At 35.9% G+C, this 72089-nt stretch overlaps 1 long non-coding RNA gene across 1 annotated transcript; it reads left to right on the top strand.

Annotated features, from left to right (window-relative positions):
- Nucleotides 1-40849: 40849 nt before the first annotated feature.
- Nucleotides 40850-46467, top strand: LOC110352892 (uncharacterized). The gene is made up of 2 exons (XR_002402634.4): nt 40850-42815; nt 45545-46467. It is a non-coding gene; the product is annotated as an uncharacterized lncRNA (long non-coding RNA).
- The last annotated feature ends 25622 nt before the right edge of the window (nt 46468-72089 follow it).

The raw sequence follows: 72089 nt of genomic DNA, 5'->3' as shown, positions 1-72089 counted from the left end.
TAAACACCAATCTTCATTCCAAAGGATACTCCAGCCCTTTTCTTTATTGGTGAGATGAACAGGGCAAATGAGGGAAGACATGAAAGAGTCACCTCTGAAACTGCCACTTCATTCTGCAAGGAATCCCTCCAAAAAGAGGAGAAAAACAGAGGCAGTATCAGGGGAATCTTCCATTGCATGGATTGGTCTGTCCCCATCTCTCGCTAGAAAGATGGCACTACAGCCAGTATGACTTATGATTTTATGAGACTGACAGCAAGACAAAGATCTCTCTCTCTTCCCTTCACTTAAGACTCTGACTGTAATCTCCACAAATTCATATCAATGCCAAGCAGTTGCACCTTCAATATTAAATAGAGAATATCCAGATTAAAGGTTCTATTTTCTAATTTACTAAAAACAGGGCATGAAATTAGAATATTTTATAGGTGGTGCTTTTGGTAGAGTTCAACACAAGGAAACAAGCAAAAACATAATCCTGATTTATGTGCACTGGCAAGTTTCCTAGCACAGTAGCAGAAACAGCAGAAGGTGAAACTTAAGACATGCAGCTACTCAAGGAGTGTCATCTGGGAAAAGGGGAATGACAACAACAATAAAAGGCAAAAAATAAGGGAAAGCAAGAAAACTTACCCCAGCAACATTAGGAAAAAGATGGCTAATTTGCTGTCAGTAAGTAAGCTATAAGGAAGTCACATTCAGCAAAAGACCTAGTTTTTAGGATAGTAAATGACTTTAATAATAGGAGACATCTAGTTTGTCTTAAATCCTTCTGTTAAATTCCTACAGAAAAATTCAATAAGAGAAAATAATTTTATATATATATATATATATTTCATATTTACAGCTAATGACTCTAAATATAGCGCTTAAATATTATTTGTTTTGTTAATGGTATGTCCTTACTTTTACATCAGTATATACACGTTTGAAGCATCTACATAACGTGGTATAAATGAAAGTTATTTTCCAGGTTTGTGTCCTGCAGATTCATACTTCATACATTCACCGGAAAATTTCATTATAGAGACATTGCCAGATAATACAGCAACCTGTCTAGCACACTGGCTTTTGGTACTAGAGCACAGTAAAAATAATAAAAAAAATAATAAAGCTTTGTTTTAAAATGGGATTCAGATTTCTGGAATATGATTTCCTTCCACACTGGAAAGAGACAAGACTTTGAATATCTATCCCTCTGCAAAAGCATGAAAGTCTGTCCGTCGGTAAAGAGAGGACTCTTTTACAATATAGAAGACTAAGCTATACATGTATGTCCCTTTTCTACCTGACTGAGGAATCAAAAACTTGTGCCTTCTAAATCCAAGGAAAGTAAACAAATTATCAGCACTAGGCTGATCTAAATCAGTAATATTTTTTGCCATTATAAAAACAATTAAACAATTATTTAGTTATAATTGTAAACCCTCCCATTTTCTGTCTGCCTGTTTGCCACCCTCAAAAGAAAAGGTAGAACATTAACTTCAAATTTATAAATTAATAGCCAGTTTGCAGATCAGACATTTATAAAAATTTTTCTCCCTCAGCTTTAAACAGTTCGTTCTTCAAGGCTTGCTAAACAGGCTCTTCAAGAAAAATGCAGCTCTTTTTTTTGTTGAAGAAAACATTTCCTTCCTACAGTATAGAGGATGATGCAAAACTAACAAAATATAGTCTGCAAGGACTATAAAAATGATAACATTTACTGCATGGAACAACGTATGGCTATACACTTCTAAATAATACTTATATTTGTGTCCAGCAGACAGGAGATGCTACTGTACTTGTCCTGAACTCCACTTGGATTTACTGTGGGGCGCAGCAAGGGAGCACTGTACCAGCAGCAGTTGTTCCCAGCAGCACAGACGTAATGCCACTTGTTACATTATGATCCATCATAGATTCTTCTGTTTTACTTTAATACTTTTCTTCAACAAGTTGTGAAATACATAGATGTGTGTATATGCATCTCCCCACCACCCATTTAGTTTTTCTCAAGTTTATTTTTGAAATAAGTTGTATTCTAGTTTTTGTAGCACCGCTGTTTTTGAAACAACATCCAATTAGCAGCAAATCTGCAGAAGTAAAATACATTAACGTTCACAGGAGACTCATGGGATACTACCATTAGTTACAGTAGTTCTGAAAAGCAGTTATGCCATTCCCATAAGGAGTGAAAAAAAACTAATTCTTTATTTACTAATAATACCAGTTAGGTTTCAAAAATATAACATTTAAATTATCTAACACTTTTTGGCTATTACAAGAGTCCAGAATGTGTTAAGGACTTCACTTGCTACCTCTTCAGAGAGTTGAGCAGATCTGTTTATTCCTCTTTAATTATCTTGTTTCAGCCTTTACAGCCTACTTCTCTTTTCCATTTTTCTTAATCATAGAATCACAGATTGGGTTAGGTTGGAAGGGACTGTGACTTGTTCCAACCCCCATGTCAGCGGCAGGGATACCTTACACTAGATCAGGTTGTCCAAAGCTCTATCCATGACTTTACTGTCCTTAAGAAAAAAAGTATGGTCTGTCCTGCTTCATAAGGATACTCCCAAGAATACAGAATATCACTTCCCAAAGGACAAGCCCAATCCTTTTGTTTGTGTCTCCTTTCCAGTAACTGTTGCCCATCCCAGAGGTAAGCTATTCATGGAATGCACTCATGAATTCGCAATGGCTGCTCCTTGTCTCCTATCTTTGGAAAACTCAACTGCAAGCCCTTTAGTTCTTATGTCATGACACAGTTCTGATCTTACCTCCAGAAGACAGAGATCTCCCTCTTATTTCAGCTTCTCCAGGTCTTCCACTGAGCATTTAGCATCTTGGTACTAGACATTACTATAACTCACACACCAATACACAAGTTTTTGAATCTATTTAAACTGTCATTTGCAAGCTTTCATGACTTTAGTACGCATTTTGTATAGGTCCGGAACCAATCAACTCTGGTACTTTGTTCCTATACACAGGTTTTAGCATTTTTTCTATAATATACTGAATTTAAGCCCAATTAGAAATCCTAGCACAGCATCTTCCAGCACAGTATGTCTGCATAGACAGTTACTTCTGACAATGATCAATATTTACTTTTCAGAACTGCTGCCTTTTGAGCCACCTATAATTTTTAGCAGGAGCCAATTTTGCTGTCTGTTTCACACTCCTTTCCCCAGAGGACTGTTGTTGCAAAGTCTTCTGCATGTAGCAGCCCTTTCCTCCATTCCTAACTAGATATATTTTTAAGCATTTTTGTGCACTGTTTGGAACAGTCTTTTTAGTAGTTTTAAAATATCCAAACTCAGGAAATTGTCTCCCTCCAAAAGACTCCAAGTGTCTTTCAAAAACCTGTCCTGCAGTACAATACATTCTCTTACAGATGCTATGTCAAGACAACAGTTATCTAGCATTAAATAAATTTACTTCATTTATTTCATTAAATCTGAAAAGGAATTGTGCTACTGAATTAGACATTAAGAAAAAATATCTGGTAATACAAATTTTCACTGCCTATTGAAGCCATTTATATAATAGGAAAAAATAGCAGAAATAGCAACAAGGCTTTTGTGTCTCTGGCAGTGGTTAGACCACATAGTGCTTTGAGTAAGTACTAGGAGATAAGCTTATGAGCCTCTTACCTCAGATACATCTGAACAACCCTGTCCACAGGTGTTTTAATGGTAGTGGACTCTGGATTTTATTCACTATGGAAAAGACAAATCTTTCCAGTTCAAGCTTTTACTACAGGCATTACTATTAAAAAAAAAAAAAAAAAAAAAAAAAAAAAAAAAACACCTTTGATGGAAGACAGGACTCACTTCCCTTTGGGAAGTGACACAGCAATTCTCAGGTCTTAAAAGTAATGCAGGTTAACTCAGGTGCAATCAGAAACAGAATATGGGATATTGCAAAAGGAGCTCCACATCAGTAGTGCAATCTTAAATTCAAAATGTTAGACAAGTATTACTAAGCATCTTAATTAAGTACACCAAGTTAAAAAGCTACTGTAAATTATTCTTGTGCACATAACGCATCATTACTGTTTCTGTATCAGCCTTTAACACTGGCACTTCAAAATCACTAATAATAATGTAATATATGCGTAATAATCTTCATATACAGAAATTGTTGCTTACCTTAGCAATGCACAAACATCCCACTATCCCTGTTTTAAAACAGTTCGTGGTTTTATGTAATTAGCCTTTCAAGCACATACTGCAAAGTTGCTAAGGATGAGGAATCAGTTTCTAAGCAAGCCCCAGCAGTTACATCGGTTATACAACTCTTATACAGTCAGGCTGATCTAAAGAACTACAAAGAATAGTTTGAAGACATACCATGAACTTCTTCACTCTTCATATAGGTTCGACATTACAAGAGAATAAATGTCAATATGCCCCTACAAATGGAAGATTGTAAAATAGGAACTTTCATGGTCTGACAGAGCAGAGCACCCAAACAAAGTAAGCTAAGTCGCCAGAGCGAGGAAAAGAAGAGGCAAGAATAGTCCATTCCCTGCAATGCCTCTAGCTTCTCTGCATTCAGACTAAATTTCAATTATGAAACGCTGGACCTCCACCCTACCACCACCACACAGGCTGCGTTTTGAGTAAAATAAAAAAACTCCATGGCTGCTCACAGGATACCACATTGGGCCTTCAGTAAGGAAAAGTGGTACAAGGACTATCAAACATTGTCAATGGTCACTCTCAAACCAGATGCAGAGGCAAAGAAGAAAAATAATAATAAAAAAATAATCACAGACCTTTCATGATTCCAGGCAGCACTTTGATTACAAGGCTATCTTTTCCTGTGATTGCAACAACCTTCTTTTGAAGGATTATACTTTTTGACATATCTGCGCACTTTATGCAGTGAAATCAAATGGCAATAGTCAGACATTTATACCTAATTACTCAACCATTTTATCCACCTGTCACAATTTTGCTGCAAGTGTCAAAGGTGCATTTTAGCATAAAACCTGTAATAAACATTAAATTGGTTTTCATTACTTTGACTTAGAATGTCTATCAAAATGAAGCTTTTACATTTACAGAAAGCATTTATAGAATTAGCTGTGACATAGTGGCTTTTTGACCTTTCCATACATGTAAGCCTCTAGGAGCAAGTGCACTACTTAGCTACCTGACCCTTGCTCATTCCAGCTACAAAAGACATTGCAAGCATACAAAGGAAAAAAATACATTTTTTTTCTTCCTGCAGTGCTTCACAAAATTTACGTAACACTGATACAGATAACTAAGGCAGGAGTTGATGTATCTGGTGAGTTAGCCCTATGACTTGGCAGCACATAGCTAAAAACAACATTCAGGACTTCAGAGTAAGGTTGAGACTCAAAAGTTTGCCTGTAGTTTTGGATTTAATCTGTGAGAAAACATAATGCAAAACTGTTCACCAAGCAATAATTCCCTTGGAAGGCTCAAGCCATCAGCTGAACATGAAACAAAGTTCAAGTCTACAGTGAAACACAAAACCCAGGAGGTGTCTGTGGGTTGTTCTCCCTCAATCTGTGACAAACTATTCTATGTCAGTAGTCTAAATAGTTTCTTCATACTCTGAACTTGTAGTGTTTTATCCAAATTGGAGAGTGGCGATTCTTCTGTTTCTGTAGGTACCCGCAATTAAAATAATCCAAATGTAAATGGAATAGGTTAACCATGAGGGCATACAATTCAACACTTCATCTTTATTAACAATTACCATGCACTCAGTACAGCTATAAGGTTTTTAACCCTAGGTTTATAACAGCTGGCTAGAAGAAAATTGTCATGTAATATGATCTTCTCATGCCTTCATAAGTCTCCTCTCTCTCCCTTCACCGTCATTTTCTCACCTTACTACAACTTGTCATATCCTTATGAATAAGCATCTATGGCTTTCCTACTACTCTTGTCCATTCTAAGTGCCTTATATGCATTTCTGGAAAGCTTACACTTATTAATGTTAAAGAACATGTGAGCAATGAGAGACACATTAGGATAAAGGTTTTTTTTTGGTTTTTGTTTTTTGTTTTTTTACTAATTTAGGACTCAGCAGAAGATGGGAAAGTGCAATGACATGCATTGATAGGGAGTGCAATGAAAGTGCAAAGATGGCAAAGTGCAAAGACAAAGAGTTCCTCATTCAGAAGCAAGTTGCGTACATAACTGACATAGTTACAATATTCAGAAAGACTATAAGGATTATTCATATGTACTGCACTTCTGTTCTTGTCAAATGGGACAGAGAAATTCCAGTGAGTTTTTCTAAAGCTTTCATAGTGCTTTCACCTACTCCTTTTAGTGCTGTTTATTTTGTTTGCTTTTGTGCCAATATGAGTAAACAGCAAAAGTGAAGACAGGGAAGTTCTAAAATAAAATTTTGAAGGAAATAGTGGGAGCCAGTTTCCAACCAAAAAAAAAAAAAAAAAAGACCTTATCTGGAAAAGTTGCAAGCATTTTTCTAAAACTACTGCTGCTCAGAACAGTTCTCCCCAGAACCAAGACTACTGTGTTAAGCTATGCCTATTCTTACACATACCTGAGGCCAACTTAGGGGTAGGAGACAAACTAATTAAGATCTAGGTGTTTAAGATCACTAACGAATAATCTTAGATTAGGGCCTCTCAAATCTGAAATGCAATGATAAATTAACAATAAAGGCAAATCTTTTCAATAGAAAAGGGACAGATTTCTGTTGAAAGCGCTTTTCACTCTCTTGTCTGCCTTCCAAGAAAGGGACAGCCAACTGGAGATACTACAAGCTGCAAACCTTAGCGTATATTAGACAGCACTGCAGGCCCAAATTTCTAAGACAATGGTGAAAGTTAAATAGCATTTCAATTACCAGTTACCAATTTTCAATGACCAATAAACGACTATTGGTTATTTTAAAATTTTTATAAAAGTTAAGATGTGAAACCACTTATATCAATTCATCATGCAGTGAAAGCATGTCACACCTGAGCTGTACAAATCTGACTACCCAAAACACTGAAAAAACTATGCAAGGCTCCCAAATTGTTCCATTATTCTGCTCTCACTAATGTCCCTGTTTAGCAAAACTAAGTGCTTGGAGAGTCAAATTTAATGTATTCTAATTATATGATGTTCTGCTCTGATGAGCTATTACATCAGGAACTGAAAAAAACTGAGGAATCTTCCTCTAAGAAGAATATCCCCAGACTAGGCTAGGCATGCTTCTGTGCTTCCTCACTCATTTAAAATACAGTTAAAATTCTGTATAGGAGCCTTTCTGCACAACACGATTCACAAACATAAAAAATGTTCAGCAATAATCCTGACGTTATTTTTGCTGCCCTGCATGCACTAAGTAGCTTATTATTTATATTACTTTGCCACTGGAAAAAATATATATATAAATATATAAGTAGTTCTGTAATTTTATTCCTACAGTTTTGTGTATGTAAAATAAGATTCTTCATATTATGTCATAACATTGAGAGAACCTACTTAAGGTATAGCCACATACAAATTTGTTATTTTATATATATTCTTATAATATTTTCAATAAAAGACCATAACATTCTGAAAAGCTGTCTCCCACAGATATTGCCAGTTGCAGTTATGTAAACAAGGGTATTTTTATTTACATTCGAGAACAATCATATAGATAAATTAACCGCACTCATGTAGATTGATGTTCCCTGTTGCATACCCAGAAAAAAAGAAGAAAAATGTAAAAATTAACCACCTCTGATGTTGGCTTTGTCAAAAGTTATATGGTGGTACATTCTGAAAGAGATTAGAGAAGCATATAGAGATTTCAGAGCTGTCACCACCATACCCTAAAATACAGAATAATACCAAGAATATTATAAAATTTGTTCTATTATATTATTCAATTTCCTTCACTCCTGAAAATATCAGCTTGGACAAGCAGAGAGCATAGCAATCATGGCAAATATTTAAGATGTAGATGTTCTTTGAGGTCAAACAGTAAGTTCTCAAAACTTACAGAATTGTATTATTTTTCAAAATAGTTAAGCAAACAGACCCTCAATTTGATAAATACAAGTATTTGATATAATGTCATGAAATTCATTAAGTTTTCTGCAATACATAAAGTAGCAGAATGATAAAGAATTCTTTTTATGATTCATAATCACTTCCATTCACAAACACGGTTCATGAGTGCTGTTATCATAACCTTCCAGTAACATTTACTTGTCTTTTTTAAGACTTGTCTCAAATTTCTTTCTCCATGTCTAGGTCTAGCAATTTCAGCCCCTACCTTCCACTTCCCATTATATGACTTTAGCAATAAGATACATTTTTCCAATGGAAAGATATGCTGCCCCTTTTCTGATGCTAATAAGTCAGAAGTCCTAACAGAAGACAAAAGGAACACAACTGCCAAGTGCAGGATGGGGACACTCGGTGTGTAAGGAGGTTCTCAGCAAACAGAAAACAAGTCTGTACCACAGAAGCAGAGTGCCCGAAGATCTTCAGCCCTAGGATCACGCTTCCTCAGCTCAAGCTGCCCTTCATTCTAAGTTGTGTGTTTAAGTTTTATTACTGTCCCAAAGATTTGTTTTGGGACAGAGATGGTTTCCAGCACATTTGAGGTAGTATAGGATGACTGCATCATTTCTACTTATTATTTCATCTTATTCAAGACAAAACAAACTGAAGATAGAAAGCAGAGAACACTCTTTAAAACATACTAAAGAAAGCTAAATAATGAAGCCAAACTGACATCTACTTTAAGGAGTTTATTACTGAGATGCATGATCAGGTCACATCCTTGGAAATGGTATTTGCATACCCGGATCAGCTCAGGATGAAGTAATTCAAATGTGCCAGCAAGAAAACTACAGATTTTCCTTAGTTCTGTTATCGCCCTAACCTTGTACTATCCTGTGGCTCTTGCTATATATTTCACTGCTGTGAACAGACTGCCATTTCCCTGATTTTTTTTAATCTTCTGAACTTATAATTTCAAATACATATGATAGCAAAAATAAGCAAAAAGGCATAAGCACACTAATTTTGTTCAGATAAATATTAAGTCTTTTAGTCTTAATAACTGACAAAGGCTGCATGAGACTGCTGCTGGCCTTGGTGCTGCTTGCTCTAACTCTCTCAGGCTTTTGCACCCTAAATGGTGCTTTCTCAATGATACCAAAACCACACAACCTGCTGATGACAGCAACAGAATCAAAGATCAAAATCTTCATTCCTTGGGGATCGAGAGGAAAAGCAGCACTGAACTTTGAAAGGTGCATTTTTCAGCACTGTTAAATACCAGAAAGTGTAAGAAGATGTCCTCTCCTTTTCTATTCACCTTCATTCTTTGTTTGAAAATGAATACTGAACACCTTTTTATCCAAGACACTTACACAGAGAGAGCACCACTGCTCTTATTGCTCACAGTGTAACTTACTCTTACTCTAACCCTTCCAACCAAAAAAAAAAAAAAAGACACTGAATCAGTCACTCAGTCACTTTTTTCTTTGTTTCTGATCAAGTTCATACTGTCTTTTGATTGCTGCCTCCTATGGACTCCTACCTGTATAGAGGAAAGCTTTTTTTTTCTTCTACCCCAAAATGTATTGCGTTTGGAGAAAGTCTTTGTCGTCAATATCAGGAGAATAAAAAGAGGGAATTTCACTTGGTTTTATTTCATTCTTGTAGAATTGCTACTGGGGGAGGGCGCCAAAAGGGGAGAAAATCATGAATGTAGAAAACCTCAAAAAGATAAAATAAATTAGACCAATTTTTGCTATTCTTACTGTACATTTTATATTGATCTTAGTGTACATTTTACTATTGTTTTACTGGATGCTGCAATTTCATCCAATTTGCCATGTTTTCCTTGGCATTTTTTATACCCTCATTGAGTGTAGCTAACAAACTGACTCATAAATAAATAACTGCTATAAGGAATGCATTATCTCTTTCCCATAACGTTTTACTATGTATAGAGCTATTTCTTAATGTACTTTCAAAAATACACAACTACTACCCTAACTGGTTATAGGGTCTGATGTCTTTGGATCTGCAGCTTAAATGGTCTGCTGTATGTAAGCCTGTTAAACATGACTGCTTTGATTGGAAAGTGATATATTACTGAAAAATATTGTTAAAGTAGATTTAAAATTTAATAGAAACACGTATAGAGGTAATTACAGGCTTAAAAATCCTGTATTGTTGTTTCTTTTAAATGTAGGTAAAAATGAAATTTCAAAGCAACAATGCTGTGTTTTCCTTTTTCTTTCTTTTTTTTCTTTTTTTTTTTTTTTACTTGTAATTTGTATTAGGTTTTTATTTACTAAAGCAGAGGATTGGAATATATTTAAATCAACTGTATAGATGTGTTTTGGCACCTCTTCAAATCACACATTTTAAATGGTAAATAGCATTATGGTACTATTCATAAGATAAGTTTTTTTCAAAAATAATGCTTCTGAAAGATAAGTCTTAAGAATCAACATGCTGGGCTAACACAGAATTCAGAGGGGTTTTCACCCTTCTGATATAGTAATAATAGATACTCTATAAAATTCTATGATTCTATAGTAATTATAGATCTCCAAGGTCTCAACAAAGAATTCTTACTGTGGTAGCATGGGAATAGAGCTATGCAAGTAGACCTGATTTATTCTGCACTAATTGGGAAACCTGGACAGGCAGATCATTCCAGGTCTTCCAGGTCCTTTCCAGAAATTCATGCATCTTCTGGAAAAACCTGTCTCCTCTTCAAACAGACAGAAAAATCATCATCCATTCAGGTTATTTTTCAGCTTGCCCCATACAGCTCTCCTCTCCTTTGCTGTCATCTTAGATTAATGACATTCTTCTACTGCCATCTCCCTTCAAATCTCTTCTGTATTTACCCCCCATCTGCTACATCAAAGGCTTTGGTAAGACTCTGAAAAGTTTATCCTTCTCTGCCAGCTCCTTCCCCATGGCCTTTTGGATGAGTGCACAGCAGAGCTCTTCAGCTGCAACACTAATTCTGGATCAGTAGGCACCTGCTCAGCCACCTCTATCACTGCCTAGTATCCTGCTCTTTCCAAACAGTAAAGCAGTAAGAAAATCCAAAACTTCAGCGTGCCAATATAAGAAAACACTTCATCCTTTAATTTTTTCCTTGCTAAAATTTAGGTATTATGGACTAGGTTTGCATTTGCAATTATTTAAAACAATTCCTTTCAAATCAGGTCTTACCATTTTATTAGATAAACAGTTGTAATAATAATCTCCCTAATAAACTGAAATAACAAGAACACAGGGATTTCTTTTCTCATCTGTCTCTATTCTACACCAAAGGAAATGACTTTCAGTGTTCTGAGTTTGATATTAAAACTTGATGAAACAGTAGTACCAACACACAGGATACAATTATAAATACTGGATGTTGGACTTGGTTATAAGGCTGTGTGTTTTGCATACAAGTGTAAAATGAAAATATTTTATTGAATGAGACATTGGGGGGGGGGGGGAAGGCAAATTTAGCTTATCATACATCCTGTGTCTCTAGTTTCTGAGTTTCTACAAAAGGGAAAAGTATTGGCCAAGATCAAGTATGACATTTCCCCCCTCCTTTTCTCAAACACAGCACACTGTTTTTATCAGCCATTCAATAAACTAAAGAATGTAGGAAAATGGTTCACTGTTGAGTGCAGTAATAGTACAGAAAAGACCATCTGCACTATAGTAATTCTTCACCTATTGTATTATAACTGTGTGAGGCTTTGAACACATTGTGAGTTAGGCAGAGAAAATGGAAAAAAGTAATAATTGCTTTCATGATGGATGTTATGGCATTTGCAGTAGTACACTGTCAGACAAAAACATTTTAAAACAATTTCAATGCCATAGCACCACAGAAAAAACACTTCTCATAAGCAAAATGTTTCTTTGACAGGGAAATCTATTACAGATAATCCAGTTCAGTGTAGTTGTTGAATCATCCTGCTGAAATACTTACCAAGACAGTACTCAAAAGAAGCTTGCATTTCTTCCATTTTTTAGAAATAAGATTACAAACATCCCGATAGTTAGAAAGCATTTCCAAGTTCCACTTATGAAGCTAAAAATCAGATAAGAAATTCAGAAAGTTATAGATTCTTAAATCCTCAAAACTCTGCTGTTGCATACATAGATAGTTCGCATTCAGGCTCATTCAAACCATATGCTTTACAATATGCTTCAGTTTGCCGGCACTTTAAGATACTGATAAGAACTGCAATATTAGTAGAGAATTTGAGCATATCACGAAGCAGTTTCTCATCTAGTGAAAGACTTATGTTCACTTATTTTAGTTCACAGACTGATATGCTTTGCTGAGTCTGCATTTAACAGTGGTCTGTTTTTGAAATAGACACTACAGTGTCTTAGCCAACAGATTTTATTTAAGGAACCTAAGGTGGACTAAACTGTTTTAAAAAATAATTTTTGAAACTTGATCTCCATAATAAAATAGTTTTCTGATTATTCATTACAATTCTTCAGAAACCTAGAAGGTGGGTGTCTAGCGAAAAAAAAAAAAAAAATCATCTATCATTTTAATGTAGCCATTGGAATCCATACCGTTTGTATTTTTAAATAGATCATACTCTTTTTGTTTACCATCAGGGTAACTTCACAGCTTGGTGTCAGAAAGGACTACAGATGTTGTATTTAACATTCTGGAAAACTGGGGAGTTAGTTTTACAAACTAAAATTTTAATTAGTTCTGTTGAATTTCACCTGCAGTAAATCCCATACAAAATGTAAATTGCCATCAAACAGCTGAAAAAGATTTTCATACAAATAGTCTATCAACCCTAACCATTAATAAATGCATTACAATAAGTGACAAAAAATACCCCTAACTGCAAGTCTTAGACTTTTTTTTTTTTTTTTTTTTTTTTTTTATACTCGTTTGCCAAAGTCAGGTTAATTAGTGGTTTATCTCTAGCAGATTCAGTGAACGTTAAGGCAAAATGATTTCTCTGAAACAGGCCAACACTGCAAAAGACTGAAGCCTGTCCCTCTCTGGGAACCACTCTAAGGTTTGGTTTGAACCAGTAATCTGAACCAATATTCCCAGCCTTTTTTTCACTGGAGGGATGGAAAAGGAGGCCTAATCAGTCAGTTAATCTGGGAAGAGAAAGCTGGTTCTAAGCAGAATGTTTTTTTTGAAGTGGTGCATCAGCTATAATGTCTTTCTTGTTCCTGACTTCCCTGGTGGTAAATCAGCTCACAGATTTCATAACTGTGAGTGGCCAGGCACTTTATATACTTGAATTCTACTGGCAAATTCCCAAATCCTAAACACTGCTATTCATGAAGGTGATCAACAAAAGGCAGGAAATTAAGTCTGACTCCTTTCAAATGAGATTGTGTCTTTTGAGCCTCAGTCCCAACCCTACATTTACTCTTTTGTCCTTTGATGGTGTATGTCAAAAGATTTTAATTTAAGGAAGGTGCATTTGTAATTAAGTTGTAAATTGTTTTGCCAGTGGCCACACAAACACATTCAGATCAAAACAAGTTACATTTGAAATGCTGTTATCTGGGGGAAAAATACTTAGGGTGGAATATCTCCCTCCAAGCTGAGCTGTTTGTCAAATTATTTTCCCATGCACTCTGCTCCCTTCCTATACTTGGTCTCAGATTTTCAATTCAATCTTAACATGACAGAGGTAGCAGGACAGACACTAAGATGCTGTATTCGTATTTTGGTCTTGCCTTTTCCTCACTACAAATTGCATGACATAAGGAAGTGCATTTTATTTCTAACTCAGTCTATGATGCTGTATTTTGCTGTGCAGATATTGTCAGTTGGCATAATCAAGTATTTTTTGGCAATAAACATTATCAGGATGTAGATTTTAGAGTGGTTTCATTTGTTTACAGGCTTACATTTGATCTCAATTCCTGAAAATTGCAACACTTCGCTTAAACAGTTAGCCATTACTAGCTTTGTATATCTGGTATGCTTGGAATGGACTGTTCTTCCTTCTGCGTAGCTCTTCCTTAACAAATCAGTCTGTTTCTCACAAAGGTGCAGGTATGTATACACAGATATGCACACAGACACAGCTGAATTTAGAAAGGTAGTAATGGCAACCTGGCTAGAAATACAGTAGGATGCATAAACCTCTAAGATATTTTAAACAACTGCTGGTGGTATTCTGTAGGGAGAGCATGGCTATGCTAATAACCCTGCTAATGGCCAGCACTTACATGTGCATCCACCAACATCAAAAGCACTGGCAGCAAACGAAGTATGACACCCACTGGGACTCTACAGGCTGAGCTGATAGCTGGGCTAATGTCCAGCAATTACAAGTGTATTCAGGCCCGTCACCACATTCACAACCATGATTTCTAAGCAACTTTTTAAAGTAATCTTTTAAAACTAAAAAAATCAAAACAGCAAAGATTTTTTATTTAATTTTATATATATATATATATATATATATATATATATATATAAAGTATTTTTAATTGCTATCTATGGAGCAATTACTTCCTAAATATATTTTTTGATATTTTAGTAAATTTCACATGCTTCTGACTTAAGTCTGCCAGCAATGAAATTGTATAACAAACAAGTAAGCTTTACATTCATTTAAAAACATTACATTGTTAATAATCCTACTATTAAAGATTTCAGGGGTTGACCTTGTAGCACTGAACTGTAGGGTCACAGTTCTCTATACAGTTGCTTTGACAACAAGACCTACTCAACACCCAATCCTTAGTCACCATTTCCCACCACCAAACTACAGTACATCAACTCTCCATTTCTGAGGATACAACTATTTCTGAATTAATGCTGTAAACCAGTCACCAAAAAAAAAATTAAAAATAATACTGCAATCACATTTTGGGGGGAGGTCATTATACTGCATGAAACAAAAGGCTTTTAGAAAACGAGAAGGAAAAATAGTGTTCACAAAACACAAGAAGGCGTGTCATTTTCTATGCCACTTACAAAAGCACAAGCAGCAGCTCCAGCAGGCTGAATGTCCCATGAAGTTGCTCTAAGCAAGCATGCTTTTCTCTATTCTAATACAGAGGAGGAGCACTGACTTGGTCAACTGCAGTGTCTCACACTCTGGAAAATATCAGAGGGAAAACAGTTTGGAAAACAAAAAAAAAAACACACAACAAAAACAAAAAACAATGACAACAACAAAAACGAACAAACAAACAAAAAACCACCAACATTAAGGATAATGAAGTGTAATGGTTTGAAACCCATTCTGAGAAATCATGAAATAGCTATGCAAGAAAGCAGGATGAATTGTCCTAGAACACTTTAGTTCCAAGACCTCATTCAGTGCTAGAATAATGGCAGAGCTCAGTGGGGCTGAACAGCAAATGTTCAATACAAAAATCTAGTAATTCTCTTAAACAGAAAAAGGACAAAAAAAAAGTATAATTTCTAGTTGTAAGAGCTGAAGTTACAATTTAACAGAATAGCACAAAGAAATGTAAGGATCTCCTATGAAAATTTAAATGCCTCAAATGAACAGGCCTGCTTTTATACCTAATGCATTTTGAACTCTCTTCTGTACACTGAACATCTCAAAAGGAATGGGGAGGAAATAACTGAAATGTACAGGTCAGGGTGTTTGCCTAAGAGATGAAGGTCTGAGTCACCTTGACTGAGGAAGGAATTAACCAGGACAGTCGTGAAGACAAATAGAACTTGGTTTTCCATTGGCTTCCATGTCTTGGCATCATAAAAACCCACTCCACCACAGTGACAGAATTTTCTACCCTCCTTGCACAAACATAAATGAACAAACAAGTAAGGGAGAATTTCTCCTTAAGCACATAGTTATCCCAGTTTCACAAAAGCTTTCAAAGGTCAATTTCCAACCTACTTACTACCACATTTTACTGAAGCTTCTAATAACAAGAGAAAAGAAGGTTCAATATTTTTTTTCTGGTTTATTTTTAGGCAGGATGGTTGTTTATTTTTATTAAGTAAGATTTTCTAAGTATTGTCAATATTATTTTTATTACTCTATCAATCGATATGTATTCCAGTGAATATTCAATGGTGGCTGAAATAAATGCTGCATGTGCTTTTATAGCCAACAATATTCAGCTTCCCATTTCCCAGTAAATTGTTTTTTATTGCAGCTATTATTGGATTATGAAAATCTTACTACTAATTGATTATTAACACAGAATAATGCAATATGTTTTCTGAGAACACCAAACAGGCAGCAAACTCAATGTTAAATCAATACTCATTTCTTACCTGCTTCATTCATCATCCTCAAGTCCTGCTACACCAAGTACAAAAGAGGTTAAAAAACCTTTCTAGCAGTAGAGAGAGATGGAAAACTAAATAAATCAATATTCAAGTAAATAATAATAATAATAAAGAACTGGAGGATAGGAACTTAGTCATAATTTTAAAGAAGAGGTGACAGAATCCCACCATTTACAAACATGTTTTCAGCTGGCCTCCATGCCTTTCCAATAGCAGTCTTTGTTAATTTAAGTCTGATTTTATTTCTGTAATTAGAGTTGTTAAGATGTGTCACAATATGTAGAACATCATCCTGGAGTTTTCTTGATCAATCCCTACACATTAAGGGATTTTTTTCTGGCAAAAATTATTTCTCTAAACTGAGTTTTAACATCCTCTAAACTTCAATGTAAAACTAAACAGCCCCAGGGATAAAGATAAGAAAAGACAGTCTACATGGCCTCGAGTGCAGATACAGACATTATTTTAGCAGAGTTCTGCAAAGCTTATTTCTGTAATATTCAGGAAGTCCTCTGAATTTATTAGCTGTTATATACTATAAGAGCCTTGTCAATTATCCATAATAGCAAGCTTTCATTTAAACAACTACTTGGATCTTCCTGTAGAAACAAAGGACTGTTTTGAGGAGAACATACATGAAAGCAGGACAAGTATACCTGTCCATGTAATCCAACTAAAGATTTGAATTTACAATCAGACTATACTGATGGCTGAATAAATTGTGTACTTTTTTCACAGTTTATGTTCCACAAACAGCCATTGCCCGTTATGATTTTGAACCAACTAACAAGATTGGTCCCCGAAAATCTTCTAAATAAGAAAATTTAAATGAATTTGGGAAAAGTCTACAATTCTCTCCAAATTTTCCAGAATTCAGAGATTTCTACTGGATCCACAGACCAGTTTTTGTAAAGTTTCAGGTTATTAAACACTGCTTCTATATTTCCACTTCCCTAACTAAAAGTTAATCAAGAACTAGTTTCTTGAAATTAGAAAGTCCTATCTTAAATTAATAATTGATTTATTATTATTATTATTTGTTCGTGTGAGAAACACTCTGTAGCCAATAACTTAGGCTCAGGCGAGGATCTCAGTGAAGTAGTAATTTATTCGCGATTGCAATGGCGGGCGCCCCACAAGCTGGAGAGAGCGCATCTACTAGTTCCAAAACACAGTTTATATACCTTTTGATGGCAGGACCCTCCCTTGTTTCCCCACTGAGTGGGTAATCCAGGTTCACAATCTATCTGATGCTTCACAAACAATGCATGGCCTTCAGTTGCCGGCCTGTTAAATTTCAAATTTCTTTGGACATTTTTACTGCTTGAAGTGGTAATGTTTCTTCACTTATCTGACTTGACTTGACACCGTGATTTTCACCTAATTGTCCTAAGGAGTCTGGTTGTCTGCATTTCACTAGGTCGCCTGCTAAACTTTCTTATCACTGTAAGCATATCTCAGTACCACATTCCCTCCTTCTAAACAATGTAACTCTGCAAAAACAACATTTCTATTCCCACATTCGTACGTTATGCAAAAAAAAAAAAAAATAATAGTTTATAGCAGTCAACCAAGCAGTCAACATACATATTGATCACCTGATGTTTGTCCTAGGTACTTGTTCTTTTGCCAGGCACGCAAACAGCTTCTCAGTTAAGGAATAACCATCGCTGTTTTTTTTAACTATAGAATGATTTCCAGTACCTTCAACACTTTCCTTCCTCAGAAATTGCCAAAGCAATCCTTTACACCATCTCTTTGCTTCAAAAAATTACTTAGAAAATTAAGGTAAAGGGAGAGTAACTTAGCATTTTCTAGCTTTCTTTAAACATATTAACATGAATAAAACAGGATGTTATGATGACATAATTAATACTGCTACCAAATATATAAGCACAGTAAATACTTTCATAAATATTATACCATCATTTAAGCTTAAGTACTAATAAGCAAAAGTTGATGGGCTATCCGACCTTCAACACAGCAAAGTCAGGGAGGTTTCTACACCCCAAATGTACAAGAAAAGTATGGGCTGATTCTAGTTTAGGGTGATTCGATTGTTAAAATGGACTAAAAGAGAATAAAGTTAGATGCTTGAAATGAATGACATCTGAATTCTGTGAGTGACTCTCTTGACCTGAAATAAACTTGCAAGTGCAGACTCAGAGCTGAATATTAAATAAATCAGCCACTTCTGTGGAACTACATACAGTTTAAATTGATATTAAATTAATTTTGCAAAATTTTACGCAAAGAATGTAAGGTTCACAAAGGCCAACTTTAGCCATGGGAAATCTAACTCTCTAGGTTCCCCAAGGATAATTTAGAGCATCTAAAGTTGTCACATGAAAGAATTGGAGAGACAGAAACAGAGTGAGTGAAAGCCTTAAAAGATTCACATTGTTTGCAGTATCAGAATAGCCCACAAAGAGCTCTAAAAGACTTCCATAATTAGGCAGTCACTTTGTAAATGGATATATTTGCAATGTGTGTAGACTGGATTTAATCTGGCTAGTTTAGATGTCATTAACAAAGTCACAACAACACAGGCTTTAGAAAGTAGAGCCAGGTACTGCTGCAAAGCTTAATTAAAAAAAACTAACCAAGTGGTCCAATCAGATTAGGTGGTTAACCCATCTACCAAGATGGATGGGCTTAGCTAGGTGAGAACTCAGAACAGAATCCTAAATTAGGGTCTTTGCATTCAAAATAAATCTGTAACACTAGTCCTGAAAAAACTTACACATTTAAAAGGAAAAAAAATAATAATCAGAAATTCAGAAACATGTGCTTTACATAGAAAAATGAAGTTGCCACAGAGGTTGAATGTAAATTGTGTGTGATACAGCTACACTAAAATGATGTCAGGAATGTCTTTACTCTTTGCCTGGGCCACCTGGGATCACTTTTAATCTATACAACAAAAACTGGTATTGAAACACTATTTTCTGCAAATGAGTGCATTTTCTGCAAAGGAGAGAAGAGTATGTAGTTGAAGCTGAGAGAAAGACACTGTTTTCCTGCTTGTGTTTTTTGTTGTTGTTGTTTGTTTTCCTCTTTCTTTATTTATTTTTGTCATTGTTTGATTGTTTGTTTCCCCTGCTGTTTCTTATGATGCCACAATAAGATAAAGAGGTACTCATTCAGGTATCTTTTGAGTCAATGTACTCCCTGCACTGAATACAGGAGTAGAGTTGGGAGGATCTACTATTTCTGAAAGCTACAGAAGGCATGAGAGTTTGACATGCTATATATTTTTAACTCCATATTTCATCTTCGTGTTCTTCTAAACTACAGTTATGGGATACTGCTAAGATCTAAACTTAAAGTTTAGATAAAGTTTATAAACTTAAGTTTGTAATTTATCTGGGTAAGTAGCTCGTGTTTGTGGTTATATAAAATAATAAATAATGATAAGTGGAAGTTATTAAATAAAATAATGTGGTTTACACAACAGATTCTGAATGTTTTATTCTAAGTTCATGCCTATTTGGAAGACTAAAAGTAACAATTTAGCAATCTTTCAACAGACATGACACTTTTATTGTATTTTAGAAACACTCACCTAGAAAAAAAATCCATATTTTTATCACTATTCAAAGACAGAATTCTTTCATTCTGTCTTTATGAAAAAAATCAATAAAACAGTAATTCCAAAACCTAGGACTTCAATAGAAAGATATTTTTAACTCTCAAATAATAAACTTTTACTTAATATGCAAAGGTCCTTTTTTAAACTTTAAAGATCACCCAAATACATGGAAAGACTACTTATTAGTCTTTAGTGGGTTAGCCCTGAATTGAAAATTGAGTTGAAAGAGCACACAAAACATAATGAAACAAACATTCTGAATTTATTCTAATGTACTTCTAAAAATCTACAGTGATGCAGGGTTTTACTATTATGAAACTTAACAAAGCACTGTAGTCATACTAACAATGACACAAAAGAAACGTTTAAAACAATGTCCTATATCTCAAAGCAATTTATGCTAGATCTCCACATCACGTAGGAATTCATCCACTCTACCTGCCTTAAAATCTAGACAAACATTGTCACCCAGATTCTGTTCTGTAGTCCATATGGACGGATAGTCATTTCTAAAAGTAATGTGCTGCTCATATCTTAGAGGGACTGATCACTCAGTTTATATCCGACTAAAAGGAAACCTAAGCTACTTAGGTTAGACATTTTTATTGCTACAGTAAAATAACTCTCATCCCCAGCATTTACAGTGGAACAAGGAAAATCTATCTTAGGTTGTTTAAAAACTGTTCTCAAAAACACTTTCACAGGGACTTTACTACTTCACAAAGAAGCTCTATCAATTGGCCAGTTCAAATCAAACTCAACTCTTGGGTAGACATTCAAAACTACTGTTCATTTAAATATTAGTTTGCTCTGATTTGTTCTTTGGCCTTAGGAATTGACTGGCTATGCTAATGGTTTCCATGTGCGAAGTTGCCTTCATTTCAATTTCCATTCTTACACTGTCAAGAATGGACAACAGCACAAGCCCTTCCCTGTTGTCAGTTGTTCTGATCAGGCAACTTCCCTTTCTCCCCCAAAAGACAAAAAGAGGTAACAGAGGAATCTCAGTCTAGAACCTCATTTACTCTGTTCAAAGTTAAGGTTATATGAAGAGCTACAGTTATGAAATTGCTGTTACTATCTAAATAAATAGACAGAGCCACTGTAATTCTGTGTGGATCCAAAAGGCAAGTGTCCCAGATCTAGTTGGCATTTCCCATATTTTATTGCCAAGGACACCATCCAGTACAAGGATAATGAAGATTTCTTGCCTCACAAAAAATGTCAAGAACCAAATGGGATCAAATTCCCAGGACTGTGGAATGGTGTTAATGGACTTAAAAACAAGAAGGTTGCCCAACAAATCCAAAAAAATAAAATAAAATAAAAATGACAAGCACAGAGAGAATGAAATACTAAAAGTTAAATGAAGGTTAATGTAGCCAAAATATTCCACTAAAGATTTCAGAAATTTATACATGGAGTTTATCATTAACAGTAACTGAAGCTGAAGCAATCACCGAAGTTCTGTTCAGATAACACAAAGCACTTAAATTGGGCAAGTTCTGATTTTCTTCCTGGTAACATTTGTTCATCCTTAACTGAACCATTAATTCTTTTATTCCCATCGTATCAGCAAAGAGCCATTTGTCATTCAAATGAAATTCCTGTCATCCCCCCCCCCATCCCCTGCAAAAAACAAAACAAAAAAAAAAAAAAAAAACACTCGAAAGACAACCTCTCTCCCCCCACAAGCCAATTTTTTTTTCCTGACCTTTACAGAGGTACCTTGAATGAAGGAGATGAAGTAATTACAAACCTTTCAGAAAGTAAGAATAGAAATGTTAACAGCAATCTAGTTTATTCATACAAGTCCTTTCTATAATTGTTCTCCAAAATGGCCTTGGATTATATCCAACTGAAAGCTGAATTAAATACATACATTATTGGCATGACTCCATTCCAAATAGTGTGGAAAAGATGTGCAGTGTCTGCCTTACATCCAAAACTAATGCAAACCAATTAGCATCTTTTAATTATGGTTGAGCAAACCTGAACACAAATGAGTAAGTGTCATGATTCAATTTCATCCCCTTCTCACCCCACTGAAGTTCATTTAAATCTCAAAACAATCTGTTCTTCTCTATAGTCTATTTTTTAATGCCCAAGTAAGTTTAAAAGAAAAAAAAAAACAAAAAACCGGAAACTCCTAAAAGACACAGAAGCCCCTGACTATTTACAAGATAAAGTAATCATTAACACACTGAGTGGTCTTTCTAGATACCTTTTGTTGAGCTTTGGGGGCAGAGTAAGATTCAATGAGGTAACTATACAAGCCCAAGGGCTGTGCCAGAACAACATTATGGTTTGATGCTAATTACTACTTGGTGTGAAAATTAGATCTTTAGTTCATCACAAGTCACGACATTAAATTGTGGTCCTTTCACATGTACACACTGTTCAGAAGGAAATTTTATTTATAGTGGCACATGTCTCTGCAGAAGTGTATAGGATCCAGATCAGAGTTGGATCTTGAAGCTGTGGAAATGGAACATTTTGGGACAGATTCTAAAAAGTGCAACTTTCCAACCAAGGGAAAATAAAAAGGAACACCATCTTCAAACAAAATTATGTGGACACATTCAACTATGCACACCACAGATCCCTTCAGATAGCTACAGATATAAGAGATTAGGAATGCCTAACTGAAAGAAAAAAAAAAAATCTAACTTTTCAAAATAAAAATGTCATGGGGACATCTTTAACTACTGAATACAACAGGACAGTATGCACTGATGTTTGAGAATAATCGCAGTAAAACAAGTGTTAAGAAAAGTATTCATCTCTCTCTCTAGAATAAGAGATCAGAAGTCTTTTTAGAAGATAGGGAATTCTAAAAGGTAAATTAACATATGTATGTGGTGACTACACACCAAGCAAACCAAGAACCAGATTCAATTCTCAGTCATTAAAGACAAGATCAGTAACTTCCCCTAACTTCTGTGCTGAATAAAAGTAACTAAGATCCGTAATTTATCCCTTGGCTAAACTACTGTATAATCTTTTAAGTTTCAGTTCAGAAATTAACTTAGCCTATCATTTAGTCTAGCTCTCAGGCATGAGAGTGTCACTTTTAATTTATAGTCCAATGACTATTTATATGGATCCAGTGAAATTCATGTTAACAATCAGATCTGCTGAAAAGTTATCAAAATTACCTCAGCTCTAACATTTAGTGATGAAACCAACATATCATGTACCCACAGGTAATAAAATGTCCCTGTAAACCCTAGGGAACAGTGACAAGAACAGCATGGTAAGGCACCCGAATATTTGCGTCTGTCATGACTGTCTATATTACAGAAAAAGCTCTTACACTTTCCTATCATTGCTAAATTGACAAAGGTTGTCCTGCAAATATATTATTTAAAACATTTGACAGGAAATGTGTCACTTAACGAAGTTAAACTTCATGCTCAGGAACAGGAAGAAAGGATCGTTCTACACCGTGACTGTAGTGACTAGCAGACATAAATGTTAGATATAAAGATTATAAAGATATAATTCAAATACACATTTGCATGCTTTCTTCCTGTTGGAAGGAATTAAGAACAGCTGAAAGAACAACTGACAGATCAGCCCACGTTCTCCTGATATGCTGCCTGCATTGTGCCAAGTCCAGCTACTAATCTGATGCACTCATACACACTGCCCGACAGAAACCAAATGCCACACAGCCGTCATCAGAAATGGAGGTTGGATTTTACAAAAAAACTTGCAGCTCTGCTGTTGATAGAGTCTGGAAAGCACTTCTTACTGGTGGCTGCCTGTACAGAAGAGTTGTAGAACACAGATTTTATCAGAAAGCTACATATTAAAAATTATGGATGGTATGACAAGTTTTAGAGTCTACGATCAACGTATCACACGATTTCAAAATAAACATTAGTAGAATGCAAGTTAGAGCTCAGCAACTGAAAAGAAATGACAAAGACTTGCAGTGTTCCAGCATGTGACCAGCTCACAAAACATGGTAAAACACAACGCAAAAGGTAAACTCACGTTACCACTACTGATTAAGTGCTAATTGCAGTTCAGATTACTATTGAGTTGTTCAAATGCTTCAGCAATTTAAAGCTAAACAGTTGCAGTAGCCAAGGTAGACTGCTCAAACTCAGCAGAAAAAGGAAAGGATTATTCTGACTGTTCTTCATCTGTAAGAATTAACATTACTTATTTTCTAACATCTCTTCTTCCTTTCTTGTATTGTCCTACCATTACACTTGACAAGGCTTGACAAGGCTTCTTTTTGGAATTGTTCTGCTTCTCAGAGCTTTGTGCTGAGAAGAGCTTTTCTTTTTTGCTTGGCACAGTCAAGCATAAATAGAACTCAAATGGGTTACAGAGCTATGTATTCTCACAGAGAATTAAGTTTCTGTAGTGTTCTGTAGTGACTGGGAATCCATTGGACAGAGAGACCCTTTAAGTGTGAACTTACTCCTTTATTAGACTACAAGGATGCATGTGGGAAGTACAGCTTAAATTCAGGACAGACTTCAGTTGAGGTTCACGAACCTGGACATCCTGAAGAGTATACCATACAATACAAAGAGACAGGAAACCAAGCTTCCTCAATTCTGCTGCTGCTCATTCAAGTTCTTGGCCTTTCTGGTTTTGCACTTTAATCACTAAACCAAATCACTAAAGATTTCCCTACCTCTAACACTTAAGCGCACAATTAGTCTTTGCTCACTTGAATGTTTAGTCAAAAGCAAATTACCTTTTCCATAAGATGTGCTGCAATTGTTTTGCCTGTTACAAAGATGTATGGCTGAAGTAAAAGCACATCTTCTTCTCAACATTTGCAAAAGCTGCAAACAATCTGCTTAGGATATATCACTGCAAGGTAGTCTCTAAAAAAATACATTGAACAGCTGAACATTGTTTCAAAAAACAAAATTAAAAAAAAAATATGAACCAACAAGATAAGAGCATATCTTTTCCCTTTCAGGAAATCACCTTTATTCATGAATACATACAAAAATCAGCACCTATGCCTGCTGTATGTCATGCCCTTAGATAATATGGGGCAATGCTAGCACTGACAGCTCACCAGCAGAAGCCCTGCCCTGGTCTAACTGGAGGGTGTCAATGAGGGTGTAACACATTGTATATGCTTTTCCATTTCTGTTAACCCAAACAGGCTATAGACACAAGTTCAGCCTGTCAAGCATCTCTAATATTCATAACTTTCTGTTGGAAGACAAACAAATATCCTCGGTGTTTACTAGCAAGCGCACTCCTCAAAGGCATTGGAAAGTACTTCAAAAAAAGGCTACTGAAAAAAAAATAGATAAATATATAAAAAATAAAGGGAGAGGAGTGGTCAAAAGCTCCAGGAATGTTCTCTTGCAGAATTTTCCTGAAATATTACCAAAACAGTAAGATATTTGTAAGAACATAAGGCCTTTCACACTCTGTTCAGATACAATCTGTCAAGAGCATTTTCACTTCTGATGTGTCTCATGGAAACAGCATCAGCAGATAATTAGCTGTAAGTTTAAGTACCTCAAATGTCCAGTGTAGAACAAACAAATTTAGAAAATGAAAAAAAAAAAAAAAAGGAAAAGGAAAAAGGAAAGAAATAAATCTAGATAGTTAATATTCTTTACTCAGCAAATAATTTTAGGCACCTATCCATTCTAGCACAAACTCTGAATGCAAATTCTTCAATTCATATAACCATTATGAGATTCACATAGGTCAATTTACTGTTCAAACAGTCATCTGTATCAGCCAGCTAGGAATAGTCAGGAATCTGTCAATTCTGCTTTTTGTAACTGATCCTCTGTGGGATACGTACTCGTTATACCAGTGAGAACTACTGAATACCCTAGTGGGTAGAGTCCTTACGGGAGACATGCCAGTTCCAGCCTCTAGTCACATATTTGTAGAAATGCTTAAATATTTTTAAAGGTGTTCCCTCTCTGAGGAAAAGCTTCTAATCAACAGACTAAAGGAATGCTCCCTCACTCAATAAAAGCAATGACTTCATTGTTGTAAGAAAGGAAAATTCTTGAAAAGAAGACTTAAGGACTCCCACTGCAGAACCATTCCAGCTTAATGGTGAGGGCATCTTCCTCTACACCTTACACTGCTCTACCCCCCAGTTAAACCCTGAGCCAGAAGGGTACCAAAAGACATATGGGAACATGCAACAAGATAGAGACCACAGAATCAGGCAGATGAGGAAGATCTTATCTGGTTTTACAGGGGAGGCAGTTCTCCCAACTCACCACCTGTTTAATCATCATACCCTGGCCTCACAACTAAAACCTAAAGCAGATTAAAGTTTGTCTTTGACCACCGTTACCTCTGCTGTGCTGAAGATAGGGTGCATCTGATGGCCAGGCTCACCCACTGGACCCACACTCTCCTGACACACACCCTGCATCTACCCTTTAAAATAGAGATGAAATTTCTTCTTTAGTAAGGATGAAGAAAACCTGTGAATCTCACATGTAGAAACTTCATGGTCACAGACTCACCTCACTAGGGACTCTTGATATCCTATTACTGTGGTTTTTTGAATGGAGAAAAAGATAATTTCAGGAAACCATCTGTTCTCCTATGATAAACCTGTTTTTCTCCATGGAGTTGGAATTAGAAACTTAACTCTCATAAATTAGTTTATAAATACTGCAATAGTAAATGATGCAAGGGTTGCAATTCCTTTAGGTTTCAGTATATTGTTCCTCATTAAAATTTAAGTTGTTTTACTGTTAAGCAAAAGGAAGTAGGATATCAAGTATATTTCCAAGTGTGAATATCTCCCAGGACTTCTGGAAGTAGAATTGTTAATATATATGCATAGCATTTAGAGTACCATACACAAAATACAAAACAGTCACTTCTCTATAGTCCTGGGAACAGTTTTTGCCACACTTAAAAGAAGCGTATTTACAGAAAAATATTTACTCAAAAAAAAAAAAAAATCAAAATATCAAGAAAAAAAAAAAGCATTTGTGCCATTCTCCTAAGCCCAGTAACACAAACTGTTGGCTAGCTGTGGAAATACTGCTTTCAAATTGAACCTATGTATTTATTACATTTTTGGCATCTATTGCATTTTCTGCAGATAAACCTGAATCATTTCACTCACTAGGCAAATAATGCTTCTTGAGAAGAAAAAAAGGTATTCACAATGTTCTTTTTTTTGAAAAAAAAAAAAAAAAAAAAAAGGAAAGATGGAGGACATCTTAGTAGGGAAGGTAGAATAGAATTACCTAAATTAAAAATTAGTCTGGAACTGAAATTTTTTCTACAGCTAAAAATATTCATTTTTTTTCAGTGTCCAAGTTATTTCTTTTTTACTATTCAATCTGAATAAAAGTGTTTGTTTTTTAATTTAGTGTCCCAAGACAGAAAATGGGAGAATAATTTTTTAGCTTCATTTACTTATTTTACAGCTTTTTATCAATGCCACAGTTTTTCTTCTATTTCATTACTATTGTCAAGAATCATTAAATCTCCCATTACAAAATTTACTACTTTGACAGAGGCAGAATCAGTGTTAATAAAACTGTTAATATGCAGTTTCATGACTAGAAAAAAATGCAAACACTGTAAGTGAAAGGTATAAAGAAGTCAAATGTTAGGAAGCTGATGATTAAACATACAGAAAGAAAGCCTCAATTTACTCTGGAAATGCAACTTACGGACAACTGAATGACAATAGCTGAACTCATTACACTTGCTTTTCACAAGTCTACATGCTACAGCTTCATGGATACTTTTAAAAGGTGGTCAACAAAATAATCATATATCAAGCATATTTTTTTTTTTATCAGGGTGTTCCATGCAATTTATATAGAATGATTTCAATGCTGAAGGTTTAATAATTTAGTGATACAGAAACTGTGTGCATTTGCCTTCTTTAAAAAGAGAGACAAACAAAGCATAACATTTCTGCTACAATATATAGTAATTTAGTAATTCCTCCAAAATTTGTAAAGCATTTCATTCTTGTTAAAAAAAAAAAAGTCCATGGATATGCACAAAAACACAGCAAAAACTAACAAATGACTTGGCAGAAGGCTTTGAATAGTGGGAAACACCCCCAGCAATATAAGAAGTTTCTCTGGCTTTCTTTAATCCAAACAGCTATATTAAATCCTACTGAATCTGTCTCTAGAGCTGCTGATAAATTATTTGCACAGTTCATGGGTGGTTCAATACCTATTGTGTCAGTGAAACAGGTACACTGCATTTTTCTTTGACAGTACTGTGGTAAGAGTTAGACACCTCAAATATCTGAGGGCATTAATTGAACAGACTCTGTCCTCGAAATGGCTCGGAGCTCTCCTATTTGGTACATTTCTGAACTCAGAAAATAACTTATACTTAGTAAAATTGAAGTCAGCAATGACATATAGTTCCCCCCTACACACACTTTTTTTTTTTTTTTTTTTTTTTTTTGATAGCTCTGCAAAGATATCCCCTCTGTAGCAGTAAGAAGCACAGAGCAGGGCTTTTGTAAATTTGTAATTACCTAAATATCTTCTATGTTCCTTCTGCTCCTTCTACCAGCTCTATGATACAACAAGAACCATTTGATTATGAGTGTGGTTCAGAAGTTGTTTTAAGTCTTTGATGTTAAAGTTTGGAGGGATTAGAGTCTTTGGAAAAGCAAACAGCCTCTTCCAGTTTTCAGCCATTTGCATCCATCTTGTTCATGCTGTTTTGCAGGTCATTTTAACTAGCTATTTCTGCAGACAGATATAATTCAATGAGACTTTCTCAGCTGGAAGCCAGAGAAATTAGGTGTCCCAGTCAAATTCTAATGGGAAATTATATTCTACTTATTTAATGCTCCTTTGCTAATGCACATTATCCTGCAGAAACTACAGCACTATGCCCCCTCCCTCATGATCCGTTGCACTGCTATTTGGTATTAATCAGTTCATTTACATCTCAGAAATGCCTGAATCTCAGCAGAAAATGCTTAGTGAAAAAAGCACACTAACAAGTTTCAGGACTGTCTGCACTTAGCACAGTCTTTGCTAAATATTAATTTCTATGGATTTATTATATGCTAAGATGCTAAAAGGCAGAATTATCAAAGGATGCTCTCTGTTAACATGTCGCTCACTGATCCAAGGTCACATTTCTATTCTCATTTTAATAGTTCAGTATAGGTACTGCTGTACACCTAACTTGTTTGCTTTTCTTACTTACACTCTAGATGTGAATTTAGGTTGATTTCTTTTTCCTTCACAAAAAGATATTGAAATAACAAAAATATATGGTTGCCTGACACCCCTTATTTTCAAAGGCAACATTTCCATCTACATTGATAAAACTGCTTCCTTATATATACGTTTCAAATCATAAAAGATTCAAGCAATTTCATTCATTTTTCTTCATTCCTTGAGAATACACTTCCTTCTCAGAAAAAGTAATGTCTGACATTTTCTTTTCTGCATTGCCTTTGGGTTCTGCATTGAACAGATGTGTTTGGGTAACATACCTTGACATTAACCTCTGATGGGCAATTCATTAAATTCATTGTCTAAGAAGGTTTGCTATGAGGGAGTAACTGCAACAGTTTGTTACTCTCTTATTGTAGTATTTAGCAAACAAGATTAGAATGAAGGTTATTAGAATACTGTGAATATTTTCCTTGTCCTGGTCAAGAGTTTTTTGTCACTCTAGGCTTCTTCAAACTTTCCGTCAGTCTAAATTCATCAAAATTTATGCACATATCTTTATATGCAGCTCCAGTGGCAGATAAACTTTATCAGAATGTTATTTAAAAGTCCATATTAATTCAAATGTTCTTCACTGCTAAGCAAAGCATTACTGTTTATATTCTTTAGTTAAAAAAAAAAAAATAAAAAAAATACCTGCAGTGAGTTCTGTGGGCAGAAAAAGTTGTCAAACAATAAGATGAGGACAGAAGTCACACTTCATCATTCTGCCATTGATTAGAATTATATTTCGCTGCCCAACGAGGAAATAATTTATGCACTTAATTGAAGACAGTTCTATGCAAGAAACCATACACATTTTCAGTCACAGAGATACCTGAGCAACCTGCCTCACCAATTCTGAAAGCTCAACTATGTGCTTGTCATGAAGTGATTTGTGAGGACTATAGCAATTTCAAGTTACTAAAAGGCTCTACAAAAACACAGACTACTCTTGCAATAATATGCTTTAAACCACACACACACAAGTTAATGCTGTTTTTACATGAGCAGTTGTGGTTTTTTTTTTTGTTTGTTTGTTTAAATCCAAAATTGGCCATCTATAACTCACCATCCCCACATACATGTATGCATACCCCACTACGTGCATCAGTATAAAACAGCTGTAGCTCTTGCCAGTGGTCACACCTTAGTTTTAGGTTAAACGTCTTCTGGTGAATAGGAAAATATAAAAAATATGTGACAAGCAAGTGCCAAAATATGAAACCCTTGAATAACTGACAAATGTATGGGGTTTTCTTTTCAGATTCAATTTGATAGTCTCACAGCAAAAACATATGAAAGTTACGCAGCCTCTACAACTAGTATGTCTTATGACTTTGCTGAAAAGAGGAATACAAGTTTGTTATTGTTTCATTTTTTTTTCCTTCCTAATTGTCAGAGAGGTTAAAGGCAGCCCCCACAAAATTGTGCACTGCTGAACTCTTGGTGTTATTCCTTTATAACATTCTGAATAGCATTCAGATTTCAAACATCTTGCAAAAAAAAAAAAAAAAAGGGAAAAAAAAAAAAAAAGGTCAATTTGCCAGAACTCCTGGGTAATCTCACATTTTAGGATGCTTTGTAACTTTCACTGTTCATTTATCATTTTACACTGTAATTTCAATCACTTCTAATTCTTTTGGCATGCCTTACTATATTTGAGTGTTAAGCAAAATCACAGCTTCCCCCCTTGACAGTCTTATACTGGTTCATCTGTGTCAGTCATGCAGTATCCATTTACCACTTCACTGTTCTTGCATTTACCAACTACTTATTTATTACTGTATGATTTATTAATATCTTTCATATGAACAGTGTGAATCATTTAAAATACAACAGATGCCACTGATAGGGAACCAGCTCAGTATCTAATTGTGGAAAAGTGAGTGAAGCTATTTTTTTCATGGAAAAGATCTCCAACAGCCAAACATTATCAGCCTCCAGATGTGCTCCAGGCTGGATTATTTTGGATATTTATTTATTTTGAAAAAGAAATATACGCATATGAATGAGTGGCAAACATGACAAAACTCACATGAATGTAAATATCATGACAATTTAAGACATTTGCAGTATTTGAAAAAAAATCTGAAATCTATTTTGGTTTAAGTCAATGCATCACCAAATGGATCTTCCTGGAGATAGAACCAGGATATAGATATTTACAAACTGGAAATATTTTATATGACATTTTGGACTTTCATTTGTTTTCACATTATTAATACATTTCTAAAAAAGAAAACAAAAAAAACACTAGTAATTTTTCAGTACAACTGGTGTTCTCAGTCTCTCAATACCTGATTCCTGATTCTTGGTTCACAGGTCACTAATTACTACCTTTAGAAAACTATTTACTGATAATTGCTTTGTTGAGGGGGACAATGTGTCTCTATATTAATAATTGAAGAAAGATTTGAGATTGCAACATTTAGTTTGTAAAGCATGTAGGAAACCCTTCAGAATGACAGGAACTAATTCAGCATCTGATGGCATTATTTTAGCATAAACCAGAACATTTTCAACACCGAATACCTCTGAATACTAACATTAAAGACTAAATAGTAAACATGACATCCTTAATGAAAGAAAAAAAAAAAAAAAGCTTATTTGCTATTTAAAAAGGTTTTGAATCAGCACCTCATGGCCCTGATTTATCTAACCACCCTGAAAATGAGTAACATCAGGCTAAGCGTGGTGCCAATTAAATTACTGCCAGTGTAATTTAAAGTAAAGGAAGTGTTGACAATGTAATATCACCTGTAAAAGTATTGAGTGAATGGCAGCTGAGCCCCAATATCTTTTCCTCTCCAAACAACCAACCACCACTGCAGACTACACTGCAAACAGGAAAAGAACATTCAAATGAATCATAAGCTATTGCTGAAAGGTTTTTTTTGAATGATACAAGATATCTCTTTAGAACAAACAGACTAATTAAACTCTCCTAAATTAGGAGGTCAGTGATTCACAGCTGTGCCAAAAAAAAATCTCAAAAGCACATCCTGTGCTCAGGGTTCATTGCAGAGTAAAATAGTTGCAAGTGACAAGAAATACTTTTAGTTACAGTCTGTTCTGCTTACATCAGAGAAATCTGAAGAGATTAATATTACTTTGTTTCTGTTGGTTTAAGTTCTGTAGTGAAGGATTGTGATATTAAAAATATTGATTTTCATGCATAAATAAAAGAAATCAGTCAAGGACAAATCAGCTATTTGAAGAAATGAATGGGTCAAGAATGTCACAAAGTTAGACATGTCATCACTAATATATCATTCTAAAAAGCTCGATGGATTTTCAGGAATCTCTAGTAATCACAGGAAGTTTCAATGATGAAAATATCTAGAGTAGGGACAAAAAAAAAAAAAAAAAAGGTTTACTTGGTTTTATTTTAGTGAGCACTTTTCATGAGAACGGTAAGAAAACTGGAGACCCTGACCTATCTTTCAACCGAAGGTGTCTCAACTGCTGCAAAGGGCATTCTTATTTCATTAGTTAAATACATGAGCTAATCACAAATACTCTAAATAAGAGTAATTACATTGACAATTTGCATTCTGCCCTTGTGGAATGTAGAATGGAAAGTAAGGATAATTGCAGGTCAGTGTAAAGCATTTCATGAAATCCAGTCCAAGCCATGAAGATAAACTAGTTCACAGTTGATTAGAGATCCAGTGTTTCTTCTCCACTGCACCAAAACTATTTCATTTTTATTGAGTACACTCACCCATCTCCTCTGTGCCAACATCTTCAGTTCCATTGACTATATTAGCTAACCCATTCCACCACTGCTTCTCTGTATGTACTGTGTCCTGTTTCCATTGCTGTTCAGTCTTGCACTTTCATGTCTTCACTGTTTTGATAAAACATAACATTTTTGATAAAAAAAAAAATGAAAGTTTTTTTATCTGCTATTCTTCAAAAGCCATTATGAACAGATGGTATCCCTGTATGAGTGTTCATTGAATCTGCCATGATGGTGTCTGCTTAGTACTGGACAAATTGTTTTGCTCTCAAAGTTTTTGGTCTGACATTGGCAGCCACATTAATTTGGGTGCCAAGCTTTCACAATGTGTTTTGTTAATGCCTTGTATCAAGCAGCTTTTTTCAATATTGCTAAGTAGTTCTGTATTTCAGGGATTACACATACCCCCACCCCAACCTTTAGTCTGTCAGTCAGGATTTCCGATTGCTCTATGCTACATACAGTAATGATGAAAAGAGGTTTCTAGGATGCTAAGAATTACGTTGCTATATTCATAGACAGGAAGAAGATTTTGCTTTCTGTCAATGATTTAGCTGCTCTGAAACCTATTATCAGTTTTTTTTTTTTCCCCAAAGCTAAATAATGCAGCTGTCTCTGAACAAAAAAGATTACACTAAACAGTAAATGCAAGCCAACTTCATCTTTCTATATTTCAGCAAATAATCTGAGACATTTTCCAAGCTTGTAAGGTCTGAGTCACTAGAACTTGAATTTGTTTACAAATTATGGATAGATGCAAAGGGACATATATTTGTCTGGCCCATATTCCAATGCCTACAGATTTCAATTCAATGGCCATTTATTTTTTTTTTTAATTATTATTTTATTTTAAAATATGGTTATAAATAAATTCTTATAAAATAATTATAGGGAACCTAGCCAAATATTGCTTTAGTCAGTTTTATTTAAATGAGCCTTTTTTGTTTGCATACTGCAAATGGTGCAGCGATGCGGAGAACCTTCTCTGTATAACATAATGCATATAACATACTGTGCATGTAATGCTCTCAGCCACCTTTTCAAATAAAATTACAACAGCTATGAAATATTCTTTCCCCAGCTGTACAATTCCAAACCTGTGCTTTATCAATCCTGATCTATCCAGATTTCTTGAAGACTCTTTACCAAAGAACATAACATGACATGATTTTCAAAGGAGCAATCTTGTTTGTTGCAGTGGTTTCATCTATTCTAGTCAGGGAAATTGAAAAGCTTGAAAAAGGCAGAGATTGAGTCATATTTGATTGTTTTTTCCCTACAGTTTAGTGCAAGATCATGGTCTTCATGGACTAGTAACTAAAAAAAGGAAGAAATAGATAACCTGAGATCCTGAAGTACTGACACTTATTTGTAATAAGTACTGCTAAAACTCTGGAAACCCAGGCATATTTACTTCTTTGGAAATGTTAACGTATTCCGTTCTGTGGAAAATCAAAAAGTGGCAGACCTATAATTCAGAAAGCACATCAAAATTGCTAAGCCCTCTCATTGTTATAGATTCTTGTATAGGCTTGTAACAAGTACCAATATTCATTTCCACCTTCAAAAAAGCATACTGAAAAATATGCTGGGCAGAGAGGTGCAGGTACTTACAGATAATTCCTCTGAAACTTTCAAAACAAATTCCAGTCTTGCTACATATGATAACAGAAAGTTGGATAAGCCGTGGGTCAAAATTTAAGCTTGAGAATAACAGTTATAATTGTCTCACTTCTGTAATACAGGTTTAAGAAGCAATCACCTTTACATGAGTAAGAACTGTACAGCAACAAAGAACCAAATAAAAGGAAGATGTAGTATGCCACATTAATATCTTGTTTAACACATTCAGATCTTTTTCGGGGGGGGGGGGGGGGGGGGGAGGGAGGGAAGCAAAGTATCTATCAAAGTACAGTGGCAGCTGGCAACTGTACATGCCAATATCTGGTGTCCTTAAAGAAAAATGTTGCATCTAAATGGTCTGTCTTCCTGTGTTTCCTTACAAGCTATTCCAAACTGTTTTGGTTGTTGTTGTTGTTATTGTTTTCTCTCCAAAAATAAATAGATATATTGTAATGCAGAGGAGTAACAGAGATTTACAAGACAGATATTACAAGTCTGATCCTCTGTTTGAATAAAACAACATTTTAAATAAAAGTCAGTAAATAATTTGTATCATTTAAGAATCACGTCTGCATGTGGAAGGTATTTCTCTATCAAGTTCGCAAACTTCAACAAGTTACAGAGAGGTAAGCAAACAGATAACCAAGCTGGTACCAAACAAAATACTTCAAAGTAGTATAGTCTCTTGCCAGTGCAGCACAGCACGCAGCCTGAGCTAATCAGCCCTTCCTATGGTGTTGCTTCAGAGGTCCCTGGCTCTATGAAATGCTCTACCTGCAGTAGACAGATAGAGCATTTCTTCTGGAGGTAGATCCAGGATTTGTAACACAGTGTTGTATCTTAGTGAAAGGCTTGAGCACCTGAGTGGTTTGACAATTATCAGACAATTTTCAGGACTTCTCAAGTTACATATAATTAACTTATTTTGAAGATATGAGTGCTGAAAGCCTTCTTATGGACCCCTTCTTCTCTTTTGCCTATAACCAAAGGGACACAATAAAAAGGCTTGAACATTTTTGCTCACCCTCAGACCTGTAAGGTTTTTCTGCATTTCTGTCTAGTTATTTGTACCAACTTTCACAATTCGCTTGTGAACAATACTTACACTGGTAGGTTCCTATGGCAGAACTCTACAATACTCTCTGGAAATAAAACAATTAGTTTAGTCAATGACATGAAGAAAGTGCATGTCTGTAGCATGAGATAGTGTCACTGATTCTCACTCAAATAGTCTACAGATGTTCCACATTAGCAATGTCATAAATGTTTATACATTTTTTTTCAAACAGAGAACTGTAAGGAAAGAATACTGTACATACTTTTCATCAACCAGAACATTTTTTGTCTGACAGTTGGTGTATTTATTTTAACTGTCAAATTACAATATCTGTCAAAACATATTGCCTTCTTTCTATCACCATATGCCAAGCTAAATCGTCACATTCTCACTTGGATGCCATGACTGCTTCAGCATTTTGTATTCTGTATATTTCTCAACTGTAGAACATTCTTTGAAGTAATACATTCCTTTACTAATGAAATAACAAGAAACAAAGTGCCTGTTGTTGCCATTCATTTCCACATCAATCCTTCTATGATATTACGATTATGCCAAGAAATGGCCTGTTCCTTTATACTTAAATGCCATGAACATGTCTGCACCTGTCATAAGTGTGAAGGGCAAGATTTTAAGAGTGTAAGTGAGCCAAGCACCACTTATCCAAGCAGAAGGTTAAATCCTGTTTCTAAAAATTTACAGAAGAATATAGAAGCAATGTCTTGTTTCATCTAATGTAAAATTTCCTCAGAAAACTGTGAATTAAGTGAGACTTGTCTGTCTTTCATCGTTGGCTCTAAATGCAAAGTGGGTGCCTAATTGCCCTCTTAACCTTTTAAAACTACTATTTCACCTGCTTTTGAATGTCTTCAAAATAGAGTCTCAGAGTGAACAAAACACAGTTTGTTATCAATATAGTTGAGGTAGGAAAATCAGCAAAATAGAAACATCAAGTTCAAAAAACAAAACAAAACAAAACAAACAAACAAACAAACAAACTTCCTTGAGCTCAGAGATGGTCAAGAGCTATGGGAAAGAATCTGCTTACTGGAAGATACCCAAAACTGATTGGAATGCCCAAAACTGAGTTGGAAACTATCCTTAACTGAAGTTAAGCAGAAACACATTCAGTTTTTTCTTACATATCACAAGGAGTGAACAATCTACTTTGTCCATTGCTAGTCAGTTCTAAATATTTATCACCCTCACAGATATTAAAAAAAAGTCAAATTGCCCATCTAAAAGTGCCTCTCCCTGAAGGATTAAAGACCCTTTCAGATAATTTCTGGCTCTTTTCTTTACTTACCTATCAAATTAATTCAAAATGAGACCACCACAAGAAAATACTAAAACTTTTCCTCTTGCTTGCTTTTACTTCCCCTTCCCATGTTTAACTGTATAAAAATTGCATCAACTTCCTTTAATCTTACTTTTTTTTTTTTTTAACCCACTCTGAATTGCTTGAATACTATAAGAATGAAATACATTCTTATATAGCATTGCCAGTTTTCAGAATAATCTACTCCATACCGTGGAGTTATCGTTACATTTTTAGATTCTAGGTGTAGATCTAAAAGACTCTCTGAATGGGCTCTCCTTTGTATACAATCTAGGAAACTTAATCACTGTCCTGTAACAGCATAATTTTAATTCTATCATACTAGGTATCAATTATTATCACAAACTATATATTTAATAAGCATTGTTTCTATACTCTTAAAATCTTTTACGAAAATAAAAACACAGTCCTTAATATGAATGTCTTTAGAAATTCACCAGAAGCATTGCTAATCACTATTTTTTTTCCTAAACACCATTTTACACTAAAAATAGCAATTAAAAAAAAAAAAGTTGTTTTACATGTTTTGAAAGTCCTCTTAGGGGTTGCTTCATCTGTTCCTAATATTGTTAAAGAACTCTTGATCATCTACTAAAACAATTAATTGCATTTACAGATTTATGTTAACCACATCATTATTTTTATAAAGCCAAGTTTTTAAACATGATTTGTGTTCACAATGGTTCTCAGTGTTAGTCAGTTGGGAAACATGCACAGAGAAGTAAAAATTGCATAGGTATATGCAAGGGAAGCAGTTTCTAGTTGTTTCTTGCAGTCTGAAGAATAAGTTAACATGGCAATACAGAAGTAGAAAGTTCTGAGTATTAAAAGGCAAAAGCTACCAAATGGTGATTAAGATCTCCTTTTCAATACTCTGCCTTCCACGACTAGACAGAATGAAAGTTGCACTATATCACTGAAGTTCAAAAGAACCTGTTAATAAGCTTAACATTACAACAATGCTCAAGTGATTTGATGACTGGGCAGAGGAACTCACTTATTTCTGCAGTCCATGTGCATAGTAAATTCCTGTTCAGGAATTGTAGAGAACTTGGCTTAACAGGAAATAACTTTGAAAGATCAAGAATAAACCCACTATATTCTTCATCACTTTCTAATAATTACTCAAATGATTGAGTGAATTTATTTAACAATGTTTTGTGACTGGATATGTGTTTTCCCAAGTTATTAACTTATAAAACAAATGAGTTCATATCTCTTTAAATACAAATGTATAAGGGATTACATAAAAAGAATGCCTTATAATTATTGTGCCATTCAGAAACAAACAAGTATAAAAACAATTATTTCCCCCTAGAGTGGATAACACTTCCAGTTTAACAGTCACTGGCAAAGTAATTTGTGAAGTTTATTAAGATTATGGCTTTGCAGGCTCTAATTTATTGAGACAAAGCCTCATTTATGCAAAAACATTAGGACATACTACTGACTCATTTTATATCAAATATTCTTCCTGGAAGAAATTTTTCCACATAATTACTTCAAATAAATGAGGTGTTAATAGTTGGTGAACCAACTCTCTTTAATCTGTTTTTGAAACAATACATACTCGTGGAAAAATAGCTTAAGATTTTTCAAACTGAAAAATAACTTGATAGTGAAACAGATCAAGTAACTGGTATTTCTAAATAAATTATTTTAGTTGACTAAACATATCTCTTTTTTTATGCTTTTACAATATAATGGTTAGATCTCAAAATTGATAATTCATTTCGCAGATTGTTGTATAGACAAAAATTGTCGTCCGATCAAATTCTCAGTTTAAGAAGCTTTTATATCCTCTTCCATTGGGTTGTACTAAATCTAATACGAGCAACATTCAAATCCACCCATAAAGGAAAGACTGGTGAATTTAATGAACGTTATCATAGTCTGACACATCTAAGTACGTAGTCCTGTTAAAAAAGGGGAATCTTAAACAAAACTTGTGATGCAGATACATGAACTACGCTCTCTTCAGAGTCTGCTCAGCCCTGCTAAGAGATCCTTTTAATTGGAGGCCAGGTGGAGTTACGTGGCTCCTGGGGTAAACTGACTACATGGTTCCTAAATCAGGTTGGATAATCTCATCATGCCTACATGCACTGCGCAGCATCTAAGTGGAGTCTCCTGGATACTGGAAACAGAAGAGTATCAAAAACGTTACTAGTAACCATTGCCTTAGTGGTAAGGCACCTTCTACTCACAATGACATCTGAAACCTATCATGTCAAATAGCAAAACGGTGGAACTTGAAAGAAAGTAGAACATGACATCTCAACACCACCACAGATCAACACTTTCTTTTTTCTTAATTAGATTTAAGGTCCTGAAAGCGTTTCAAGGAGACATACTTTCTTTGTAGTCCAAAGGACATTTTTTTTTTTCAATTCACTCCTCCTTGTGAAAATAAGAATACAAATGAAACCATAGGTGTATCATAATGGGAAGCTCTGCTTATGAGATGTATGTCTGTAGTGGGTTTACGTGGCAAGGCTTTGGTAGCAGGGGGCCATAGGGGTGGTTTCTGTGAGAAAGATCTAGAAGCCGCCCCATGTTTGGGAAGGGCCCCATTGTTTTCCAAATCTGAGCCAATAAGCGATGTTGTTTTGCGCCTCTGTGAGAGCATATTTAAGACAGGGAAAAAACTGCTGCGCCACACAGCAGCCGGGAGAGTCAAGGGAGTGAGAAACAGCCTTGCAGGTGCCAAGGTCAGTGTAGAAGGAGGGGGAGAGGTGCTCCAGGCGCCGGAGCAGAAGTCCCCTGTGGCCTGTGGTGAGGACCATGGTGAAGCAGGATGTCCCCCTGCAGCCCATGGAGTACCACGGTGGAGCAGGGTTCCACGCTGCAGCCCGTGGAGGAGACCACGGTGGAGCAGGTGGCCCTGCACCGACGGAGGCTGCCGCCTGTGGAAGACCCCTGCCGGAGCAGATTCCGGGCCGGACCTGTAGCCCGTGGAGAGGAGACCACGCAGGAGCAGGTGATCTGGCAGGAGCTGCTGCCCGTGGGGGAGCCAGGTTGGAGCAGTTTTCTCCTGAGGGATGGACCCCGTGGTACGGACCCATATCTGGAGCAGTTCTGGAAGAGCTGCTGCCTGTGGGAAGCCCACGCCGGATCAGTTCATCAAGGACTGCATCCCGTGGGTGGGACCCCACAGCACAGGGGACGAGAGTGACCGAGAAGGAGCGGCAGAGAAGAAGTGCTGTAGACTGACCATAACCCCCATTCCCCCGTTCCCCTGCGCCGCTCGGGGGGAGGAGGTGGAAGAGGGTGGATGGGGGGGGAGGTGCTTTTGGTTTCTTTCCTTTGTTTCTCACTTCTCTAGCTTGTTAGTAATGAGCAATAAATCTTACTATCTGTCTTCTTATGCTGAGTCTGGTTTGCCCGTTACACTAATTATTGCGTGATTTTCTCGTCCTTATCTCAATCCTTGAGCCCCTTTCACATATTTTCTCCCCATTCCTCTTTGAGGAGGGGAGTGAGAGAGCGGCTGTGGTGGAGCTCGGCTGCCCACTCGAGCAGAACCACGACAGTCCTTTTTGGCGCCCAACGTGGGGCTCAAGGAATTTGAGATAAGGATGATAGTTGGTAGAAGTAACGGGCAAAATATGCGCAGGATGATTGTTAAGAATGTACAAGTTGTGAAGAATTTAAGAAAGCAGTAACTGTGAGATGTTAGTGTGGTGAAGGGACGAGGGGTGGTGTGTGTGTAAAATGTCCACCTTGTCGGTGCTGTGATGATGTTATGTTTATTTTGGTGTGGTGAATTTTGTTTTCTTTTTGATTTAAGTGAAGGTTGTTGTGATAATTGTAAAGTAAGAGTATATTGTGAGTAATCTTAAATATGCTTTTCACAGAGGCGAGGGGTGGAATGTAGTGGGTTTACGTGGCAAGGCTTTGGTAGCAGGGGGCCATAGGGGTGGTTTCTGTGAGAAAGATCTAGAAGCCGCCCCATGTTTGGGAAGGGCCCCATTGTTTTCCAAATCTGAGCCAATAAGCGATGTTGTTTTGCGCCTCTGTGAGAGCATATTTAAGACAGGGAAAAAACTGCTGCGCCACACAGCAGCCGGGAGAGTCAAGGGAGTGAGAAACAGCCTTGCAGGTGCCAAGGTCAGTGTAGAAGGAGGGGGAGAGGTGCTCCAGGCGCCGGAGCAGAAGTCCCCTGTGGCCTGTGGTGAGGACCATGGTGAAGCAGGATGTCCCCCTGCAGCCCATGGAGTACCACGGTGGAGCAGGGTTCCACGCTGCAGCCCGTGGAGGAGACCACGGTGGAGCAGGTGGCCCTGCACCGACGGAGGCTGCCGCCTGTGGAAGACCCCTGCCGGAGCAGATTCCGGGCCGGACCTGTAGCCCGTGGAGAGGAGACCACGCAGGAGCAGGTGATCTGGCAGGAGCTGCTGCCCGTGGGGGAGCCAGGTTGGAGCAGTTTTCTCCTGAGGGATGGACCCCGTGGTACGGACCCATATCTGGAGCAGTTCTGGAAGAGCTGCTGCCTGTGGGAAGCCCACGCCGGATCAGTTCATCAAGGACTGCATCCCGTGGGTGGGACCCCACAGCACAGGGGACGAGAGTGACCGAGAAGGAGCGGCAGAGAAGAAGTGCTGTAGACTGACCATAACCCCCATTCCCCCGTTCCCCTGCGCCGCTCGGGGGGAGGAGGTGGAAGAGGGTGGATGGGGGGGGAGGTGCTTTTGGTTTCTTTCCTTTGTTTCTCACTTCTCTAGCTTGTTAGTAATGAGCAATAAATCTTACTATCTGTCTTCTTATGCTGAGTCTGGTTTGCCCGTTACACTAATTATTGCGTGATTTTCTCGTCCTTATCTCAATCCTTGAGCCCCTTTCACATATTTTCTCCCCATTCCTCTTTGAGGAGGGGAGTGAGAGAGCGGCTGTGGTGGAGCTCGGCTGCCCACTCGAGCAGAACCACGACAGTCCTTTTTGGCGCCCAACGTGGGGCTCAAGGAATTTGAGATAAGGATGATAGTTGGTAGAAGTAACGGGCAAAATATGCGCAGGATGATTGTTAAGAATGTACAAGTTGTGAAGAATTTAAGAAAGCAGTAACTGTGAGATGTTAGTGTGGTGAAGGGACGAGGGGTGGTGTGTGTGTAAAATGTCCACCTTGTCGGTGCTGTGATGATGTTATGTTTATTTTGGTGTGGTGAATTTTGTTTTCTTTTTGATTTAAGTGAAGGTTGTTGTGATAATTGTAAAGTAAGAGTATATTGTGAGTAATCTTAAATATGCTTTTCACAGAGGCGAGGGGTGGAATGTAGTGGGTTTACGTGGCAAGGCTTTGGTAGCAGGGGGCCATAGGGGTGGTTTCTGTGAGAAAGATCTAGAAGCCGCCCCATGTTTGGGAAGGGCCCCATTGTTTTCCAAATCTGAGCCAATAAGCGATGTTGTTTTGCGCCTCTGTGAGAGCATATTTAAGACAGGGAAAAAACTGCTGCGCCACACAGCAGCCGGGAGAGTCAAGGGAGTGAGAAACAGCCTTGCAGGTGCCAAGGTCAGTGTAGAAGGAGGGGGAGAGGTGCTCCAGGCGCCGGAGCAGAAGTCCCCTGTGGCCTGTGGTGAGGACCATGGTGAAGCAGGATGTCCCCCTGCAGCCCATGGAGTACCACGGTGGAGCAGGGTTCCACGCTGCAGCCCGTGGAGGAGACCACGGTGGAGCAGGTGGCCCTGCACCGACGGAGGCTGCCGCCTGTGGAAGACCCCTGCCGGAGCAGATTCCGGGCCGGACCTGTAGCCCGTGGAGAGGAGACCACGCAGGAGCAGGTGATCTGGCAGGAGCTGCTGAGCAGAACCACGACAATGTCACCTCTTAAATCTCTCTGATAAAGAATATCACAACCACAGAATGACTGAGTTGGAAGGAACCTTTTGGAGGTCAAACCCCCTGCTCAAAGCAGGGTCACTGAGAGCAGGATGCCCAGGACTGTGTCCAAACAGCTCTTGAATATTTCCAAGAATGGAAACTCCACAGTCTCTCTGGACGACCTGTTCCAGTGCTGTCACTCATGGTAAGAAGAAATAAAATTCTTTATGTTAAGCTGGAACCTCCTGTATTTCAGTTCATGTCCCTTGCCTTTTGTCCTGTCACAGGACACCACTGAAAAGAGCCTGACTACATCTTCCTTACTGTCTTCTTTCAGATACTTTTACACATCAGAATTTCCCACTCTGAGTCTTCTCTCCTATAAGGAGAGCTGAGCTCAGCTCTCAGTCCCAGCTCTATTAGCCTTTCCTCATTGGAGAGATGTTCCAGTCCCTTAATCATTTTAGTGGTTCTTCACCTAATACCCTAACAAAATAAAAATCTTCTCCCTAGACTGAGCCCCTACCTGTCCTGAGATTTGACTGCATAAGTTTTCCAATTGTTATCTTCATAAACAGGCAGCAAAATATAGAACAAATTTATCTTTTGACTATGAGAAAGTCTTCTGTAATCACTCGAAGGTTTATAGAGGTGAACATTAGAGAAAAACACCTATCATTGAATTCAACTGGTAGGACTATGCTAATCTTCAGTGTACAACTCCACAGACCAAACTCATTTCTGTATCTACTGTCTCAAGTGGCAGATGTATTCATAATATATTAACACTCCGGAGGATTTCCCATCTCTTATGTTAATCCAGTAAATGGATAACATACGTGATTTACATAAGGAGTATCAATGTCGTTTTTAAAGCTTGGCAAAACCAGCTTCCATTCTCAAGTTTTTGCTGTTTTGTTTTAGCTTTTTGTTTTGTTTCTATTTAAGAAAACTCAAAGAAATGTATTTTTAATATGGATCAAACTCTTGGAATACAGTAACTTCAGTGCTTGGAAGATAAGTAAAAAGAATTACAATTAAAATACTTTTTGTTTGTTTGTTCTACTGATGACTTTCACTGCTTCTTTTCAGCAGATTATTAAACAAGTCCGGTTAAGCTAACAAACACTACAGATGCAGATATGTTACTCCTTGGAACTCAGTGTTCAATCTAAGCCTTTTTTTTTCAACAAGATAAATCATATTCTGGTTTAAAAAACAAAAACAAACAAACAAAAAAAACCCTGTGTTGGGAACAAAGATCCAGGAATTTATCACTGTGGAGGTACTTCTCCCTCTCAACATTCATACATGCATGCACTGTGGAAGAGAGCGATCCTCCAGATTTACAAGAGGAGCAAAAAATGACTGTCAGAGTGCATCTGCTTCCCAGTGGCCTCCTAATCCTCTCTAGTGCTGAAGTAGAGTGAACGAGTTAAAAGGAGTCAAAAAACAGAAAAATTAGTGGCATTAGAAAACAAAAAATCCTCCTCCCTCCTCCCCCCCCCCAAAAAAAAAAAAAAAAAAAAAAGGTAAATTTATACTTACTTTCTCACCAATTAATGACATCAACCTATAGATTTTTCATACCACTATCAAGACGACTTTGGATTCTCTCTTACTTCAAAGAGGGAAACCCATAAAGGTTACCCTCTGCCCCCATTTTAGTATGGTAAATGGAATTGATAGAATATCCAGCTAGGAAGAAGCAATACTCAGCTAGGAAAAAGCAATAATACCAGTATGGAAGCTATTCGTATTTCATGTGTTCAAACACAATCTTCAGCAAGCTCAAAACATACAATCACTTTGAAATGCATACTTATAAAGCCTATTTTAAACCCTAGGGGGAAAAAAACAAAACACCATTATTTCCATTATTTTAAACACTATTTACCCAAGTGCAGCAGCTGTTTTAAAATAAGAAAAACATACATTGTCAGGTTTTTCAGTAAAGTACAAGGAAATTTGTAGTATAACCAGATTTTTTAAGTGTAGACTTGCTCTCTTCCTTCTGTTTGAGGCTTTAAAAAAAAATTCCCCTGGATACCTGATTGGCTATTATCCGTATCCTTTCTATTTGAGTCCAAAGAGTGATCACAGATTGATATGTTTTTTTTGGTATATTGGCTAATTTTAAAACATCAACAAGAAACAGGGTGAACAAAGCTATACTGGTCCAGCAGGTGGTAAAGATCCAAAGTGAAATAAATCAAAAAGGATGTGCAACAGTTGCTGGTACTATTATCTCAACCCATTTATGATGCGAATGTTGATACTCTAACTATCAGTTTCATTAGATGTTACTATTCCTCAGTGCAGACTGCTTTGAAGTGAAAACTCCCTTGATGTACAGCCTTAGAAAAAAATGTTCTTAGCTAAAATAAAATACCCATCACCACACAAACTAATGCTTCTGGTTACATTTCTTCGTTTCAAAAATGTAGTTAAAAAAAAGTTTATCATTAACATGCTTGCTTCTAACAAGTTGGTAAAAAGCATTCATTACTTGTCCCTGTTCACCATGACCCATAAAAGACTCTTTAAAGGCAACAGTTCTCCATGGGGGAATCATTATTGTACACAGGAAAAGTAAAGCCCCCCGTCCCCCACCCCCCTCTATTCCTTATTCCTTCTACATAAAAAGTTGCACAACTGAAACTCATTGCCAGTTAAATTAATGGGATGGATTTGATTGGATTGTACCTTTTAGAGCATGCAATGGTATTTGGTGAACATCACATTCTGTTCCTAAGAAGGAACTATACAATTTTTAACTTTTTTTTTTTTCTTTCTTTTTACCATGCAACTTTAAGGAGTTAAATCCAGTTGACCAGTTCCTCCTGCAGGAGACAGTTTCTGTTCTGAATAATTTGCTAGAGCAGCCCTCTGTATATATTGACAATGCAGTTCATTTTGTCCAATTTATTGCAGGTATTGCTCATGATTCATTCACACAGGAATGAAGACCCCACCATCTGTGGTGCTGAAGAAGTGTTTAAAGTCCCAGGCTCTGGAGACACACCATGGCATACTGTAAACAGAGCAGGGACCAGATCAGGACCAGAGGTACAGAGCCACATAAACCTCACGCCTGCTTCACAGCACAGAAACAGCCATAGAGACATCACAGCTGCTGACCTACAGGTTGCAGGAAGGAAAGTTAGTACTAACTATTACTCTGTGCCTTTTCACTAAGAGCAAGCAGTAGGGAATAGTGGCAGCATTGCTCTTTGCCAAGAGCCAGCTTGACTGCATGGCCGGGAATTACCTGCACCGAGAGGAAACAACTTATTCATCACTAACATCAAGTACTAAAGCAAAAGAGTACCTTGACTGACTCATGATCCATTTTTTATTCTTCCCAGGATAACAGAATTATGTGCTGATTCAGAACAGCTGATTCAGTCCTGTGTAATCTTAGCAATTAACCTCTGTATTCTTAGTTGTTCAACTGTGTATAGCTTGACAGGTAAAGTTTTGTGTTTTATTTTGAAAAAATATATCCTCAGATGTTCAATATGTTTTGTGGTACAACACAAGAAGTAAAGCAGAGGTCACACTAATTCAAAACATGGCCTTCAAACTAATATTTTTTCCTATACATGTTCCCAGAACTCTGCTTAGATGACTGCTCCATGTGTAAGTAAAGCAAACCCAAATAAACATTAACCAGGCATTACCTTTTCCCATACCTCATATTCACAAACACAGGGAGATAATTTCTAATGAACTTATTACTTCATTAAAAGAAACAATGCACAGGTGAAACTATAAAGTCATCTCCAATCTCCTTTCCACACAGAAAATGTTAGCAATTTTGATTCAAATAAAAATGGAGTATTCTGAACTCAAAACTTTTCCTTCTTTTCTGATGCCTTCTTATAGTTCTCTGGCAATACCAATATCTAAGTGTTTATTATGTTGCTAAAGTTAATTTATAACACATCGTAAAAAGTTCCTTGATGTATTCACTCCTCTATGATAGAGTTTCCATTGCTCTTTTTTTTTTTTTTTTTGGATTATTTCTACCTTATTGATTTCTAGCAGCCAGTTTCTATGTTTCACAAGATATGCTCTGCATGTCTCAATGAAATAAGTGGCCTGCATGCTCTTGTAGAGTTAAAACTAACAGGCTTGCAAGCTTTTGGCATTTCTGTAGAGTGGCAGCCCTTAATGTCTTTCAGCCTCATCCTCCTTGACATGAACGTAGTTGCTGCTGACCTTCAGAGGGATGTAAACCATAATACTGAACTGCTCTTTTGAACAGGATAAATCCAACATCATAAGGCTTCCCCCACTGCTGAACCCACAAATTGTCAACTAACTCTCCAAAATACTGCAAATCTACCTTTATTTGGGAATTGAACAAGGGAGATGAGTGTGGGACAACGTCCACTGGGGACTATATAGGGTTTTGGTAGGGAGATGCTATAGAAAAGCATATACATCATGAAAGTCTAACACTTAACATGATCCTTGACTTCTCTGAGGCTTTAGTTATACCAGAGATGTGTTTCTCTCTTATTTCTAGCAGATAATTTCCAACTCAGTTTTTACTTGTCTTCTTATACACTTGTACTGGCAGAAGTCTCCTTAATGCACAATTAACCACAGATGGCAGGGCTCCAGCCTCAGATGTGAGATTGAGATATAACAAATAAATTTTCCAGTACCCTAAAGCAGAGCTGCATAAACTTGTTTTCATAGTGAGTACTACTTTATGTATGTAGCTTGAAAGGCAAAGCCACTCTAAAAAAGTACGCAGGAAAGTATAAAGTGATTGCACATTAAAGCAACAAGTCTTTCCATACTCATTTTAACTCTGGATTTATTGACATCATTGACATTGACACCAAAACCAACTTCCTCAGGATCCATCAGTAAGAAGATTATGATTTACATATTTAAAATCGAGTTTTAAAATACTTCCGTTTTTCTTTTCATTTAATATCAGAAGAACAACTGTCTCCCAAATCAATCAGAAAATTAACAGTACATGATCTAAATACAGGTAACCTAGATGGGAGGAGTTATTTGACTGTGAAGGAAAAAGCCATAATGAAATGTTTTCCTCTGGGCACACCAAACCCTTCCGTTTAAATAAAACAAAGCATTGTGTTTTATATATATTAAGCTCCTACTCAGGTCTCCCTCTAGAAATCTGCACCTAATAAATTTCAATCTGTTTTTACTGTTATGTTGCTTAAAAACATAATTTATTTTTTCTCTAGAAAACAGCTTTACAAATTAGGACAAATTATGCTTACGTTAAGAATTTCATAATATACAGTGAGGAAAACAGTCAAATAACTCACTGCTTACATTGCATACTAGTTACTAGTAAAGGAAAGAAAACAATGGACAACAAAATTAGCCTGCAGTCCACCACAAAGTGTTTAACACTTATTATTTTTATGAAGCCTTATTGCATCAGTTTTGAAAACGTATCTGAACAAACTACTGATAACAAAACTACGTATCAAGCAATAAAACAGTACTCCTCTCACCAACACCACGCTGAGTGACAAACAGGAGATTTTCTTGATTTGGAAGGAACGGATTCATTTGTTTGTTTGTTTGTTTGTTTGTTTGTTTTTAAAGTAGGCTGAGCAGTAACACCAACAAATTTAACAGCTCTCACCAGAAAATTCATATCCTGGGATAGAAGCTTGCCTAAGAACCACTGTCAGCTGCCAAGCACAGACCCAGGTTACATAACCACTATTGCTGCTGCAGAACAACCTGCAAGACTTGTGCTCAAAGCAACGTGCCAAGTGTGGAATACCTGGTTTTTATGTTGCTAAATAGCAGCAATCTGTAAAAATTCAGCAGTAACTGGGAATTTGGTCAAGAGACCTTTCTCCCTCTGAGTCAGAAAACTCAAGGTGTACATGTATAGCCTGAATACAATGTAGATTTTAAAACGTTAAATGTTTCTCTAAAAAAAAAAAAAAAAAAAAAAAAACAAAAAACAAAAAACAGTCTACTCTGCAGACACAGACATGATCTCATGATGGTATCATTTGCACTTATGAGTAAGTACCAGTTACACTACTGCTAATTTATTCTTACCAGTTGGTTGGATCATAGATCAGCATCACCAGTGTCCTGCCTAACAGTGTAAGAGCAACATCTGGCAAACGTAGAGATTTAAAATAATTGACGGAAATATAGCAGCTCAAAAGTGACTGAAGGTCTGGCACCTTTTCAGTTGTCAAATAAAGCCTTATCTTAATTACAGGGTTTGGGTTTTTCTCTGAGCTTAGAGGGATTTTTTTTCGTCTATAGCTACTGAATCCCAACTGTTACAGGATTACCTTTTCCTATCTTAATACTCTAGGCAACGCAGCTATAGAGAAGCCGCCGCTTGAGAAGAGGGAATATAGAAAGGATCGTTTTCAGAGGTAAACAACATAATGAGCTCCAATTCTGCAAGTAATACAGAGAATACTCCCATGAACTTAGAACCACTGGTGTTTGCTTTTCTGTAAGCATCATTTCAGTTTATATAACTGCTAAATTTGTTAATTAAAATCAGCACTCAACAAACCTAAGGAAGTAAAAGGATTGTAGCCTGTAGCATTTCATGAACCAAACAGAACATCACACTAATCAGCTGATCCAGGTTTTTAATTCCAATTTCCTCAGTCTCATTCTGTTAGACCAATTCTGATATCACTGTCATCCTGCTGGTATCTACTGACACATTCAAGATTCATACCAACGTGCAAATAAAGCATCCCAATGGAATTTCCTTCACTTGAGAAAATTAGGAATAACTTGATGATGATAAGAGTATCTCTGTTCACCTCTGTTTTTGAGCAGAAGACATAGTATGAAAGGACAAAATGCAGAGAAGATTTATCCTTCCTTTGGAATGCCAATTCATTTGATTTGAACAAGACTGACAGTGATTTCCTACATGCTATACAACACAACTGATTTTGTTTTTCAATTGATAATGAATCATCTATATAGCCTAAACATGTCAACACCACTTATCTTCTTTGCCTTTCCACATCCCAGTCAAGCACACCTAAAACTTGCTTTTTATTAAAAAAAATAATAAAATACAGTTCTGATTAAAGTAGCTACAATATTAATAGAAGATGACTTCTCCCTCATCTCAAAGATACTAACATATGATATTATACAGTGTTGATACAACATTGAACTCTATAAAGTCATGTCATATCACACCAAATTTCACAAAACTACATGCCATATCATCACAACACATTTTACTAATTTCTTGGAAAACACTACATTTTTAATATGTCCATAGCCACAAAGAAAGGAATTTATTTTACTTGACAGACAGTAGGCTTTATGCTCTATTGCCAGCATTGTAAGTGTTCATGACTGTTTACGAAATACATTTTCCCCATTCCTCCATTCTCGGGGGTTAAAGAAAAATTAAGCAATGCAAAGTTCTACAGTCTGCAGAAAAATGAGATGTGATTTTATTTTTTGACAACACTGGGCTTCAGAAGATGATCATTAGTTTCAATCTTTATTTTCAGATCTTATTCTCTCAGCTCCTTACAAATCATTAAGAAAAATGTTGTCTTCACCACAGCACAGGCTTTTACTATGTGAAACTATACCGCACTAGCTTCTACAATGTATTTGGACTCAAACATGAAATGACCATAAGACAGTGGTATTACAGCCCATTCAATATAACTTTTGCTAAAGAGAATTAAACCTCATTCTCAAAGTCAAGACTCCAAGAAGAGTTTATAGTTCATTTGCTTAATACTAAAATTAATAATCTGCCTTCAAGCTGAGATCTACTGAAACAGAAAATAAGAGTCTTCCTATGAAGCATCTTCTAGAAGTTATGTATGGAAACAAACAAACAAAAAAAAGTACGCAGTAGAGTACTTTTCCCCAGAAAAGTACCTAGTCTAACTTCAACATACCCAATAGAGTTTGGGAAGACCGGTTAAGCCACAACAAAGCAGAATTTAGAGGCATTACATTTAATAATTGAGGAAAGACAACTAAATATCCCTCTGCAGTAAAATGTGTCCAGAATTCATTCATAGGCTATGTACCTATTCTGACCTTCACAGAAGAAAATCTGGTACGCAGGAGGTCAATATAGGCTTTCACTGAAGTAAAACTTGATTTTACAAATCAGAAACATTAGGAGGAAAAAGTGGCTTGCCAGAAGAGAAATTGCATATTATTTTAGTTGAGGGGGGAAAAAAAAGAATGATTTGGAATGTTATGATCATAAAACATTCTTCTTACCCTTAACTTCAATTGAAATGCATCGTGTGTCCTCCCTTCATACTTGGAAGGCACCCCAAATGCTTTGAAGTTCATCAGCCTAATGAGGAAGTCCATATAGCTCAGGCAACTGCTGAATACTTAGCAGCTCTTGAAAAGGAGAGTCATTTATAAATCTAAAGGGACAGTTATTCAGACACAAATATAAATTCACTTTCTAGCTTTGCTACTGACATGACCTGTTGGACTCCAAGCACAAAATTTAAATATAACATGGAAAGGTATTAAAGAAGTCTTTGTTTTGTTTCACTACAGCAATGAACATGATATATATACAGCAAGAGCAAAGCTACAGCTTTTGTCAAATTTTTGTACTCTTGGCATCAGATGAGTGCAATTACTGCACTATCTGAATGCTGTAAGGATTTCAACACGACTAGAAGCCTGAATAAAAGAATGCACTTTTTAAACAAGCTTCCTTTTTTAAAAATAACGTTTTAATGAAAAATAAACCATATTTACCCTATTATATAACTATATAGCTTTATACAAGATTTGATCCCCTACTGAATGCCATAGGCTTAGACAAAGTTCCATGATCGAAAAATGAGTAAAAGCATTGTTTTCTACTGATAATGCAACAAACTATGGAAAATAACTGTGTCTGAGAAGCATTGCTGATGACCTGAACACTGGTTACTCCCTCAAACTGACTTTAATTTTCTAATCTGAAAATACAATAAATACTTACTTAGACCACTGTGCTGTTAGGACAATAACAAATTATTGTTATATACAAATATATATATATATATATATAACAAATAAAAATTCACATCATGTGATCCAAATTAATGAATTTGGATCACATGATGTGAAGTGAAAATGCTTTCGTAGTGCACACCTTCGTAAAGTATTTCTGCTGCCTGCATATTCTCCAACACATACTTTTTTTTTTTTTGCCTGTTTTTTTTCTGTGCTCTTAATTACATTTTAGCTGAATTTCTTCAGAGAAAAATAACTTGGAAGACACAGACCTCTCTGAGACAAGGGCAGCAATTAAGCTGGAAATGGCTGCTTTTTCTTCAGTATAAACCGAAGAATAATTATGCAAGTGATGTTTCTACCATACCACTCCATTATCTGTGTGCCAACATAGAGGCTATTTCTGCTGGATGGAGGTAACCTAGTCTATACAGGCTGTGCCAGCATGGAAGGCTTGAAGTTGTCCAGTAATTGCAAATGCCAATATAAAGAACTGTAAATCAAAAATGAAAAAGGGTTGTCATAGAGATCCATGCTTTCTGAACATTCTTATCTGAAGAGAAAAGCTAACAGAACTATCCCAGAACTCATTTAGAGGTCACAGTTTCTTTTGGATAACTTTTGGAAGCAGGAAGACAACACAATCCATGGTGTGCATAAACCATAATCTCTGAAGTTTGCATGCCATAACAAAGGAACACTGAAACAAAGTACTGAAATCAAGTATAATAAAGGGCAAGGAAGACATTGAGATAAAAAGTCACCCCAGTGAACCCACTGATGTCAATTGTCTTTCCCAAGTTCAGAGTGCCCATACAGCATATCATGTGGTGCAGCACTAAAGTGACAGTCAAGCAGCATTAGTTAGATGCACAGTAGTCATCTCCACTCACACAGGCTGTTATGTCCAGGAGCACTTCAGCTGATGTGGCTAGATTATCAAACATGATATACATATATTTTGCTCTGGTACAGTATAAATATACGTGCAAGTGTATGACCATGTGCACACACGTGTGAATTGATACTGAAAAATAAACTTGATAAAATGTGGCTGACTCAGCTTGTATACAAAAAAAACAAAACAAAACAAAAAACAGCAAACATAAACATAAGACCTACCGGAGATTAAATGGCACTGAAAATGAACAGAACCCTCCATTTTTGATATGTATGTGAATTTGACTAGAAAATTACATATTGCCAGTAGCTCCCCAAAGTGCTTGGAGACAACAGAAATACAGAGATAATTTCAATAACTGTAATAAATATAACTCAAGAGGCTTCATGTATGTGTCCCTTGTCATTACATTTTAAGCTATCCATTTACTATTAGATAAGGAGACTGCATCAGACTTTTCAAAAAAACTCAACCTTGCCGTCTCCCACATAAAGTGTTAGACAAAACTTAAGAATTGCTGAAAAACAGCTTTATAAAAAAACAAAGTATTTTCAAAGTAACTTCAACTTCCTTCCCTTGATCTTGAATAATTACACTTAATATTGCAATATTAATTTTCTTATATAGAATTCACTCTTTTTGATTCATGCAGTACCTAATTCAAACTCACTTATATTTTTCTATTTATTTTTTTGTTTTTTTTAATAGTTGAGTGAAGGTATGTGTTATCTTAGGTGAAATTATATTGACATTAACCACTGATGTCAAACTACAAAGTACATTTTTTTTTTTTTTACTACTATTAGTATTTTTTTAAAAAGTAAGACTTTTGTTTTAATTTGTCCTGACTTTTTGCTGCCTTCTCCAAAGCTTGTCTCATCAATTTGCACAGTAAACATGTGATTAAAATCACAGCATTATAGAGATGTGACCATGTAAAACAACTAGAGAAAATAAGAGGAAGGAGAAAACAAGGAAATTTAATTTTACATAAGTAAATAAATAGATGGCAAACATGACCATGAAAGTAGATAAGCAGACAGCAAAAGCACTGGGAATGAAAAGTAAAGAACACCATCTGGGCATCTTGGATAGTATGAATATTCTGTCACCTTCGTCCAGCTGGCTGGAGGCTGGGACATGGTACAGCTAACACTGTTAATGTATTTGGGAAGCTTAGCCAGCTCTGTGCTGCCCAGTAATCTCCATGTCTGGCTGCAGCACGAATGAGGGCACTGGCACTTTACATGGTAAAAATGCAGTTTCTGTGAATCAGGATGACTTTCCTATTCACTTCAATAGGCATCAAATCAAGCCCTTAACTTGGCTGGCTGAACATCCCTCCATGATTTTGAATTAACTTCTCTCTGGATTGGTCATTTCTCTTAAAGACTAACTTCAAAAGGAAGACAAAGGAAGGAAAACAATACCAATTTTCAAAACTGCAAAGAAAAAAAACAGTCAACTATTCTCTCTATCCATTTAGCACGGACTGTATACATGAGGGGATTGAAGTGTGGCAAGAGAAATTTGTATCGGATTTTGCCACATTTTCTAACAACTAGAAATTAGTAAACATTGATACAGAGTGCCTTGGGACATTGTCCAATACCAATCATTGTAAATGTCCAAGAACAGGTTAGGGAACTTTAGAGAGAATGTTTTGTATACAGTCAGTTTAGTTTCAGAAAAAGATAATGTAATGGTTGGAATAAGACAAACTCTCAAAATCCCTTCCTGGCTCAATTTCTTACAACTGCAGCCTTCTGGGATAAACAGATAATGGATATTTGGTAAGAAGACTAAATTTTCTATAGCATAACATGACACAAGAATACAGTCAAGTATAGATGTGAGTTTCAGCATTTTTTATTTTTTATGTAAGTTATAATGTAGCTTGCTGCCTTCATGCTTCAGCAATATTTTTCTGTTCTGCTTCCTAATTACCTCCTAGAATAATTACCATGCCATGGCTTGCACTCATTCCTCAGTTGTAATCGCTGATAATTTGTGTAAGAAAAAGATGGCAAGTTCAAATTTTGTAAGAATCTGAGAACTAATTTTTCCCCCAGGTCTTTAGCTAAGCTCATGTTACTTTTTTATTTTATTTTATTTTATTATACTATCCAAAGGTCTAAACTTAAAATCATACCATCCTAAGCACTGAATAAATCGTGTATCAAGAACTGCTTAACATATTTCATTCATGTAATTCTCCTTTGCTAACAGTATTACAGAATATAGGCCCTTACATGAGTTTTGTTCCCACCGAAGTCAATGAAGGTAATCTGAAGTTAGCAGTTCTCTACAAACAAATTCATCATCTTTTAGTCCCATCTTATGACCCGTGTTAACTAGAGTGAGAGTTTAATTTAGCCTCCTACTAAAATGTCCAAATAGTTATTTATGACAATGTTGTTGTCCTTGTCACACTGTAATTTGTATTAGTTGTCTGATGGTAACTGACCATGCCACTTTACCATAAGGAGCTTAATCATTATTTGCACATTTGAAAATCCTGGCAGCTGGAATCAGGTTATGTCCTTTGGAGTTAAGCAAGGAAAAAAAAAATCCTGTCTCTATGCTGAAAACATGAAGAAAAGCTTGAAACACTTAAGCACTCCAGCACACTAAGTCAATGATAAAAATCTATCAATAAAATCTCTTAAGTTTAATTACCTTTTTAATAAATCTGTCTTCTGAACAACTCAGTTTGACATTATGAAAAAAAAAGATACTGAAAACTAAGTATGAAAGTGTGTGCCGAACACTTACCATCAGCAGCATAGTCCTTCAGAGAGACTATATACCTCCTTTGCCTGTAGTACTATAGCATAGTTACTTATTTAGCACGCATATATTTTCCTTAAGATAAATCACTGAGATTCTCAAATGTTTTTTTCTTTGTGTGAAGGAGGCTGATGTTTTAAAAGCCTATGCTCCTGAACAGGTGCCCAAAGAGACCTAGGAAATGGCTATTTTAGTGGAATCCAGCTGCCAGATATAGCAACAGCTGTGACTCCCCAGTAATTCTGGTGTCCCAACTAATTAATATCTAGTCCACCCGTATCTATCAACTCTGCACCTCTGTCATTGAATGGAGATCTTTTCATGTACACAGAATGAGAGTTCTATGAGAATAAGTCTATGACAAAGCAAATAAAACCCATTTAATTTCATGCTTGGAAAGCAAAGCTGTGCTCTATATACCTTTTTGGGATTGTTCTATAGCTTTAGAGTTAAAAAAAAAAAAAAAAAAAAAAAGAACTTGAAATTCATGTGATTTGGTTTGAAGTTCTAAGAAGAAAAAAACAGCCTTAGAAAATTTCTTTTGACTTTGCTATCACTTCTGGCTGACAACTGAAGAGAGGTCTACCTGATTTACTTATTTTCTACAAAAATTATTTGGAAAATTTGGTGTGGTCCACAACTTTCCTTCTAGAGCCTAAATGCTTCTAGCTTAAGAAATATGTCTTCCTTTGTTAAGAAAGGCTTATCCTGTGCTAATAACTGTTACAAACTGTTGACTCTTTACCAGTGCCACAGAGGCTAATTGAAATTCTATAAATACTGGATACAAAATTCTGTGGGTACAGTGGTACAGATTTGACTTACAGTAAATAAACTGTTTCTATAGCTCTCAGCTTTATACATAATATTCCATAACCAACAATCCCCATGCACCTTCCCTATTGGGCAATATTATTATTCCTATTTCAAAACAAAGCCACCTACAAAACATAGAACAAGACCCAGAGAAGATACATTCTCGTGTATGCAATTGGGACTTTCTATTTATCTTTTTCATTATGTTAGGTCAGAAGAGATAAACAGGCAATCTCATTATCTCATACCTGTTTGTCCACTGCACTAAAATAGAGTCTCTTTATTTTGTTTATAAATAGTAAAAGGAACCTTATAGAGAGTAGATTTTTTTTTTTTTTTTTTTTTTTTAAGCTTAAAAAGTGTTTCTAGAGTGTTACTTTAAGACAGCTTAGTCAGCTCAAGATGTCTCTGGCACCACACCATTCAGAGGTATTCAAACCTCCCCTGAGCTACTTTGGCACATGTACAGTATGCAGTGTTTCTGTTTGATAAATTCTTCTTAGCTCAAAAAAGTAAAAATGAGGTTCTTTAGAGTATTATAATTTACAAAAAGGTTCTAAACACAGCTAATCCAAATAACTTCAGGATTATAAAATTTCTTTATCCAAAGTTTAAGTGGTAAAATGAGCAATAGCTCATAAAGTAATAGCAGTGTTGGAATCCATTCATTCTCCGATGACCTTCTACTGGCATTGAACTTCAGCTGGCACTAAAATGCAGAAGTGTACCAACAGTGCTTCCTGATGAAATATATAATTAATTCAACCTGATTTTGGAATATTTTGTTCCTTGTTCAAGTGTTCTGCTTTTCTGACAGCCCATGAATTCTTCTGTTGTTCTCTGTTAGTTGAAAACTAAATTTTAATAATTTGAGCAGCTTTTTATATTACTACAAAATTCTTGCTATAGCTTGCTTAAAATTCACAAAATGATCATGATCCTGATAGATATTCCACAGCTATTAATATAAAAAAACTAATTTAAAACTACAGAACTCATTTTGACCTGCTATACAGTAAAAGTTATTATATTCTGATAATTAATTTCTCTTTGCAAAACTTCATCTATTTTATAGCCTGTCATACCTCAAATAATCTTACTTTAAAAAATTTAACCAACTAAAAATAAGTAAATGGTCAATGATGCTGATTCACTGCCCAACATCATTTAGTGTTTTTTTGTTGTTTTTGTTTTTTTAACCGTTCAATTACATTTTCAAAATAAGTAATGTTTGTTTTCTTTCACTGATATAATGGAACAGGAATAAAGATCACCTAGCTTTCTAGCCAAGGGACTCTTTCAATGCTTCTAAGATGATCAGCATGCAGAGATGCAGAGGGTACGAAACAAAAGAAACAGGACAAAAAAGATGCCTTCTTAGGACTGTCAAGAAACAGGGCAAATAGATGATTAAAAATGTGTAAAATAAAGAAAAAAAGCTGAGACTGGTAGAATAAATTGGATTTGAGGCTATGTGAATGTGTGTTTCACTGTGAACATCCTTATTTTTGGGAATAGAAAACAATATCATGAGCTTTGAAAATAAAGAAAACAAAACTGAACAGGAAGATATTATTAATCTTTAAAGGCTTTAATCAGTATCCATTGATTCAATAGGGTTTACCAGGCTCTGTTTCCAGATACTCAGCCAAATCTTGCTCACAATACAGTTCATTGTATTCAAGAAAATAACAGAAGGGTTTAATTTTATTTGTCAATTTTACTGTTTTTAACCAAACTCAGACAACGTGCTTGTAGTAACCTTTTCATGAATGCTCTGAAACGCTCCATCACAGCAAATTTGTAATATTACCACATAGTAGAACTTTACTGTCTTTGAGTTATGTAAAGGTAAGGGATATACCAAATTGTCTACTGGTTACTCAGGCAGTCCATGAATAGCAAAAGACAATTGTCCTGCTCACAAAGTTGTTCTTTGTCATCTATTTTCTGTCTTTCTTTGAACAGAGAACTGCTTTGTGAGCTGAACACTTACAGTCTTCATTACTGCACTCATTTAATCTTAATGTCAGTTTAGAATTTAGTTGCTGGTCATGTTCTGTCATATAACAGACTCAGGGAACTAAAAGTTAAATACTGCTTTTCAGCATGACGTGTCTCTACCAGTTTTGTCAGAGAAATACAGAGTCAAATGGACACAGCCAATATGATACAGTGACGGCAAATGCCCTTAAAAGGACAGTAATGTAACTCCCCACAATATGAATAATTGTGTGCAAAGTTAAATAAATTTGCATATTTTTATTTTAATGATACCACTGAAATTAATGTTTTAATAACTTAATTGAGGTTCAGATACAGTTGTGCCCCTGATATTTTCTGTAAATAGGCAAGATTAACATGATTTCTGACCAAAAAAAATAAAGTGGATACAATTTAAGTGTTTCAGCCAGTTCTAACACCTATTTACAGAGTAATCTACTCCACAAATGAAAATATAGCTGAGAAGAAAATCAGACTTGTACCAAGTAAGCACATTTCTATAGGTTCTGAAAACCATATCTGACAGGGAGATCCAACAGCACCCTCTCCCCACATTACGGCACACAACTGAAGCTCACCTGTCTGTCAGCTCACTTACTTTTGATCCTGCCTCCCTATACCTCATCTGCATGTGCAGATTCCACCCAATTTCCCAGCAGTTTATGATACACTTTATTGTATTCTAATTGCTTCCTCTTTGCCCTTGATCACCAGGAAGCACCTCTTGGTATAATCATCCTTATCACAGGCCTAGCAGTTAATTAGGTCTGTCAACACTTTTCAAGTACAAACAGTTGGTCTAACTGCATCTTCCACTTCTGATACTGTAAAGCTTTGCACACCCCCTACATCAGAATTGTTTTAAGAAGGAACTAGGAGGACAATCAAATGCCCTTTTAGATACTTCTAGATATGTAATTATGATCTTGATGGGCAAATTTCAGAATTGTTCATAAAAATTGGATCCTAGAAGGTTGCTGTTATAGGTTTTTGAACTTATGTCCCACCTACTCACTCAAAAATGTGTTTCCGCGAACATATCTGACCATCTTAGCTACATTAATAAAAATCTAGAAAGAAAAAAAAAAGAACCATTTCCCTGATGGAAAATTCAAAGATGATCAGTCACATTGAAGAGAACTATTTTTTGAATAGAACTATAATGGGGAAACAACACGGCTCAGCCACATTGCTTTCCTTCCACTCTGTATCAAAAAATAGGTGCAAATGACTATTTTTGTTTGGACAACCTGAACATCCATATATGTTAGTGATAAATTTAATTAATTCCATATTGTAATGGCAGAATTCCTATTCTATATGCCAAAATCATCAAGGATAGACTGTTGATTCCAGTTTCCATTTTTAACTAATCTTTAATCAATCTTTTCACATGGTTTGAACTTTTGGGTAGACCTGTGCGGTGTCAAGAGTTGGACTTGATGATCCTTAAGGGTCCCTTCCAACTCAGGATATTCTATGATTCTATGATTTTCTATCTTATTTGAATTTACTATTAACTAGAACAGAACTCAGATCCTTCTCTTATTTATATCACAAAAACCTCAAGATGCACCCTTCCCAATAGAATCAAAGAATTCTACTCATTTAAACAAGATCCTCTAGTTTTCTAGTTCTACTAACTGAATCAACAATTTTTACTTGCCTTTTAAATGTTTAACTGAACACAAAGACTTTTGATCAATACTAGGATTCTTCATTCCTTAAGGGTTGAATACAGCAAAATACGTATTGCAAAGTCTAATAGGGGCATAATGTTACTGAAAGAACACAATAAAAAATTTCAGTTTTATTGGTAAGAGTTGCTTTTAAATGTTAAGTCTATTTGAAGAAGTGAAGAGAGTAGGATATTAAAAATGTTTATGTTAACATATTCTGCCTGTTAACACTGTTTAATCATTGTCTACAGCTGGGCACCATTAGCAGTAGACAAACATCATAAACTGATCATAATTGCTTTAACCCAAATAAGAACAAGGCTCTTAACAATTCATTACTCTTCCACTGTCTTCTCTGGGCTACTTATTACAGTTTCTCTGAGAGATGTCTACAGAAATCAGGGAGCCTTTGCATTTCAGGTACACAGTACATAGTACATAGTGTACTGTGTACCTCAGTCTTTAACTGAAGTAACTATTATGGCATTATTATGGACATTCACAAAGAATGATGCTATACTTGTTCACAGAACAGTTTATTAGATCACTAAATGACATCGAAGTGATTTTGGGGTACTGTATCAAACGCCTGGCATCAAAAAATATTCTAATGTTTGGTTCATCAGTTTTTCAAAAAGAAACCTGTACCATAAAGTATTTCTTCATTCAATTGAAAGTTTTGATCATGTCTACTGTATTTTTGACACAAAATATCCAGTATAATTCAATCTCTCTCTTCCTTAAATGGATTAAATTGCAAACTATAGAAGCAAACTAACTTTCACATACTCATTCTATGTGAAATAAGTTTTAATTTTTCAACTGAATGCATGATTCCCACCTAACTAATGGAGACTGAGCAAAAAATGAGTAGGAAAATCAGGTTACATATGGCTGGCATTCATTTCATACTGCTTCTAGAGACATTTTTGCTGCATGAAACCAGAGCCTAATTCTTGTACTGGGAATTACCTATCAGTCTCTGGTATCAGAATAAGGGCCTTGTGATATATGTCCCACTCTTAGTATCATCAGTGCAAGATAAAAGGTACATTAATAGCTGATTTGAAGAGGTATTTAATTTTCTAAAAATAAGTACAATCAGTTAACAGCTACCACAGAGATGACTTTGGAGAAAAAACAACCAACGCATGCAAAAAAAATTTGAGAACTTGATGATAAGTAGTGTGTCATCAACCAAAAAAAAAAATGCTACTGACAAAATAGAAGATACTTTGATTGTACACTGCTATATCATTGTGTTGGGATTTTTTTCGCACTTCATTTCTTTCCATGCTTCTGATTTAGAAAGAAACATTACCAACAGAAATGCACACATAAAAATCTATCTACAGGCTGCTTCAAGCATTTCCCGTGATTCAAATGGGATTGAGACTTAAAAAGTCTTTTTTGATTTGTTTATGAATTTAATGCTCTATCAAGTCTGTAGTACTGATGCTTCTATCAGAATAATTATTCTGTAACACTGTGTTAAATGCCAGAAAATTTGTATTAGAGAAGGAATGCGGGTATAAGGCAATATTTGCTACAGCAAAATCACTTAAAACAATGGATGTGACAAGTTCAGTATAACTAGTTCTACATTTACTCCTTTCATTTCAGATATGTTGAGAATACTGAACGTACTCTTTCCAGAGAGATTTGAATACACTTCTTAGTAGCCAGCAAGGTCACATGGTCTTGCCAAAGTTACCAAACTGTTCACAGTAGCTATACATCTTCCTGTATCACAGGAAACCTGATATATAACTCTGGAAGAGAGGCTTTTGTGGTGGTTTAGGTTTTGTTTTTCACTTAAGTAAGTAACACAAAATTTATTTATTTCAGGTATTCTACTTCACTTTCAAAAATATTGTAATTGGTGGTGATACTTAGTCCTTATAAGTATTACATGTGAGTGGAAGGTTGCATTCTAGAAATGGATTTAATGTTCAAAGATGCCAGTTTCGGCAAATGAAAACAAAGCAGAAAAGTTGTGTACAGTAGCACCATCAAGTCTTCTGTGAACAGACTACAACTGAGGAAAATACACTGAGACCATCTAGCTGTCAAATACTGACACATAAATATTATATATATAAAGTTACTAACTTTATAGAAAGTGTTGTAGCCACAGACATTAATTGTACTACACAAGTCCAAGGAGCAATTTCAGAAGGAACAAAATAAAAGACATAAGAAAGCCCATCTGTTGGCCACGTGGTTCTAATGTTACAAAAGGTTCACCATCCCAAAAAGCACTACTTGAAATAAAAAGATACTATAGTTGTAGGAACACTGATCACTTATGTAACTAACTGTGCACCAATTAGAAAGTTGTTTTCCTCATATGGATTCAAATGCATTCACCAGCCCTTTGAACAGAAAAGACATTACACAGCAAACTTCTCAGAAGATGCACTGTTATTGACTTCAAAGTATTCAAGCTTATCAGTCAAATTAGATCCACAAATGGATGAAAACAGTAAACATTTTGGATATAGCTTTTATGAAAAGCTGTATCAGGAAAGTCATACAGACTTCAGGCAGCAGATAGATGCAGGTATTGACACATGTGGGCAGAAAATACACTGAAGTTTTATATTCGTGTATACTGTGCTGATTGAAGGATTGGAAACTGTAAATGGCAGAGCCAAAACTAAGTAAATATAGATTTTCTACAGGTAGTTTAAGTATTCTATATTATCAGTTTATGTACGGAAAATACAAGTCTGAGAATTTGTATTGAAATACAAGTATTTCAATATGTATGAAATAACATCATAGATGTATGAACTATATTTTCCCTTCAAGTTTATGAAGGGACAAACAAAAACAGAGTAGAGCAGAAGTGTTTAAACCCTCAACTCTAATAATGAGGAAAGACACTACCTGGAAGGAAAAACAAAAAAGACACATTTCTATGCTTATACACTTTAAAAAAGTGCGTTTCAATATACTCATTTAAATAATGAGTTAGCCATTTTCTAAAAATGAATTGGCCATTTTATAAGATGAGGAAACATGTTTCTTTCCTGTGCTTCCGTGCTTCATTTACAGCAAAGTTTCATCTAAGTGGTTTTCTTCAACAGCATTTTAAGATACTTACTTCATAATACAGGTCTACAAAATTACTAAAAGACATGTTCCTAAAAAGAAGGAACAAAATTGCCAGAAGGTCTCTGCTCATTTTGTTTTGCCTAAATCTATGCCAATGTGCTTGGGATCTCCAAACACTTTGAAGATGCATGTTTTCAGTTAGCTTTACCTTAATAATAATTCAACATTATTTTTTTTGTTATTGGTGACAAATTATTCCTCATTTCATGAAGAACAAGCACATTTTACATATCTTTCAAGATGTTTTGTCTTCAATAGCATTGGTTTGTTTTGATTTATTTTGACATCTTCCATTTCTGTTCCCCCATACTACGATCCTTCTCCTAGAGGCTTCAAGATATTCCTGACCTGTTCATTTTAAAATTATCAACCACTGTAGCTGAATTACTGGAAATAAAGATTCTCAGCACTTATTTGTGTCTCCACCAATATTTCAAGGATCTATATTTTTTGGCAGCCATGTCCCACTATATGAAACTCCCACTTCTTGTTGGCCAAGAAGGCCAACAGCATCCTGGCTTTCATAAGAAGCAGTGTGGCCAGGAGGGCTAGGGAAGTGATTGTCCCCCTGTACTCGGCTGTAGTAAAGGCTGCACCTCGAGTACTGTGTTCAGTTTCGGGCCCCTTGCTACAAGAATGACATCGAGGTGTTCGAGTGAGTCCAGAGAAGGGCAATGAAGCTGGTGAGGTGTCTGGACAACAAGTCTTATGAAGAGTGGCTGAGGGAGCTGGGCTTGTTCAGCCTGGAGAAGAGGAGGCTCAGGGGTGACTTTTTCACACTCTACAGGTACCTTAAAGGAGGCTGTAGCAAGGTGGGGGTTGGTCTATTCTCCCATGTGCCTGGTGATAGGACAAGAAGAAATGGGCTAGAGTTGCACCAGGGGAGGTTTAGGTTGGAAGAACTTCTTTACTGAAAAGGTTGTTAGGCATTGTAATGGGCTGCCCAGGGAAGTGGTTCAGTCACCATCCCTGGAGGTCTTTAAAAGATGTTTAGTTGTAGAGCTCAATGTTATGGTTTAGTGGAGGACTTGTTAGTGTTAGGTCAGAGGTTGGACTAGATTATCTTGGAGGTCTCTTCCAACCTAGATGATTCTGTGATTCTGTGAAATAGCTTTAAGCTTTGTTGCTTAAAGTCTGTATCTTGTTCTCTGATTTTGAACATTGAATCTTTTTATCGTATCTTTTCCAAAAGCAACTTGCTGTATAACAGCTTATTCTAGAACTTAAGTCATGCTTTCTTAGACTCAATTTTTATGGCTCTACAAAGAAAGAAATAATCTTAGAAACATGCAACATCTTGAGAGATATGTGAAAACCCCAAATTAGGTTCACCAGAACAGTCTGTATCAGCAAAACTTTCATAAAATACCAATTTTAAACACAAATAATGTCTAACAGCTAAGAGACCACCTGCTTCCAAAATGAATTGTAATGGTATGTGTAATTATGGAAAAATTTAATATAAAAAAATCACAGAATGAAAACTGAGATTAAAAGTATTTTTTGGGGAGCTCAGACTAATTTGTGGAGCATAGCAGCTTTTACTGCATACTTCAGATTGGGTCTCGTGGCTTACAATATCAAAAATATGAGAAAGAGACACTACAAATACCTAGATATCTCAGTAATTCAATTACCAGAAACTGCCAGTTGCTGACTCTTAGATGGGGCACACTAACACTCAGGCACTCAGCGTAGCAAGGCAGATTAGAAATTCCATGCCTCTAAGTTTAGTTCTATATCACTTTGATTAGCCCTACAGAGATGGTTATACTGGTGTCCTGTATGCTATGGAAATATTTCTTAAGATTTCCTTTATCCATCTGTAAGGTAAGTATTCCTCTGTAATCTCTTATTCGTACTGCCTGTAAAATATATGCCATTTCTGACACATTGCACAAATACTGTTTTATTTGATTGCATTCAATTTTTAGCTTTATCCCTATGAGTTGCATACACAAATGCAAACATCTTAGAGAAGTGAGAAATGCAGACCTGTCGTGATCTAGACTCAAATGAGCAATCACCGGGGCAACAGCATCCACTCACGTCCCTCATTGTAGCAGTTTTTTTCTGGAATGAAGGGATACAGCATAATTTATCTGACTCATAGGTATTTATATCTGCTCATTATCCACAAAAGTCTACATCCTGCTTTTACGACGGAAAATAATGGTGGGTAAAAGAGTTACTGATGAAAATCAAAATTGTTAACTATGGTTTTGCTTTAAGGAGATACCAAATGAGGAAGTGAAAGACTTGAAAAACTATTTTCAAACCCTCAGAAAAAATATTTCACATTTTACATGACATCTGGTACGCTGTATATTTTAATGTAGTTTGATCTGTACCTATGAACTTCTCATACGAACAAGAATAATGATTTGTAAGTTACTGGCAGATGTAATAAGTGATTTCTGAACATTAAACTGAATTCATCAAATTTGAGACTGTTCAGTGTGCATTCAAGTAGAATTATTCTTTAAACATAGTCTGTGAGCTAGTATTTTTATTCTGCTCTTAATTACTCTATATCATCATTTTTGACAGTTCTACTTGCAGTTCAGACACTAATCTATCAATTTTCCTAAGACACTTAGTTACCCACCCTCTTCTTTAAACTTTTATATTTTTTACTGTATGTAAACATCCATTTTGAGAATTATTTCCATAATGGCTATTTTATTGTTAATGTCTTTTTTTTTCTTTTAGCCTGTTCATTCTTTTTCCCAGAAGTCTCATTAAATTTATAGCAGATAAAAGCAACAACTGATTTTTTTTTTGTTGTTGTTGTCCATTTGTTTGATTTTAAGTATTTAGCTTTTAAGTTATTTTAAGTATTCCTTAACATCATTTGTTCTGATTCATGTCATCACACTGCTGCTCTCTGCTGTCTGTAAGAAGAATTCACATGAAATTGTTACAGAGGTAGCATTCATTTTGGGGTCTGTAACAGTCATGGGTTCATTTTGAATTATTGTTTTTTTTATAACTAATTTTGCTTTCTTAAAAGAATAAATTCCAATTTTATCTCTCAGGAAAAAACATCCAAATTCAAATATAATGCAACAAACTTGAGAAGAGTGATAATATTTTGCATAACTGTTGCACTTACACTTGGATTGTGTATGGACTATCATACACATCCTGTTGTTTCCACTTTAAGCCCCTAATTTTTCATTCCCTTTTCACACTACAACTTCCCAAATTCAAGAATACTTTACAATATGTAAGGAAGAAAGAATAGTTCCAAATTTCCAAAACAGATGCTGCAAATGATCTCTATATGGGCTGACTACAAAAGCTTTTGAGAGAAAATAGTTGTTAAAACAGTAATTTGCATAGTTTCCATTATGACAAGAATGGCCATATATAATGTTAAGAGACACTTCTCTTGAATATACAATAAACCTGGTTGTGTTAGCATAAAACTTTTAAATAAAGGAAATTCCTACATAGCTCAAAGATTAAAGAAAAGCTAAAATGCTGTGTCAGTTCTTGCATGATTTGTTAAATGGACCACTTGAAGTCTTCAGAATGAATACTCTCCCAGGGAAATATATTTCCAGAAGGGAAAAAAAGGTGTTCAACAGTGAGACTTTTTACTGACCTGAATGCTCGTGGTTACATTTTCAGATATGCTATACATGAAAAATAAATAAATAAAAATAAAAATTGTCAACAGATGACACAATCCATGCTGCCTCTAGTTACTTGAATCTACATGCTAGGTAGAGGTCCAAAGTATTTACATTCCGTTCCAGTTCCCAATATGGCGGCGGAAAAGGGCATCTTTAAATGCCTGGAAAAATACAGATTAATTCTCAAATAAAAAAATTCCACATTGTGAGGCAAGAATACCAGCTGGATTGTCCCCAGCATATGGATGGGATTAGTCAGTCTTCCAGGTGCTCGTGGCTACAAGCAGTAAACCAAATTGTCTTTAATTACCATTTATAATAAACCGGCATTAGCATATATAGGAGGGCTTACTCAGTTATCAGCAGGGTGCATTTTACCTAAAGCAGTAATTTTTGTACTGTTATATAGTCTGTTTATCTCCTCACATAACTTGACTCTTACACAAAAGCATTTCATGATAGGCAAGGTAGGATTTCTCAGGCTGTTTAAATCTACCTAGAAGCACTATTACACCCAAGCAGCCACATACTTCATCCAGGACATGGGAGCAGACCAAAAAATCCCCACCAAAACAACAAGATCCACTATAAGAGAAAGGAAAACAAACTGAAGAAGGACTAAATCTTAAAACCTAACCCCTTTCATACCAAAGCCAGATAGATTTGGAGATACTGTTTTAATTATTTAGCCTTATTTGAAATGCTTAAAAATATACTACTACTACTACTTTGAATATACTCTCAAAGTACGTGTCAGTACCTGTTGCTTTTTCACTGAAGTAGTCTGTAACCATAGCAGTTATTCCTATTTTGTCTCTAGGTAACATACTTATGATATCCATACTAGTTTCACACAAAATATCTATAGTATATGAATATATATATATATATATTCATTTTCAAAATATCGAGGAAATAAATAAAAAAACTAAGCTTTCCTTCCCTTCTTTTCACTCCTAACCAACCAAGACAAATATCTTTGTATGTTTCTGTAAGAACTATTTGAAGTTGTTCATTCTTCTCATTGTTTATAAAGAAGCATTAATTCTGTACTTAAAATCATTGTGGAACAATTTTCATAGGTCTTAGAATATGAACTCTAGTGAATCCAATATAAAAACACACAAAAAAAAAGACAGAATATCAAAGCCCCAACAGTGTCAGTCTAAAGAAAAAAAAAAAAAAAAAGACTTCAGCTGGTTTCTGCCCTGACTTATGACCAAAGACTTGCCTTTGGTTCACACAGGAAAGCATTCTACTAAAGAAAGGTTGTTTGTTTGTTGATTTCCCCATTCTTGCCAGATTCAGTTAAAATATCACAGGCTGCTTCTGCTTCTCTCTTATATAGCTGACCTCTGAAGTTTACGCAAAGAAAGTGACAGTGCAGCAGGAAGAATAAAGAAAGCAAAATACAACTTCTTCAGTTAGAGATGAAGATTCTAGCAAGTGCAATCGATGCACAACACAGGAAAGGTCAGCTTCCTTTGTTATTTCAGACCAAGTATCAAAATAACTAAAAGAGGACTACTGAAGTGCTTCTGCTAGATGTAACTAATTAATAGCTTTGGATTAATCCCTTTGGATTCAGAATTAATTCTTGGTCTATATTGGCATTTCTCTTTCTGGAAATTTTAATTTGCATTATTAAAGCCCTGAGTCTATTACATTTGCAACTGACACAGATGCTCACCAGAAAAAATAATAATAATAAAAAAAACTGTTTAAAACTGGTAAACTTGTTAATACAACAATTTTAAGTACTACTTGAAATTCTATTTAAACACCAGTAAGCCGTTTCAGTTAAAGAAAATCTTATGTGAATGCCAATAGACACAAAAGTGTTTCACTGATAGACCTGTCTTCTCACTTAGATCCTTACTAAGTTCAAGCACATTTAATCTTAAAGAGAATTAATTGATTTGATAGTATTCTACATTTAATAGAAGGCAAGAATTTTATTTATATCTGGAAAGAACTAATTAATGTCTTGGAAAAGACCGCTTGTAATAATCCACTGTAAATCTCTGTGTACTACTACATATATTTTACAGACTTTTCTTCTTTGTTCTTCCTTAATATTATCACAAAAACTTGCACCTTCTGTCTCACTCAGACTTGGGCTGCAGCTTAAGGAAGGACACAGCACATGACAAAGGTAAGATGAACGGTAAAACATAACTCAAAGTCCTTGTTACTGGCATGCCCTTACAAACATTTGCTCCAGAACACCAGCAGGGTGTTGCTTCCCTCCCCATCCTTTCTCCCTAATCTTGAATTCTTTCTTGTTGAAAGACAGTAACAAAAATAACTCCCCCCTACTGCCCCCCAAACAAACTGGGATCTATCAAGCTACTAATAGAAGGTTATGGTTTTTGCATTCATGACTCCTATTCCACCATCTCAGTCATCAGGTGGTTAAGAACTACCCTCTTCTCCCCCTGCCCCAAATCCACCAAAAATGTACCATACATACTGTACTGAGGATATACTGTAATATAGCAACTGGAAAGCAACATTACAAACTTAAGATATATTATTTTTTTCCTGCTTGGACTATATCTCTTTGTTAAACATTACTAAGCTCTTATTTACTAAAATATTTTTTTATTTTCTTTTTACTTGACCTTCACCTTCTGCAAAATTCAGTAATATAAATCCAGGGTCTATGACAGTAACAACCTACATACAAGTGCGTTTTAATAACACAATTGGTACAGTTTCTATATCTTCACACCAGATATAGAAACTATTGTACTGACTGTCAATCAACACCTGCAAGATCCCAGATGCGTTATCTTTATCAAACCCTGTCACTCTTTCAAGTTCTTTATTACCGGCAAAACATTTTGAAGAAAACAATCAAGCTCTATCTGGAATCTGTGAAGGTGCTGAAGTGGTTTAACATGGGCAAAGTTAGGACTAGGAAAGAAGTGGGAAAAAACAAGGGAGGGATGTTTTAGAACACATAAATGAACTGCAGGGGGCACTTTGGATGTAATACCTGAAGGAAGAACGTACAACAGTTTTTCAAGACATGAGAATGCGAACTCTTTTAATCAGTGAATATTAGAACTGGTGCACTTTGTAAGAGTTTTATTTCTTAGACTCCATGGTCTCCATAGAATCTCAGCCCATGAATCATAACTTAATTGATTTTTTGTCCTATCTTTCAATTCATCACATTTAAAAATCTTTCAATGGTTTAATGTAGAATATAAAACATTTACAAATACTCAAAACCTTAACAAGGCTATAAGTAGTACCATAACCTGGGCTTTAAGTCAAAAGCAATGGGCTAAAATAATAATAATAATAATTAGCAAGGGTATTTTTAAATAACGAAGATGAAGTTATCAGCTCCCCTAAGTAGAAGCTATTGGCAGGGGAAAAGGAGTTGTACAAGTAACATTTTTCTCTAACAACATGACCATCACTTCAGTGCTATGATTGTTTGGCCTATTACTCGCATTGCAATAGTGTGAGGAAGTCCTACTCAAGGACTACTTTAAAACCAGCAAAATAAGGAGCACCTTGTCCTTATGGCCTAATAATTTAACATCTAGATCTCATAGGATTGGCTCAAGTAAAGTTATACTAGCACACATTTACAGCTCAACCACTTTCTTCAGTAAAGTATGAAAATAATGTCATCTGAGTAAAACACTGATCCCAATGGAGACTTCAGGAGCTTTACTACTCAATTCCATGTTACTCAGACAATTGCTGATCGTTAAAAATTCCAAGGCTTTGCTTGAGCAGAAACACTTGATCAATTACCAGTCTGCTAGGGTGTTTATACGACACTTGAGACAATGCCATGTACATAATTAATATATTATCACAGAGTATTGTTAAGAAAGGGTCAGCTTATTAAGTGTTATACTTTTTATTAAGCATAGGAAAAAATCCACAGTAGCAAAGTATCAAAAAGAGCCCTAAGGTACTCCTTAGTAAAGCAGAACAAATGTTTAGCTATTATCTCACTCATTACATTTTACAGAAAATAAGCTATTGTCGTCAAAACATTATTTTAAAATACCAAAGAGAAAAAACAGCTTTTGACAAAGCCATCAGATAGGAAATGCACTGCACCCACTAACCATAATTAACATGTATTATTTCCATTTAGTAAGTGAGGACAACTAAATACATTCTGAAGAAAAAACATTTTGTTAAATGAAGTGAGATTATTTTGCTGCTAAGAAAACAAATGCACTCTGGACCTATTACAAACCTTTCTCTGAACAGTCTTCTGCCTCAGAGAGAGGATTAAAAGGCTGACTGTACAAAGAGCTACCATTCAGTATAGCTCTTCATGTCCAAAGTAATCCTAATAGATACTAATCAGGTTACAGTACTGCTTGTCTTAAGTAATGTGTATTGGTAGTGGTAAAGTAATGCTAATACTTATTTTCATTGCCATACTGTTTAGGAGCCACAGTCATTAAGAACCATGGGACACACTGCTCTAGGTAGCTGATGAACAGAACAGAAAGCTTATGAAGTCTCTGAGATAGTAATCCAAGTAGAAAAGATACAAAAATAAATAAATAAATAAATAAATACATTTCCTTACTGATTTAACATGGGACCAAATTATAGCAGGGTGACCTTAACAGCAGCCTGCAGCTCCCTCACAAGGGGAGTGGAGAGGCAGGTGCTGAGCTCTGCTCCCTGGGGCAGTGATAGGACCTGAGGGAACTGCGCAGAGCTGGGACAGGGGAGGGTCACTCTGGGTGTTAGGAAGCCTTCACCAAGCGGGTGGCCAGGCACTGGACCAGACTCCCCAGGGAGTGGTCACAGCACTGAGCCTGATGGAGGTCAGGAATTGTTTGGACAATGCACTCAGACATAGGGTCTGATTTTGGGGTGGTCCTGTGTGAGCCAAGAGCTGGACTGAATGATCCTTCTGTGTCTCTTCCAACTCAGGATATTCTGTGGTTCTACAAAAAAGATGACATTACTACAGAAGAGAGATTCTATTTTACCTTTACCGCTTACCTGAAGTTTGCAACATTGGATAAGAGGGGACATAAGATGTGCCAGAGAAAGGATGGAAGGGAAAAAAAAAAAAAAAAAAAAAAAAGTCTTCTCACTCCTGTATATTGTCTGCAAGTTAGGCAGGATCCTGAACCTCCACAAAGCAATTCATGCCCAAATTTCTAAAGTTTGGGCAGTTCACGTACATTATTATTCCAGGTTCTAGGTCTGCAGTAAAGGTGCACTTAAAATAAGAGTCAAAACATAATCAATCTTACCTATTATCACTGATAATATATGAATTTATCAATGACATGAGCTATTCTTTTAAGAAATACAATTTATAAAATGTATTAAAAAACACCAAAGCTGCGCCCAAGGACAGTACATTTTGTTTTGTTGGACTACTTGGGAATTCAGTTTTATTTCAGTCCTTCCTGTAAGGACTTCCTGTAAGGAAGGACTTCCTTATCCTGCAAATAAACATACATGATCTCCAAATAAAACTTTTAGAGGGGAAAACCTATCAAATGTATCACTGG

This window comes from Anas platyrhynchos, chromosome 10 (genome assembly GCF_047663525.1).
Source record: "Anas platyrhynchos isolate ZD024472 breed Pekin duck chromosome 10, IASCAAS_PekinDuck_T2T, whole genome shotgun sequence".
Taxonomy (NCBI): domain Eukaryota; kingdom Metazoa; phylum Chordata; class Aves; order Anseriformes; family Anatidae; genus Anas; species Anas platyrhynchos.
This window is presented reverse-complemented; position numbering and strand designations above follow the sequence as displayed.